At 37.4% G+C, this 72,089-nt stretch overlaps 1 protein-coding gene and 2 non-coding genes across 3 annotated transcripts; 2 read left to right on the top strand and 1 right to left on the bottom strand.

Moving 5' to 3' along the window:
• Positions 1–17,060: 17,060 nt before the first annotated feature.
• Positions 17,061–47,447, top strand: LOC141631299 (uncharacterized). The gene is made up of 3 exons (XM_074443988.1): positions 17,061–18,273; positions 18,434–18,639; positions 47,283–47,447. The coding sequence occupies exons 1-3, from the start codon at positions 17,061–17,063 to the stop codon at positions 47,445–47,447; spliced, it is 1,584 nt and encodes a 527-aa protein (XP_074300089.1).
• LOC141637064 (small nucleolar RNA R71) lies at positions 35,610–35,716 on the top strand. The gene has a single exon (XR_012541627.1). It is a non-coding gene; the product is annotated as a small nucleolar RNA R71 (small nucleolar RNA).
• A 6,627-nt stretch (positions 47,448–54,074) lies between the features above and the next one.
• LOC141635018 (small nucleolar RNA R71) lies at positions 54,075–54,181 on the bottom strand. The gene has a single exon (XR_012539728.1). It is a non-coding gene; the product is annotated as a small nucleolar RNA R71 (small nucleolar RNA).
• Between the last annotated feature and the right edge of the window lie 17,908 nt (positions 54,182–72,089).

Here is a 72,089-nt window from a genome sequence, read left to right as displayed (position 1 = left end):
ATCGTTTCAAGGTACTTAAATCAATTAAGTATATGGAAAACAATCCTTTGTAAGTAGATGTATTAGTCAAGCATCAAAAAGCCTGTTTGATAATGAATAACTTTAATCTATAATCTTCACAAGAGATCCTTCCAATGGATAACACGAGTTTTAGAAGAAAAATTCAAGTTTTGTCTTTAGGTACGATGGTATAATGGAGATTTGAATCAAATCGAAATGATATCGTATATGAATTGTGGTAAAGAAATAGAACAATATGATAACGGAATAGTGAAAAACTTAACATTTATCGTTTTATTAATACGTGTAAGTAACAAGTGAAGCATTTACATAGTGACCTCTACCCAACTATGATAAATGATTCCAAGATCCAAATTCATATTTACTTGGGCATCGGTAAAGCCGAAAACAACCCTCATCAATATAACTCGGTGGATTAACTCTTTAATCGATTCTACTTTTAGAACTCTTGGTCGATAAAATTACATTAATATTTATCTTTAGCCCGAAACACATCCGGCAACCGTCGAGAATACTTTCGTTGAGTTCAACCCAAATTTCGAATAAATGTGTCCATGATCCAAATTTGCATCAATTTGGGCATCGGTAAAGCCGAATACAACCCTCATCTTTATAAATTCGGTGGGTAGACATTTATCACCCACTTCCCCTACATAACAAGGTTTGTACCCCGGTAAAGCCGAGTGCACTCCCTCACGAAATAGGTTTTCATGGTTTCTACTTTTTGGTAAGGCTAAGTCTCAATTATTTATTTTAGCGAGAGGTCATGTCAATTTATTATCTATCACGTTTTAAGTGAACTAAAGCGGTGAACTACGATAATTGTAATTGACACGGTCGATAAACTCGATTTAAAATGATGATGCATGTTTTAGTTATGGCAATTTAGCGATGCATGCAACATATAAATAAAATGCAAAGCATAAATTAAATCCTAGTATGGCCTTCCTAGAATAATAAATCTAATAAACTATTACAAAATCGGAAACCAACTCCTTTGGTCCCTTGAACTTCGGTCTTGGCACGCATTTCAAGGCAATATTTTCTTTAATAGATCGCCTTCTTGAGTGGCACCGTCTTCAAGGTACTCCGGAATAAATAAATAAATAATAAATTACATAATTTCCTATTATACATTTGTAATTAAAATAAAATAAATCTATTAAATTACAACACGGTGATACGAGATCACAATAAATTACAACCGAATCGATATTCCCATACATTTCAGGTAATACCAATTAAAACTAAGGCCATACTAAGTAAAATTACATAATTCAAAAAATTACATAAAATTAAAATATGACAATCATAAATAAAATGCAGCATTATAATATGTATGAACATGCCCAATTTTATGCTAAATCGCCTTTAAGGAGCCAATATCGTATATTAATCGGTTTTTACGGATTTTCGTGATTTAACCTTTTATAATCACAATAATTACATAAATTCATATCTATGTACAAGTTAATTACCCTAACCAACTTAGGACTCAAAATTAGTCTCCACTAACATATTGACAATAATTAACTTATATTTCTTAAAATTGTTCATAAAAGGACTTAAAATTACAATATAATGCCATAAACTTCAAATAAATCATAAAAATTTCAAATAAATTTGAAATTTGAAATTTTAAACTCATGAACATTCTGGAAAAATACCATGACACTCATAATGTTAAAAAAACTTAGGTTAAAATTTTAAAATTTATCGAGAAAAACAATGTTGCGGTCTATCGGTTTTATCAAATATAACCATAAAAATATGAGAATAATTATTTTTATCAAATTTTCAATTTCACATCTGAAATATATGATAAAATGCAACATGTGACGTTTTTGCTTAGTCATGAAGTATGTTTTAGCAATTTATACTAATTAAAGTCACTATTTATGTGATTTTTCATCAAAAATTCATAAATCATGCATAAAGACTTAATTATAGCCAATTATTTTACACACATCTTGTAAAATTTCATGTGACAACATAATAAATTTCTATGACCAGATTCGAAATATTACTCATATTAACCTATTTTTCATTTAAATTCAATTTTTATCATGAAAAATCCATATTTCGAGCATAAAAACTCATAAAATTATGAAACTTTACAGGTCATCTAAATATAATATATATGAAATCATATCCAAAAATCACTAAAAAAATTGAAGTTTAGCTACTTTTCGTCCAAAAATGACATTTTTATCATAAAAATCACATTTTAATGTCAATATTATATAAAATGAACAATACAAATCCATAAATTAACCAAAATATCCTAAATACATTTTAGGATCAGAAAATTTAACATGCATAATTAATTTCGTGATATATCATAATAAACACAAATATATGAGTTTTATTTGTTAATCGTATAACTCGGAAAAACTATAACCGATTTTCATGCAAACAACCTAAGGCTCTGATACCGTTCGTTATAAATATATATCTCATTAATTTACATATTCTTATATGTATTAATTTATTTGGTCATAAAATAAATTGTTGATCTTATGCATGCAAACTTAAATTAAAAGAGAAGAAATCATCAACCCTTACTATGATAATTTCGGTCTTATGGGCACCAACAAGAACTCCTTCTTGTTAGTTCTTGAGCTTTCCAATAATGGATGAACATTCATGACTTCAAAATAGAAGCCCTCCAATAAGTAGCACCCAAGACTATTCCAAAATCCCACAAACTAACATGTACTAGATGTTTGTAATGTAGTTTACCTTAAAATCTGTTACTAATACTCATATACTACTGCTAGTATTATTAGTGATTTATTTATACAAATTAGATTCATAAAAATGAATTTTATGAAGAACAAGAGAGAGAAGGTAGTGATTTTCAGAAAAACATGAGAGAATGAATTATTGAGAGAAAAATCTCCCAATGGTGGTGTACAAAACCGGTGGGGTGAGGTGGATTTTAGGTCCTTTTTCTTTTTCCTTTTTGTCTTCACAAGACAAATTGTGTAAGCCTTTGTCAATAGTCATTTCACTTTCACATAAAAATGGTCATTTAAATACTAGTTAGTATAATTCACAACATCTTGTAATTATAACTAACTTATCATTCTCATCTCGCGTGTTTCGCAAACACCGATTAATTTTAGTAATATAACTTCTTAAATTACTAAATAAAATCTTATTTAATCACATTATAATAAGATGTCATTTTCTCTCTTATAATAATAATTTGTTCAATTTTAAGGAATTAATTAATCTGTATCGACATACAATTAATTAACCTTTTCAATTAAGGGAATCGTCCTTTAGGTGTGATCTCAAGGTATCAACTGATCACCACCGTCGCACGACAGTAATGTCAAACTCTAGCCAGCCAATCATTACCGATATGTGTGGACCAGTTGACTATATATGTAATGTATCATCCCTTTCGTATTCTTGGTATGAGATTTAAATATGTAATCAATAAGATCGACAATTGTGATCGCATTATTGTCGGGGACACTTACTCCAACATACACACTTTAGTGTGTAGTCAATATTGAGGAGTTGGTGATGGAGTTAGGGTTGATGTGACGATTGAGCTGTTTTGATTCTTGTCTTATTGTGATTGTATTGTGTGATTAGTACTGACCCCGTTTAATGTTTTAAAAACTGTGGTGATCCATTCGGGGATGGTAAGCAGTTATTGAGCAGGTTTGATATGATGCATATAGGCTAGCTGGGATGAGTCATCACTTGCAATTAGAAGAGTCCTCCGCTGTGTCAGACGGTGTCCTTTAGTTGTTCAGTTTTATTAGTAGACAGTTTTGGATTGGATGTATTTCATTTGACAGTTTTGGTTTGAGACATGTAATCACTTAAATTATATTTATTATTAAAGTACGTTTCGTTATTGTCTAATTGATTATCATTGCCTCGGGTAACCGAGATGGTAGCATTCTCATGCCTTAAGTGGTCCCGATAAGGCACTTGGAGTATGGGGTGTTACAAAATGGTATCAGAGCGACGATCCTGAAACCTGTAACCAATGAGCCTAATGAATTTAGGGAGTCAAATTAAAATGAACCCGGGATAGGAGTTGTAGGAGCTAATGCAAAGACTTGGGAGACGTCCTAAAGTGACCAACTCGCCCTACAATTTTGAACCGGTCACATGGGGTATGTTTCGGGATCGTTATGTGCTTATCGTGTGCTTTCTGCATCTATATAGTAGTATGTTGTGTGAATTGATGGATGAATGCATGTGGAGGATGGGAGATCTGAGTTGAAAAATGATGATGACGTGAATTGTATGTTGGTTGATTATAAAGCATGAAAGTATAATGATTGATATATATATATATATATATATATATATATATATATATATATATATATATATATATATATATATATATATATATATATATATATATATATATAATGTGGCATGTTAGAATTATGAAAGAAAAAGTGTTTTGTTTATATATAAATATATAAAGCGATGCGTAAGTATATATATGTTGTTTTTTTCGTTTTGTGTAAGAGTATAGAAAGTTGGGGGTGTGAATTGAACACGTGTTGGGTGAATATGTTGAACGAATATGGTGGATAAATATGTGGTATGATGGATGAGTTGGTGGAAAAAGATGAATAATCGTTGTATGATAATATGATTTCTGATAAAGCATGTTGTATGATGCAAGAGATTTTATAATGTTGTTATGCTAGTAACATGTGAATAGGAGACTTGATGTTATATAATTGTGATTTTGTTGTATGTAAAGGTATAGAATAAAAGCATGTGGGTAAATCATGGTTGACAAGTTAAATAATCTATGTGCATGATGAATGTTGTTGCTTGGATTTTGAAGATGGTAACATGTTATTAAGAATACTGATCTTATGAGTATTAAGTTGTTTTTGTTTACCTTGTTGTCGTATAAGCTGTTTGGAAGTAAAAATCAAGTAGTTGTATTTATCGATTATAGATAAGTTGTCTTAAAACTGTTATAACTTGAGATGCATAAATGATTTTAATGTGATTGCAATTGGAGGTGATATCTTGTTCTGTTAAGGTTGTAACAATAGGTCACACGCCTAAAACGACCAAGAAATGAGTGAGTTATGACCGTTTTACGAAAACTGGACAGTGCTGAGAAATGCGTAGGGTACTCGATCGAGTAGCCCTTACTCAATCGAGTGCACCTCTTGGTATTCGATCGAGTAGCCCTTACTCGATCGAGTAGCCCTGGTAATTTGTTATACGTGTCTCTGACTTTCACCTACTCGATCGAGTAAGTCATTTACTCGATCGAGTGGCCTGTACTCGATCTAGTGACCCCTGTTTTGGGTCATATGCTTATATTTTGACTTCGTTGCATATCATGTTTAATTTAAATGTGTTATTTTGCTTCTTTATGCGTTGTTTTACATGTATGTTGGTCTTGATGCGTAAGTTACCCAATATTATGATGTAAGGAGTGGCACCTTATGGTGAGTATGAGTTCGGTGGGGAGGACATGAGTTATATGTGATTGTGATAGATGGTGGAAAAAGAAAAGGAAGATTGGTATAGCTTATTGAGGCATGGAGTATGTTTTGTGAGACGGGATGAGTGATATGATTGTGTGTTGAGTAATGTAAAACTAAGGAAATATGGGCAAGGAATAATATGAGTCTAAGGAACGTGAGAATGAAAAGATTGAAAGAAAGGATGTGCATAGTAGAAACTTGAGATGTGTAAGGAATTATGGAGAGAGATGGTTAGATTGTGTTGGTTAAGAATATATATAATGAAAGGTCGTTTTAGAGGGATTGAGAAGAGTGGTATATAGTGAACTTAATGGAGACATGTCGCGACGAGGATTTGCAGTTAGTAAGTGAGTTTTAGAATTTGTGATTCAAGAGATAAAACTAATGTGTTATTTCCTTGGGCAATTAACGATATAAAATTAATTTTGATTTCTAGAGATGTAAAAAGGGAGATGTAATTGTTTAAACAAGTAAACGTTGATTCTATGGATGGATTAATGGCAAGGGTGAGTGATAGCATAATAAGAGAATATTTATGGTAAGAAAGAGTGAGATGATATCGATATGAAATAATGAGATGTGAGTTTTGGAGCAATGAGAAGGTAACCGGAGCACTAAAGAGTTAGGTAGAAGTAATAAGGAGTGGAATGGTTAATTGCTTTTGTCGAGTATAAAAAGAAAAGAATGAGGGGAGTAAAACTAGGAAAATGTTCACCGGAGTTATGTGATATAAAAGTAAGGAATCGGCGAGATGTGTTATATTATCATGAGGATGTCAGTTAATGGTTATATAGGAGCTTCAGGACAACATGATTAATCATGAGTTTCGAGGAATTAAGGGAGTAAGAAGTTGGTGGGGTATTTGCACGATAAGAGATAATTGGTGGAGAGTGGGAGGACAATACAATTAAGATAGTAGGGGAAATAATGTTGAGCTAATTTTGTTGATGGGTTTGATGTTAGTTATTTGGGATGCTAACCGAAGATAGGAAATGAACTGTTATATTTAGAAGTGAGTGTAAGAGATTGTTATACGAGCAGTTGCGGTATTGTGGTATTGCCAATAGTGGTTAAAGGTGATGATGGATAAGAAGGATAACAATTGTAAAGAGGTTGATTTTGTAGAGACTAGATTGATATGTATGGTTGTGAGAGAGTATAAGATATGGTTATGTGAGGCGGTTGTTAGTAGTTGAGTATTAATGGTATAGTTACATCTAACATGGGTTGATGGATATGCGAATGGGAGAACATGTTATGAGGGGCATACAATTTAAGCTCGGGTGAGAGGTAACCTTTGTCAGGTGGTAACTTACGTGATCAGGATTGACTAGTTGGATATGATTACGGGTCTATTGTTGGAGCTTGTGTCCTCCACAAATTAGTGTGATAACATTTGTAAATCTCTTACAGGTTCACGAGAGTATACTTTGTATTTTAATCAGTTGATTAACGATTACCTAATAACGGTTGGCTTGCTAGAAAGTTTGACGTTATTATCATACAGATGGCGGTGATCAACTGGTCCCTAAAGGTCACACCTATAGGATGTGTTTGAGAGATGTGGCTATAGAAATATGATCACATTGATCTCCTTATATGACTAAACAGTTAATCAATGTGTTGATGAGACAATTATTTAATGAAGATTAAATAATATTAGTTGAGACGAATTAACTGTCAATTCGTAAATTGAATATAATAAGTTATATTTAATTAAATGTATGTAATGTTAGCTTGGACGAATTAATCTGTTAATTCGTAATTAAATGTAATCGGTTATATTTAATATCAAAAAGATGAATGTGTCATAGTGGTAATAGTGAGGGTACTCAAACCAAGAGGTCATGGGTTCGATCCTTACTAGATGACAATTTAACACATTTTATACATTTGTGGAATAACCGAAAATAAGGAAATTATACTCCTTATTTCGGTGAAATGGGCCGAGAATTAAAAGAATATGATCTACCCTAATTACTTCCTAATACACGGTTTATAGGGAGTGAGGGAGAACATGATTCTAACCTAATTTTTCCTAAGCCATTCTTGCCTCCCTCTCATCAAAGAAAAACACAAATAACCTAAATTTTTACAGAAAATTTTGGATCGATTCTAGCATAATCAAAGGGCATATCTCATATCATCTTAGGTGCAACTGATAGGAGAATATCATTGCGATATTGTTCATAGGCCATTTTTGCTAGGACCGAAGGTTATTTCTTAATCCTTTACTTTTGTTTATGTAATTTTATGACTAGTGATCATCTTCATAAAATTCGTTATAATCCTTGAATATAAAGGGATGCATACAGATAAATCCCAAAAGTGGTATCAGAGCCAAGGCCACGAATTTTAATTTTGATAATTTTCATAAAATTGTATGTAAACATTACAAGGAATTTCGAAGAAAAAAAAGGTGTATTTCGGCTGAAAAATTTTATTTACCGAGGGTTTTTTTTTCGGTCTGTTTTTCGTTTTTTTTTTCTTTTGTTTGATGATTTATTTCTAATTTAATTTTCATATCATTTTTTTAATCAGTTAAAATTATCATATGAAGAATTGGTAGATTTTGATTTAATGCAGATTAAGTTAAAATGCAAATAGAATCGTCATGTCGATGATATAAAAAGTTGTTTTTTCTATATAGTTTTAGCATATTCGATTAATCATGTTTTATTAATTCATATGCTAAATCATGTTCTAATAGCAACTGTAAACATGTTCTTCATCGAATTTTTGTATTAGGGGTTTTTGCCGCAAAAGAAAAAAAAAAGGCATTTGGGTTCTTGTTTTTTTTAAGCCATAATTTTTTTTTCCTTGCTTCTGCTATTGTTCATGGCAGAACTTAAAAAAAAAATTTTGTTTTTCGGTTTTTGCTGAAAAACCGAGACAAATTCATAGTTTGATTCGTTTTTTTTAGAGTTACCGTATGAAAAGAAAGAAAATTTTTTGTTTTTTGTTTTTTTTTTCAGCCGTGCTGAAATTAAATAAATAAAATTTTTTTTTGGGTTTCCTTTGAGTTTAGCCGAGACATATAAAAAAAGGGGATTTTGTTTTTGTTTGTTTTGGCCAATTAATTATTGTGAAGCGGTTCATAATTAAAAGATACCTAATTATTTTAAAGCAGTTTAAAATATTGATGGATTAAATTCATATTACAAGTTTAATATGAATTAAGTTTGAAATTAATGTGATTAATTGAGGAATTGTCACTTAATTTGTTAATTTAAATAGGTGGTTTGGATAAATTAATCAACATAATTAAGGAATTGTGTCATGTATGTTTAATTTTTTTTAGTTGATGCATTTTATTTTTATTGAATGAATCGTTGAATGAATTTATTTACGTTTTTTTTTGCAATCGGTTGTAATTTGTATTACTTAGTGTGGCCTTAGTCAAATTATGTTTTCGTAATGAAGGAAACATAATTTTTATGTAATTATGAGATCTCGAATATCCTTTATTTTTCTTTAGTTTTTGGGTTTTGAAATTAGAATGTAATAAATAGGTTTATTATGTAAATTTATTTATTGTAATTTTCAAAGAAGACTAAAGATGGAGATTGGAGCTCACTCCCGCTACATGGATCAGGATGGAACATCAAGACAAGCTTCTCGGGTCCAAGGATGGATTCCAAACTTGTATTTAATGTTCATTTTGATAGGATAGGCCACACTAGGACTTTTATTGTTTTACGTTTTTCATTCCTATTGCTTTTCATTCACATGATAGTTTATGCATCATATTCCGCCTAAAACCAAACCACTTACTACTAAAATACATGAAAATTGACTCATATAGATTGTATGTTAGTTTTCATTGACATACAGATGTCATTTTTTAAGCCATCACCTTAGTTTATTCATTCTCGCATGCTAGATATTAGTTCATTTATAATGAATTAAAATAAAGTTGATGGGATCTTCCTCTAAAACGGAAATTGAGATTAGTCTTTATAAGGGCAAACAACTATGAATCCCTTCTTCGTCGGTAGGCATAATATGACCCCTTCTACGTTGGGTAAGTAGTTGTGTTGACTTAGTTTATCTCAACATTATAGTCCGAAGAGTTTCTCGTGATTATGATGGACTAAAAGATAGAATTTACAGAAATTTATCGACCAAGAATTCTAACGGTAGAATTAGCTAAAAGGTTAGCTTATCAATTTACAGAGAATTGAGTTTTGGGATCATTTATATAATTCTTGAGGGAGGTCAATTGTATAAATGCTCGAGTCTTCGCGTTATGACATTAGTTCATTAGACTTAAAATCAAAACGATGCACATGCTTATTATTTTTTTATTCTTGTTTCGCAGTGTAGAACACGATTATTTTTGATAATACTGTTACAACAAATGGCTGGAAATAACGAAATCCCAACGCCTAGTGCAACACTCGATCGCACGTCCTAGCTTAAAATTTTTATGGACCAAATGAATAAATTCACACGTCTGAAAAATAACGGGTCCAACTTTGCGGACTGGGAGGCAGCACTACGGAATGCTGCCATTGCTGACGGTAAGCTCAGGTACTTAATCGAGCCAATACCGGTAAACCCAGGCCCCAATGCAGGAGTCAACGAGTCACTCGCCTATAGTGACTTCGTTATGGAAGCGGGTGCGATAAAGAACGTACTCATCTTTGCAATGGAAACCAATTTGCAGAGACGCTTTATTGCCCAAGGTGCAAACAAGATTTTCACCACGCTCACTAACGAGTTCTCAAAAGCACCGATAATCGTTACATATGATCATACCTGTCGCTTCTTTGATGCGAAACTCTAGAAGGGCCAACCGGTTAGCCCACACATTCTTCACATGATTGAGAATGTCGAGAAGTTGAAGGCACTGAATTGTAAAATCAGTGAGAGTATTGTCATTGACCGAATGCTTCATTCTCTTCACGATGGTTTTTCCCTTTTCAGGGCGAACTACTACATGAATGACTTGAAAAAGAGTCCTCACGAGCTACACTCCCTTCTCGTACAGAAAGAGAAGGATATGAAATTGAGTGGGAGCATGAAGCAGGATGTTCTCACGATTCACAACAAGGTTAAAGGTAAGGGCAAGGCTCATGGCGACCTAGCTGTAGGTAAGCTAAAGTTTAAGAAGCCAGGAAATGGTAAGAGTGCGCCTGGTGAGACTAGTGGCTCACAGAGCAAGGCAAAGAGCGGCAGTGACATAGAGTGCCACCATTGTCCCAAGACTGGACATTGGAGGAGGAACTGTCCCGTCTACCGTGAGGACATCAAAGCAGGCCGCGTTGTTCCTGTTGGTATGTCATCTTATATTCATATGATTGAGATTAACCATGCAAGTTTTGGAACTTGGGTACTTGATACTGGTTGTGGTTCTCATCTGTGTAATCATTTGCAGGGCCTAAAGAACATCATACCTCTCGAAAAAGGTGATGTGGACTTGCGAGTCGGGAATGGAGTACGAGTTGCTGCTGTCTCGAAGGGATCATATGTAATCCAACTCCCTAGTGGTTTTGAGTTATTTTTATATAACTGTTACTATGTACCCAGTTTGTCTAAGAACATTATTTCAGTTTCCGTACTTGCTAAAGACGGTTTTGCATTTTCAATAAAGGATAATACCTGTATTTTCTCTTTCAATGAAATGATTTATGGCAAAGTAGTTTCCATGAATGGAATTTACATCTTAGACCAAACCACGGAAGTATTACACGTGAATAATAAGAAAATAAAGGTTGGTGACAAAGATCAAACCTATCTATGGCATTGCCGAATGGGACACATAAATGAGAAACGCGTGAAGAAACTCGTCGATAATGGGACTATTTCCGCATTCGATTTTTCTACATATGGTACGTGTGAATCATGTCTCATTTGCAAGATGACTCGAATTTCCTTCAAAGGTGTTGGAATGCACGCTAGTGACCTATTAGGACTCATACATACTGATGTTTGTGGACCTATGTTAATTACCGCTAGAGATGGCTATAGATATTTTATCACTTTCACGGACGATTTGAGTAGATACGGATATGTCTACTTAATAAAGCATAAAAGTGAGTCCTTTGAGAAATTCAAGGAATACCAGAAAAGGGTTCAGAACCAACTGGGTAGAAAGGTTAAAGCACTCCGTTCAGATCGGGGTGGCGAATATCTTTCAAATGAGTTTGATCAACACCTTAAAGACTGTGGAATCGTTCTCCAGTTAACTCCACCTGAAACACCTCAATTAAATGGTGTGTGCGAACGGAGAAATCGAACCTTACTGGATATGGTTCGATCCATGATGAGTCACACGGTAGTGCCTGATTCATTATGGGGTTATGCTCTTTTGTCAGCTGCTCTTATACTTAACCGAAGTCCGACTAAAGCTGTCGACAAGACTCCATATGAAATGTGGAAGGAACGGTCCCTAACTTGTCCTTTATTCGGGTTTGGGGCTGCGAGGCTTATGTCAAGTGGACACGAGGATAAGCTCGGCCCGCGATCGGTCAAGACATACTTTATAGGTTATCTAAAAGGAACATTTGGTCATTACTTCTATTCGCCTACCGAACATCGAGTTTTTGTTGCGGCTAGTGCGACGTTCTTAGAGAAAGAATTTCTCGAGAACAAGACGAGTAATAGAACCTTCGAGCTGTCAGAGATTCCAGAACCAACAACCGAGGAATGGGTGGAGGAAGTTGTTCCTCCAACTGATGATACGGTTAATATTCCTGAGGAACCTAGGAGGTCGGGTAGAGTCTCTCATCCTCCGGACAGATACATTGGTATGGTCGAGAAGAATGACGTTTTACTCCTAGAGAGTAATGAACCCGCTACCTATAAAGGTGCCATGACCTGTTCCGACTCAAAGCTATGGCTCGAAGCCATGCAATCCGAGATGGACTCCATGTATGAGAATGACGTGTGGGATCTAGTTGATTTACCTAATAAGGTAAAACCTCTACAGTGCAAATGGCTTTACAAAATAAAGCGTTCTGTAGACGCGCAACCAGATACCTATAAGGCACGACTAGTGGCAAAAGGTTTCACTCAAGTGCACGAATTGCATTATGATGAGATTTTTGCACCTGTAGTCATGCTACGTTCCATTCGGATAATCTTAGCGATTGCCGCTTTTCATGATTATGAAATTTGGCAAATGGATGTGAAAACTGCCTTCTTAAACGGTTATTTGGAGGAAGAGTTGTACATGGTGCAACCCGAAGGTTTCATTGATCCTGAACATCCTAAGAAAGTATGCAAGCTTAAGCGTTCCATTTATGGACTTAAGCAAGCTTCTCGGAGTTGGAATCATCGTTTCGACCAGGTGATAAAAGAGTATGGTTTTACTCGATCGGTCAAAGAACCATGCTTATATATCAAGTCGAGTGGGAGCAAGATTGTATTCTTGATATTGTATGTCGATGACATACTCCTGATTGGGAATGACATTCCTCTCCTATCTTCGGTTAAAGGATGGTTAAAGAACCATTTCTAGATGAAAGATCTAGGTGAGGCACAACGCATTTTGGGAATCTGTATCTACCGAGATAGATCACGACGGACGTTATCACTGAGTCAGGAGTCTTATTTCGATAAGATTGTTGAGAAGTTCAGCATGACCAACTCCAAGAAGGGGAACCTTCCAATGACGACTGGGATGCAGTTGAGCAAGTCTCAGTCACCCACGACTCCTGAAGGGATTGAGCGCATGAGTCGTGTTTCTTTTGCATCTGCAATAGGATCGATCATGTATGCCATGATATGCACACGTCCAGACGTGGCATATGCATTGAGTATGACGAGTCGGTACCAAAAGACTCCAGGTGAAACACACTGTATAGTTGTTAAAAACATCCTCAAGTACCTATGGAGGACTAAGGATTGGGTATTGACTTATGGAGGAGATACTAAGCTATGCGCAACCCGTTACGCAGATGCTAGCTTCCAAACGGGTCGAGATGATTCAAAATCTCAGTCCAGGTTCGTCTTCACTCTTAATGGTGCTGCGGTCTGCTGGAAAAGATCCAAACAGAGTGTTGTAGCAGATTTTACTACTGAATCCGACTACTATGCCGCTTCGGAGGAAGCAAAGGAATCGATATGGATGCGTCAATTCTTACAAGGACTTACGGTAGTTCCTAGTTCGAATGACCCGATCATCATCTATTGTGACAATAGAGGTGCCATCTTCCAGGCTAAGGAGCCAAAGTCTAGCAACAAATCTAGACATGTACATCAGAAAGCTCACCTGATCCGTGATTACGTGGAGCGAGAAGAGATAGTGATTGACAAGATTGCGACGGATGATAACACCGCGGATCCTCTCACTAAACCATTGAATTATGATAAGCATGTAGGGCAGGTTTTTTCCATGGGAATTAAACATGTTCCTGAGTTGTAGTACTTGATTATGGATTTGATACATTATGTTTTTCATATACTATTTATAACTTCATCGTTTTATTATAATATTTTGTTTTTCATGTGGATTGTACTGACAACATTGAACGCCACAAAGTGAACTGAATTACATTATATTTGTTTGGTCCGTATTCGCCAATGTGAGCTGATAACTCCGGCTATTATGTTGTGCAGTCGATTGATGGTGGGTTCAACGAGCCATAAGTCAAACGGTTGACTGATCGATCACAGATGCGAGATTATAACGATACCTCGTAGGACAACAATTTGTGACAACTTAATAGAGTCCTAAATGTTTAAAAACATTCGGTGCCAGGTCGTGGATAGGACATCCATTGTGTTCCTAGAGTCGATTCTTTTGACTATCGACTGTCTCTTGAGATTAAGGCAGTTTTTGGGTGACTTTGGTTTCTTTCTCACGGTCTGCCGAATCGGAGGCTAAGTAGATTTTTTCAGGGTAATTTCATACTGTGCTTACATCTGCAGGATTCGAGTTGAGGAAAATATCCAACCCTTATCAGGTATAGTTATTTCTCAGTGCCACTCGAGGAGTTGTAAATGAAATGCATGGCCATGCTTGAATGTTGATTCGTTTATCAGTTAAGTTACTCTCTAGTCGGGGAAACCACTCTTGATGATGATCTCTTGTAAAATACGTTCTTTGTGAGTACAGATTTGCAAATTATTTTACATTGAGTGGGAGAAATTTTAGGATATGAGAATCGGTTATCGCACATACACTTGTGAGGACAAGTGGGAGTTTGTTAGAGCTTGTGTCCTCCACAAATTAGTGTGATAACATTTGTAAATCTCTTACAGGTTCACAAGGGTATACTGTGTATTTTAATCAGTTGATTAACGATTACCTAATAACGGTTGGCTTGCTAGAAAGTTTGATGTTATTATCATACAGATGGCGGTGATAAACTGGTCCCTAAAGGTCATACGTATAGGATGTGTTTGAGAGATGTGGTTATATGACTAAACAGTTAGTCAATGTGTTGATGAGACAATTATTTAATGAAGTTTAAATAATATTAGTTGAGACGAATTAACTGTCAATTCGTAAATTGAATATTATAAGTTATATTTAATTAAATGTATGTTATGTTAGCTTGGACGAATTAATCTGTTAATTCGTAATTAAATGTAACCGGTTATATTTAATATCAACAAGATGAATGTGTCATAGTGGTAATAGTGAGGGTACTCAAACCAAGAGGTCATGGGTTCGATCCTCACTAGATGACAATTTAACACATTTTATACATTTTTAGAATAACCGAAAATAAGGAAATTATACTCCTTATTTCGGTGAAATGGGCCGAGAATTAAAAGAATATGATCAACCCTAATTACTTCCTAATACATGGTTTATAGGGAGTGAGGGAGAACATGATTCTAACCTAATTTTTCCTAAGCCATTCTTGCCTTCCTCTCATCAAAGAAAAACACAAATAACCTAAATTTTTACAGAAAATTTTGGATCGATTCTAGCATAATCAAAGGGCATATCTCATATCATCTTGGGTGCAACTGATAGGAGAATATCATTGCGATATTGTTCATAGGCCGTTTTTGCTAGAACCGAAGGTTATTTCTTAATCCTTTACTTTTGTTTATGTAATTTTATTTTATGACTAGTGATCATTTTCATAAAATTCGTTATAATCCTTGAATATAAAGGGATGAATACAGATAAATCCCACATCTATGATGTGTATTAATGTTTCTGTGAGGTTTTGACCTCACTAGAAGTGGTATTATGTGATAATTATAAAGTTGTTATCTGAATTTTTTATATGATGAGTATGGTAACCTAATTGAATGATAAAAAAAAATGGTAATAGTTTGATTGATCTGGTATGGTTAGTCATAATTGTATGTGTATTTATAATACATGTGTATTCCGTGAAATGGTAGGGATGATGTTCATGAGGCGCTTGTTCGTTTATTCATATAATATGTTGCGTTGTGATTTGGTAAAGTGGAGTAACCTGTTGCGATGGGTACTCTGGCAGGGCTACACACTTTAGGGTGTAGTCAGTATTGAGGAGTTGGTGATGGAGTTGGGGTTGATGTGACGATTGAGCTATTTTTATTCTTGTCTTATTGTGATTGTATTGTGTGATTAGTACTGACCCCGTTTAATTTTTTAAAAAACGTGGTGATCCATTCGGAGATGGTGAGCAGTTATTGAGCAGGTTTGATATGATGCATATGGGCTAGCTGGGATGAGTCATCACTTGCAGTTAGAAGAGTCTTCCGCTATGTCAGACGGTGTCCTTTAGTTGTTTAGATTTATTAGTAGACAGTTTTGGATTGGATGTATTTAATTTGACAGTTTTGGTCTGAGACATATAATCACTTAAACTATATTTATTATTAAAGTACGTTTCGTTATTGTCTATTTGATTATCATTGCCTCGGGTAACCGAGATGGTAGCATTCTCATGCTTTAAGTGGTCCTGGTAAGGCATTTGGAGTATGGGGGTGTTACACTATGTGGCCTGGGTTTGAAGTTTTGGGGGGAGAATTGCTTGAGTAAACTTGTATCTCTCTTAGGGAAATATGTTAGGGCTGACAATGCTACACTAGATAAAACCAGACTGGGAGATGCTCGATTAATGATTGAAGTACAAGTGGGTCAGGAATTTCCTGATAAATTGTACTTTAATGATGAACATGGTCGTCAAAATTGTGTGCATGTTGAGTATGAATGGAAGCCTATCATTTTTTCTATGTGTAAGGGTATTGGTCATCATAATAGTATATATAGGAAACCTTCTAAAACAATACCTAAAGTGACTCAGGTATGGAGACCTAAGGTTGTGGAGGATCCTAAAGTAGTTGCTCCTACTACTTCCGAGCCCACCAGTGTGCCTCAGGTCTGTCCTGCTCCTTCTCTGATGGTTAATACTTCTTTAAGATCTGACCCTGGGGTTATGGATGCAAGAGTGTCAGGAGGTACTTCCTATGCTGATGCTCTTAAATACCCTCCAATATCTCCTATCAAGAACCCAAAAAAGAATGGAACTGGTAATGTTAGTAAAGGGGGAACATATGAACAACTAGTTATCAATGAGCAGGGATAATTTAGGGTGTTGGAACGTTAGAGGTATGAATAGTTTAAATAAGCAAGCAAATATTATGTGGTTCTTGCTCCAGAATAAAATAGGTCTCCATGTATTAGTTAAAACTAAGGTCAAATCTAATAATTTTGCTACTATTTTGAATAATCTTGGTCAAAGGTGGTATGGTATCAACAATAATTTGCATCATCCAGGTGGTAGAGTGTGGGTAATTTGGCTTCCTGAAAATTTTCATGTCACTTTAGTGCAGTCTTCTGAACAGCAAATTACTGTGGATGTCACTGATATTCAGTCTGGAGTGAATTTCTGGTTTACTGTGGTTTATGGGTCTAACTCAGACACAGAGAGATTACAACTTTGGCAAGAACTTCAAGGAATCAAGGATCAGTGTAATATAGCATGGTGTGTAGGAGGGGATTTTAATGCTATCCTTCATTTCAATGAAAGAGTTGGCAGTACTGTTTTATGGAGTGAAATAGAGGATTTTAGACTTTGTGTGGAGTATTGTGAAATGGTGGACCTTAAAGCTCAGGGTTCTTTCTATACCTGGAATAACAAACAAGACACTACTACTAGGGTCTTTTCTAGGATAGATAGATTTCCCATCAATCATGATTGGCTACAGCTGTATCCTAACTCTTATGTCCACTTTATGAATGAAGGGTTATTTGATCATAACCCATGCATTTGTTATAGATCAAAAGAGCCTATGTTCACAAAATCTCCCTTCAGATACTTTAACATGTGGGGTCAAGCCAAGGACTTCTCAAACATTATTCAGTTAGAATGGGGTAAACCTATTACTCGGGTCAGAATGTATCAGGTTGTGAGTAAATTGAAAAATCTAAAGAAGCCTCTGAAAGTTCTTAACAAACATAAATTCTCTGATATTGATACAACAGCTGAGTTGGCTAGATTTTTATTGGATATTCTGCAGACAAAGTTACATCTTAACCCTTATGACATGATTCTCAGGGAGGCTGAGCAGCAAGCTGCTGAAAATTACAGCACTCTTCATAAAGCACAGATGAGTTATTTGAGGCAAAAGGCTAAAGTGGAATGGCTTAAAGATGGGGATAAAAACACTGGTTTCTTCCACAGACATATTAAGGTAAGGCACATTCACAATAAAGTTCTTAGTATTAAGGATATTCATGGCAACCTTCAAATTGATCTTGTGCACATTGAAGCTGCTTTTTTGGAATTCTATACTGATCTTTGTGGATCCAATAGACATACTACTACTGTCCATTTCCCTACAGTCAGAACAGGTAAATTAATAACTGATCAGCATATGTCTTTACTTTTGAGACCTGTCACTCATGATGAGATCAAAAAATGCATTTTCTCTATTCCTTCTTCTAGCTCCAGGCCCAGATGGCTAATCCAGTCAATTTTTCAAGGATTCTTGAAACATTGTTGGTAATGAAGTTTGTGAAGCTATCATTGATTTTTTTCACACTGGTTCTCTTTTGAAGCAACTGAATGCTATCTTAGTTACTCTCATTCCTAAGGTTACTAAACCAACTATTGTACTTGAGTTCAGACCAATTACATGTTGTAACATCATCTACAAATGCATTGCTAAGCTTTTGTGTGCTAGGCTAGGTGAGGTGTTACCTTACATTATCAGTCTGGTAGGTGTATCCCCCGTGGGGTTTAGTTTTTCAGTACTTGCCGTTAGGAGCACCTAGACCAAAACACAATTTATAACTTCACAAACAACTCTACAATTAGTAAAGAGGCAAGTAAAGGTCGGATCCCAAGGGACGGGAATTGAGATGACATTTCTATTGCAACTAGTGGTGTCTAAGGGTATCACAATTGGGGTTTGAAGTAGAAGATCACTAAACTAAATAGCAATGAAAGTAAACAAGCAAGTTGAATTAAAAGTGATGTAAACAATTGATAAAAGGCACTAGGGTGTCATGGGGTCATAGGGGATTCATGGGAATTGATCATACAAACATATTCCCAAGTTATAAGCAAGCAATTATTATTGTGATGGACCGAGTTGGTTTATATCTTACAATCCTAGGAAAGTTTGGGTCCCGGAGCCGAATCGATTAGATTGTAAAACACCTACAAGTCGACTTAATCTTCCCTACTCAACAATATGCATGGTCTAATGAGACTCGAGTTGGTTTATGTCTTACAAGTCTCATTGAAAAGATAGGTGATGGGTAAAAAAATGCAAGGATTCATAGGCTCACATTTCATCAAACATAACATGTGCATAAGTTGAGATCACAACAAGCAAGCAAATAAACTATGAAAGCATATTAATTTAAGCATGAATCATTCCCCATGTTGGTTTCCCCTAATTACCCATTAACCCTAACTAAGGAAACTACTCACTCATTATCATGTTGAACATGCTAGCAAGGTTGTCAATCATACCAACAAAGTGAAACATGTTGAATAAATGACAGTGATTAACAATAATTAAAGAGGAATTAAGAGAATTATACCTACTAATGATTCCAATAATAAAGCAAAGAATAAAAGAAGTACTTGAATGCTTGATTGAGAGGTTGTCAATCTCCCAATAATAACCGAAATAATCTTCAATTACCCAAAATAAAGGATGAACAAGAGAGAGATTAAGGAAATAAAACTTGTATTAAAACTTGATTAAATGTTGATTACAAGATTAAAGAGAGATTTGATTGAGATTAACTACACTAAAGATTGCTAAGAAGAACATGCTCTTTTAATTAGACTAATAAGGTATTTATAGTGGGGATTAGGTGCATGAATTAGGGTTAACTAAGGGCTTAAATGATGATTAAGTCCCTTGTTGAGGAATCGCCGGTCTCTCTAGGGAGACACCGGTCTCTAGAAAATGATGTGCATCCTTCCTTGAAGCTTGAAGAAGATGAAGTGGGACTGTCTGGGAATCCGGGTGTCTTTAGCACGGGACGGGCGGATTTGGCAGCTTCTGCCCGGACGTCCAGGGGGTGAAGACGGGCGTCTTCTAGGCAATCCGCACGGATTGTCAGGCAGTCTTGTTCCTTCTTCTTTTCTCCCTTTTTCTTCATAAAATCCTTGAGGATTTCCTCAGGGATGCAAGGATCTTTTCTCATTATTGCCCATCTACTATAGTATATACAAAGGCCTTCTAATATTGTCTCTCCTTTATGCTTGGTCATTGAATTCAATCAATTTAGCCTCATTTTGCCATGAAAATGCAAGGTTTGCACTCCTTTCCTACCAAGGACACAAAACCTCAAAGAATATACAAAACAAAGAACTAAAGACAATAAATGACACAAATATGTACTAAAAATCATGGGAACAAGGGTAATTCGGGGACTAAATATGCTCTAATTATGGTCACATCAAATATCCCCAAACCGAACCTTTACTCGTCCCGAGTAAAGAGGTGACAAAGACTTGGACCAATATTTAAACTAACCTAATAACATAGCCGATATGAGACAATTAGCGGGTCTCACTCCACCCCTTCAACTCACAACAAGACAACCATGAGGTAGGATGCCTTCTTGCAAGGCAAGGTGGGTCTTGCCAAAATGGCGACACATCCAAACATTAAGCACACAAAACAAGTAATGGATGCATCTACAAAATAATAGCCACTTTCCTCATCTAAGTGGCGGAAATTATCTACAAGGGAAGCAATTCAAGGGTACACATTCCTTCATAGATGCAATTTCTTCAAACTACTAAGCCTAGAAGGATACCAATAAATCACCTTCAAGTTGTGTCAAGCTAGCTAGGGTACCTTTGTCCTCAATCGTTAAATGCTTTTGTCAAGAGTAGATTCCCTATGGTGTTAGAAACACTGGAGGATCGCGGAATTCTGCTCTTGCCTAGACAAGAAGAAGGGTCGTCCCCTCTCTACCATGCATAAAAATGGATACGGTGGATAAAGGGATCGATAGATATTTGAGTTTCACTTTGAGAGTTTGCTTTTGTTGTTGTTTTTCCCTCCAATTTCTTGTGGCATTTGACATTTGAGAACACTTTCTTTGCCATTTCTTTTTGATTTTTGGCATTTCAACACTTGACAACTTTCAACTTTTTGCATTTTCTTTTTGAACATTTTCAAAGTCACCCCATATGTAGTGAGGGTGCGTTATATTTGAAGCTTTAGGAGTTCTATTTTTGCTCTTCTTTTCATTTGATGCATTTTTTTTGCAAACTTTCTTTCACTTTTCATTTCATTGAACTCAAATTGATTTCTTTTTGTGCATATTCCCTTTGATGACAAAAATGTGGTAGAACATGGATGATGGATGGATTCATGGTTTCAAGGGTCACCTTGGAATAAACGGTAGCCAAGGAGTTATCACACCACAAGGTACTCTTGACTAGGCCTTAATCCATGGGTCAAAGGATACTAGCATGACACATCCTAGGGTGTTTTACAAGTATTCTAACAAGCAAAGTCTTAAGAAGAAAAAGCATCTACTAGGGCCTATATACACTTGTCAGACTTCCCAAGTAGACGGTTTCACAAAATTTGTCTAACATGCAACTACATGCCATGATGCAACTAGCATATAAACATCCTAATGCAAATGATTCTACCAACTAATATGACATAAACTAAATGCAAGTCCTAAGTTCACATTGTTATACCGCATCAATCAAAATAAAGCCACATAGTCATTAACATAAAGAGGAAAAAGGAGATTGGAAAGATCATACCATGCGGTCTTCAATATCCCCATGTCTCGGATGTGGCGTAGTCGATCAATGTGAACAAGGATAAAACAAACAAACACAATATATACAACAATATATACATGACTACACTACAAAGGAAATGAACTTGTTTTTGCATTTTTCAAAATTTTAAACTTTTATGGTTTTTCGAAATTTTTTGATTTTTTTTTTGTATTTTTGAATAAAAGTTAAGTTAGAATTCCCCATCCCCACACTAATATGGGCATTGTCCTCAATGGCCAAAATGATGGAGAATTATGCAAACATGATGCATGATTTCTACACTAAATGCAAGCTACACTAATCTACACTACATGATGCATGTGTTTTTTGTTTATGACGGAGAGCGTAATTTAGATTACCTCCCGTTGTGTATTCATGTACTTCCCCAAACTGAGATAGACATTATTTCTAATGTCCTAAAGTTGGGGTAGTTCATGCACACAAGATGCAATGCATGAAACTAAATTAGTCATTTTGGATTTTCAAAAGTGGGAACAATGAAATAAGAACACCTCAATGGGGCCGAGGTGTTAGTCCTCTATGTTGCCAGGACTCTCCAACCATGATCAAGATAAAATAATAAAACAAAGAAAGAAGTAGACAAACCTCAAGAGGGTAGGAGCCTCCAAAGCTTGCTAGTCTTCCACCATATCATCATTGTCATCATCTTCCTCAATAGAAGTGGACTCATCACCACTTCCCTCTGCACTTTCTTGCTCACTTCCTTCATCATCCTCTTCTTCTTCTTCATTAGCCTCTTCATCAATGCTATCATCAACAATCTCATCACCGACAACCTCGTCGTCACCCGGAATCTCACCCCTAGATGCATTTGGAAAGAAAACATCCCTATCCGCCCAACTAGGCAAAGGACATGAAGGATCAAGTAGTCCTTGCCTAGATAAATGAAGGAGGGGTGGATATTGGACTAAGTATGCATCTTCCCGATCCTTAAAAGCTTGTTTTTGCATCTCTTGCATAAGTAGAGTCATGTAGTCATTGCTTGATTTAACACCTTCGGGTTTGAACTCTTGATACTTGAAAGGATAGGGTGGTATGATAATGGAGGAGGAGGGCATTTCAATTTCACCCCTTTGTTGACGGATGATGTATTCGGCTTTTTTTGAGACGGGAAGAAGGTAGTTGGTCTGATGGACACTCAAACAGCATATCTTGGAAGACAAAGTAAAAGATCTAGCCTCATTGGTGAGCCACCCATATTTGGTGTCAAGAGGGTTATGAGTGACCCACTTGTACTTGTTAATCATGGCATCCATGTCAATGAGATGACTCCCCTTTTTCGCCACATACTTGCTATCCTTTTTGAAATTCGGATCAAAGTACTTAGCCAAAAGAGTGACTAGACCTCCATTTACAATAACAGTGGTGCCTTGCTTTCCACAATCAACATTTAGCCATCTTTCCACCAAAAGCCTTAGATAATTGTAAGGCTTGGTGAATTCCCTTCCAATATTTAAGGCTGACTCAAGAAGAACACAATCGAGCTTGGTAAAGTGGTTAGTGTCTTTTCTTGCAATGATAGTATTCCCGATGACCTTGTGCCACACTCTAATGCCCGGATGGTAGACTAATAGAGCGCGACTAGCATGATAGTTCTCAAATTTCCTCCCGGAAATCGCCTCCCAAAGAGGAGCGGGGTCATACTTTTCGGGATTCTTGTAATAACTAGGTGAATCACTAAGACCCAATACTTTACCCAATTCATCAAAGGTGATGCGCCTACTCACATTAGCAAGGCGGAACTCGATGTTTTCTCTAGTATCTATCTTAGTAACTTTCAAAGAACTCAAGAATTCTAAGGTAAGGAAGGGGTATGTCAATTCTCTTGTAGCAAATAATTTTCCCAACCCCATGGCTTCAAAGAAGGCTTTCGTTTGTTCAAGGACACCCAATTTGTTCAAGGCATATTCACATATGAACTTGGTGGATAGAAAGGATTTTCTAGCATACTTGGCAAATGTATCCCTATGAGCGTTAGAAATGAAAATTACCTCCGGATAGTTTGATAATTGAGCAATTTCCGGAGTTGTTGATGTTGTTGCTTCCAAGGGAGGTTGTTGTTGTTGAACTTCCAAGTTTGAACTAGCTACCACCATAGCCAATGAGGCTTTCTTTGCTTGAAGACTCTTTTGTCTTGTTGAGAGTGCCTTTGCCTTAGGTGCCTTTGTTGCTCCTTTTGTCCTTGCCATTGATGATTTAACCCAGAAAAGAGTGAAAATCTTCAATTTCCAAGTATACCCAAATCGATTTTAAGATGAAAGGCTTTGCCTTTATAATTTCAAAAATCAACTCAAAGGTTGAAGATTTTTGTGCTTGGTTTGATTTTTGTTGGAAGATGAGTGATTAATTGTTGTTAAAAGGAAGTTTGGATTTGATTTTGTTGAATTTGGTTGAGGAAATCTTGTTTTGGTGATGGAGAGGATGAGGGTTTTGAGTTTTGGGGTTTATGGGTATTGTTTTGAATGAAGGAATGAAGAAATGAATATGGGATGAGGTATTTAAAATACCCGAAGATTTTTGAATTGCAGGGGAAGACGGGCGTCTTTCAGCAAACACGCTCGGATTTATCGACTGCAGGACGGGCGTCTTCTGCGGAAGACGGGCGGATTCTCAGACAGTGAGATTTCTTGTTTTTCACAGTAAAAAAGACGGGCGTCTTTCCTTCCAAGACGGGCGGATTTCTGAAGACGAGCGTCTTCTCTACCAGGACGCTCGGATTTTTCAACAGTCCCAAAATTTCAAATTTTCAGCTCAGATGGACGGGCGGATTTTGACAAAGATGCCCGGATTGCCTGAAGACGCTCGGATTCTCCCTGTTTTACCCGGATTCAGTTCTATCCGTGCACTTGCATATCCCTTGTCATTTTCATTCTTCAAATCCCATGTTCTTCATTGTAGGGGCACTACTTGTTGGGGCTGGTGTCCTCTACAGTTAGTGCAATGACATATAAATCTCTAAAAAGGATCATAGGGTATACTTTTGTATTATTATCAGTTGGTCCACGTTTATCAATAACGGTTGGCTTGCTAGATAAGTTTGACGTTATTGTCATACTGTTGGCGGTGACCAGCTGGTCCCTAAAAGTCACACCTATAGGATACGTTTGAGAGATGTGACGGTATGAAAATACAGTCATGTTGATGCCTAATTTGACTAAGCAGTTAGTCGGAGTTATTGACTAATAATTAGTCAAACGCGATGTTGAGATAATTATTTAATACGGATTAAATAATACTGGCTAATGTGAATTAAGCGGTTAATTCGTAAATTGAATATAAACGATTATATTTAATTAATGTATATTGAATTAATTAATTATACAATATTGTCATTATCGGACAAGTATTAATATATCGACTGAGTCATGTTACTAGTTGATATTTTAATAACCGATAACCGATGATGATTTATAATAAAATCCCGTCATATACATTTTAGCATTTTGAGTCGGACCACGAGTTAAAATAAGGAGAAAGTGGAAAGCCCACTCTCTCCCTTATACTCGGTTTGGCCGAATGAACAAAAGGAGAGGACTCTCTCCTTTTGACCTAATTCATTCATTTTTGCACAAAAAAATTAGGTTTTGGAGGCATTCTCTCTGAAACCTAGATCTCACATCGAAAACCTCACAAAAACTCTCTCAATATTGCAAGGCAATTAGAGAGTACTTTCTAGCACAAGGGGCATAGTCTCAGACGGTCTTGGGTGCAACGATTAGGAGGAAATCTATATTGATTTCTGTTCTTAGGCCGTATTCACAAAGGACCCGAGGTTGATTCTTATACCTTTATCGTTTCTCTTGTATTTTTCGTTTATGACAATAATCACATGTTAAACATACGTTATAGTCCTAAAATTTAAGGGAATTTTAGGGATATTTCCCTACAAGTGGTATCAGAGCGAGGCCACGTAAATCTTTCATTGTAATTTTCATTAAACGATTTGAATCGATAATTTTTTTTTGCATAGAAAACCGTGAGGCCAATTGTTTTACACGGCTGCTTCTGTTTTTTTTAGCATTGAAAACCGTGACCTCCAAAGCTCTCGGCTGTTTTAATTTTTTTTTTGCATTGGAAGCCGTGCCACACGGGTTTATGCTGATCAGACGATAGTCTCGTTTTGCTTTCGTTTTGTCTTTGCATATTGTTTTTGTAATCGATTTTCATTGCAATATGTTAATGTTTTGTCAATTGTAGATTCATTTCTATACGGATTAAGTTTAATTTGCAATTGGTTTTATCAAATCGATTTTGTTCGGTTTGATGATGCTCACGGTTTGAGCTGTTAAAATAAAAAAAAAAAAAAAAAATTCAGCTCTCGGTTCTGCCGTGAAAGAAAAGAAAAAAAAATCGGTTTTTATTATTTTTTTTTCGGCCATATCATGTGCATAATTCAGATTTTATGCATTCGCTTGATATTGAAACGGTTCACTCACGTACCATTTAGTTATTTTAAAGCAATTTAAAGTAACGAATTATCATGAATTAAAATTAAGTTGATAGAAGCGGTTTTGTCACATAGTTTTAATCGTTAAAAGGTGGTTTGGATAAATTTAACATAATTACGGAATTATGTCACGAATAAATTTTATTTTAGTTGATGCATTTTTATTTTTATTTATCGTTACATTTGAATGCCATGAATGTTTTTTTTATTACGTATTTAATTTTGCAAACGGATGTAAATTAGTGTGGCATTAGTAGAACGTGTTACCGTAATGATGGAACACGGTCTTGGTTGTATTTTGAGATCTCGCATCTCCGTTTTGGTTTTTCCTTGTAATTACAGTTTTTATTTAGAATGTAAATAGGTTTATATTTTGTAAATTTTAAATTGTAATTTTGAGAAGACCAAAGATGGAGAATCGGATGCTCACTCATTTGCATGGATCAAGATGGAACATCAAGACAAGCTTCTCGGGTCCAACTGTGGATTCCAAAGTTGTATTGTGTTCATTTTGCTAGGATAGGCCACACTAGGACTTTTATTTACGTTTTACATTTGTTTTATGTTTTTCATCGTAACGATAGTTTGCATCATATTCCGCCTAAAACCAAACCACCTAATATTTGCATGAAAACTGACTCATATAGAGGTCACGCGTTAGTTTTCTTTGATATACAGATATCACACGTTTTTACTTAAGCCATCACCTAAGTTAATTAATTCACGTAATGCTAGTTTTTCGTTCACTTAAAATGAATTAAAACTAAGTTGATGGGATCTTCCTCGTATAACCAAAAATTGAGAATAGTCTTTATAGGTCAAACTCCAATGAATCCCTTCTTCGTCGGTAGGCATAATATGACCCCTTCTACGTCGGGTAAGTTGGAACTGATTGACCTATTTTATCTCAACACTATGGTCACTCGTACGATCCTGTGATTATGGTGGACTAAAGATAGGATTTACGGAAATCTATCGACCAAGAGTTCTAACAGTAGAACTAGCTAAACAGTTGGCTTATCAATTTACGGAAATTGAGTCTTGGGATCACTTGTATTATTCTTGAGGGAGATCAATTATGCAAGTGCAATGAGTCTACATGTTAAAATGAATTTTAAATAGACTTAAATCACCTCGATGAGTTGCTTATTTCGTTTTGTTTTTCCTTTCTTTTTCAGTGTAGATCACGATCATTTAAACTGCTAATAACATAATGGCTGGCCGTGCTGACGACCCAATGCCAAGTGCCACATTGGACCGTGAGTCCGGCCGGATCTTCATGAATCGGATGAATCGGTCTACTCGGATCAAGAATGATGGATCAAACTTCGCGGAATGGGAGGCGGCATTACGGAATGCTGCCATTGCTGACGGGAAGCTCAAATATCAGGTTGAGCCCATCGCGTCAAACCCAGGCCCCACGGCTGGAGCTAACGAGATCGCCAAGTATAGCGATTTCGTCATGGAAGCGGGTGCGATTAAAAACGTACTCATTTTTGCAATGGAATCCAATTTGCAGAAACGCTTCATAGCCCAAGGTGCAAACAAGATTTTCACCACGCTCACTAAGGAATTCTCGAAAGCACCGAGAATCGTGACCTATGAGCACACCTGTCGCTTCCTTGAGGCGAAACTCCAGAAGGGCCAACCGGTTAGCCCACACATTCTCAGCATTATTGAGAATGTCGAGAAACTGGAGGCGCTTGATTGTAAGATCAGCGAGAACATCGTGATTGACCGCATGCTTTATTCACTCCACGATGGTTTTGCGCTCTTTAGAGCCAATTACTATATGAATGATTTGAAGAAAAGTCCTCACGCACTACACTCCCTTCTCGTACAGACCGAGAAGGACATGAAGTTTAGTGGGAGCCTGAAACAGGATGTTCTCATTGTGTCAAACAAGGGCAAGGGTAAGGGCAAAGCTCAGGCAGACCTAGCAGTAGGTAAACCGAAGTTTAAGAAGTCGGGATCAGGTAAGAGTGGGCCTGGTGAGTCGAGCACCTCATCAGGCGCGACAAAGAGCAAGAGTGGTAACATGGAATGCCATCATTGCCACAAGACTGGGCATTGGAGGCGTACATATCTTGTATACCATGAGGACATAAAGGCAGGTCGCGTTAATCCTGTTGGTATGTCTTCTTCTTCTTCTTCTTCTTTTATTCATATGATTGAGATTAACCACGCAAGTTACGGAACTTGGGTACTAGATACTGGTTGTGGTTCTCATTTGTGCAATCATGTACAGGGCCTCCGAAACATCGAACCCCTCGTAAAGGGTGAGGTGGACCTGCGTGTCGGGAATGGAGCACGAGTGGCTGCCGTCTCGAGGGGAACATACGTGATCCAGCTTCCTAGCGGATTTGAGTTATTTTTATATAACTGCTATTATGTACCCAATCTTTCTAAAAACATTATTTCAGTTTCTACACTTGACAAACTTGGTTTTTCATTTGTAATAGAGAATAATAGTTGCATTTTCTCATTACACGATATGATTTATGGCAAGGCAGTCTCCATGAACGGAATTTATGTTTTAGATCGATCACCAGAAATATTGCACGCAATGAATAAGAAGTTAAAGGTTGGTGACAAAGATCAAACGTATCTATGGCACTGCCGTATGGGACACATTAATGAGAAACGCGTAAAACAGCTCATAAAGAATGAAGCTATATCGGCCTTTGATTTTCAATCATTTGGCACGTGTGAATCATGTCTCATTGGCAAGATGACTCGAATTTCCTTCAAAGGTGTTGGAATGCGTGGCAACGCCGACCTATTAGGACTCATACATACGGATGTGTGTGGACCTATGTCAATCACCGCACGAGAAGGCTATAGGTACTTCATCACTTTCACGGACGATTTAAGTAGATATGGCTATGTCTACTTAATGAAGCATAAAAGTGAGTCCTTTGAGAAATTCAAAGAATACCAGAATCGGGTACAGAACCAACTGGGTAGAAAGATTAAAACACTACGATCAGACCGTGGTGGCGAGTATCTTTCTCACGAGTTTGATCAACACCTTAAGGACTGTGGGATTGCCTTACAGTTAACTCCACCTGGAACACCTCAATTGAAAGGTGTGTCCGAACGAAGAAATCGAACACTACTTGATATGGTTCGATCCATGATGAGTCATACCGTGTTGCCTGATTCATTGTGGGGTTATGCTCTTCTGTCAGCTGCTCTAATACTTAATCGAAGTCCGTCTAAAGCTGTTGACAAGACTCCATATGAACTATGGAAGGGAACGGTCCCTAACTTGTCCTTTATACGGGTTTGGGGCTGCGAGTCTTATGTCAAGTGGAGACACGAGGATAAGCTCGGCCCGCGATCGGTCATGACATACTTTATAGGTTATCCTAAAGGAACACTTGGTCATTACTTTTATTCGCCAACCGAACAACGTGTATTTGTTGCGGCTAGTGCGACATTCTTAGAGAAAGAATTTCTCGAGAATGCGAAGAGTAATAGAACCTTCGAGCTATCGGAGATTCCAGAACCAAATACCGAGTAACCATTGGAGGAACCAGTTCCTTCAATCCCGGCTGCGGTTAATATTCCTGAGGAACATAGGAGGTCGGGAAGGGTCTCTATTCCTCCGGACAAATACATTGGTATGGTCGAGGAACATGACATAGATGACATTCTACTCTTAACGAGTAGTGAACCCGCAACCTATAAAGGTGCCATGACTAGTTCCGACTCAAAGCTATGGCTTGAGGCCATGCAATCCGAGATGGACTCCATGTATGAGAACAACGTATGGGATCTTGTTGACTTATCTGCTAAGGTTCGTCCTCTTCAATGCAAATGGCTTTACAAGATAAAGCATTCTGTGGAAGGTCAACAAGATATCTATAAAGCACGACTAGTTGCTAAAGGTTTCACCCAAGTGCCAGGCTTGCACTACGATGAAATTTTTGCACCCGTAGTCATGCTGCGTTCCATTCGGATTATCTTAGCGATTGCCGCTTTTCATGACTATGAAATTTGGCAGATGGATGTGAAAACCGCCTTCTTAAACGGTTATTTGGAGGAAGAGTTGTACATGTTACAGCCCGAAGGTTTCATCGATCCTGAACATCCTAAGAAAGTGTGCAAGCTTAAGCGTTCCATTTATGGACTTAAGCAAGCTTCTCGGAGTTAGAATCATCGTTTCGACCAGGTGATAAAAGAAAATGGATTCACTCGATCGGTCGAGGAACCATGTCTATATATCAAGTCGAGTGGGAGTAAGATTGTCTTCCTAATATTGTATGTTGATGACATACTCCTGATTGGAAATGACATACCTCTCTTAACTTCGGTAAAAGTATGGTTGAAGAACCATTTCCAGATGAAAGATCTGGGTGCGGCACAAAGAATTTTGGGCATCCGTATCTATCGAGATAGATCACGTCGGACATTATCTCTCAGTCAGGAGTCTTACATAGACAAGATCCTAGAGAGATTCAGCATGACTAACTCCAAAAAGGGGTTTCTTCCTATGGCTCCAGGGGTGCATTTGAGCAAGTCTCAGGCACCAGAGACACCGGAAGAGAAAGAGCGCATGACCCGGATTCCTTATGGTTCGGCTATAGGATCAATCATGTATGCCATGATATGCACACGTCCAGACGTAGCATATGCATTGAGTATGACAAGTCGATTCCAACAGCATCCAGGTGAATCACATTGGATGGCTGTCAAGAACATTCTTAAGTACCTACGGAGGACTAAAGATTGGGCATTGACTTATGGAGGCGAACAAAAGCTATGCGCAACCGATTCTGAGATGCTAGCTTCCAAACGGATCGAGATGACTCGAAATCTCGGTCTGGATTCGTTTTTACTCTTAATGGCGCTGCAGTCAGCTGGAAGAGTTCCAAACAAAGTGTTACAGCAGATTCTACGATTGAGTCCGAGTACTATGCCGCGTCTGAAGCTGCAAAGCAAGCGATATGGATGCGTCGGTTCTTACAAGGATTATCTGTAGTGCCTAGTTCGAATGACCCGATCACCATCTATTGCGACAATAGAGGTGCCATCTTCCAGGCTAAGGAGCCTAAGTCTAGCAACAAGTCTAGACATGTACAACGGAAAGCTCATCTAATCCGAGATTACGTGGAGCAAAAGGAGGTAGTGATAGAAAAGATTGCTACAGATGATAATATAGCAGATCCTCTCACTAAACCATTACGACAAGATAAGCATGAAGGGCATGTTAATTCCATGGGAATTAAACGTGTTCCTGAGTTATAGTACTCTTTTATGGATTAGATTCATTCTCTTTTGTACTCTATACGACATAATCGTTTTGATATTTATATATTTTGTTTTTCATGTGGATTTGTACGACAATTTTTGAACACCACAAAGTGAACTGAACAAACATTATATTTTGGTCCTTAATTGCCTACGTGAGCTGATAACTCTGGCAATTATTTTGTTACGTTGGTTGATGGTGGGTTCAACGAGCCATAAGTCAAAAGGTTGACTGACCAATCACAGAGGCGAGTTATACGGATATCTCATAGGACACAATTGTGACAACGACGTGGAGTCCTAAATGTTTGATAACATTCGGTGCCAGGTCGTGGATAGGACCTCCATGGTGATCCTAAGAGTCGATTCTTTTGACTATCGACTATCTCTTGAGACTAAGGCAGATTTTGGGTGACTTTGGTTTCTCTCTCACGGTCATCCGTAACAGGGGGCCAAGTAGATTGTTTCGGGTCATTTCATCTTTGTGCTTAGATCGGCGGGAGTCGAGTTGAAGGAAATATTCAGCCTTTATCATGTACTCGATATTTCTCGGGGCCACTCGAGGAGTCAGAATGAAATGCATGGCCATGCTCGAATACGGATTCGTTTTATCAGTTAAGTTACTCTCTAGTCGGGAAACCACTCTTGATACTGGATCGATTGTAAAAATACGACCTTTGCGGATCGGGATGCGCAAATTGTTTTACATTGAGTGGGAGAAATTTTAAATGGATATGAGAATCGGTTATCGCACATACACTTGTACGGACAAGTGGGAGTTTGTTGAGCGGTGTCCTCCGGTTAGTGCGGATAACGTTATTGCACGTACACTTGTACGGACAAGTGGGAGCTTGTTGGGGCTGGTGTCCTCTGATTAGTGCAATGACATATAAATCTCTAAAAAGGATCAAAGGGTATACTTTTGTATTATTATCAGTTGGTCCACGTTTATCAATAACGGTTGGCTTGCTAGATAAGTTTGACGTTATTGTCATACTGACAGCGGTGACCAACTGGTCCCTAAAAGTCACACCTATAGGATACGTTTGAGAGATGTGACGGTATGAAAATACAGTCATGTTGATGCCTAATTTGACTAAGCAGTTAGTCGGAGTTATTGACTAATAATTAGTCAAACGCGATGTTGAGATAATTATTTAATACGGATTAAAATTTGGCTAATGTGAATTGAGCGGTTAATTCGTAAATTGAATATAAACGATTATATTTAATTAATGTATATTGAATTAATTAATTATACAATATTGTCATTGTCGAACAAGTATTAATATATCGACTGAGTCATGTTACTAGTTGATATTTTAATAACCGATAACAGATGACGATTTATAATAAAATCCCGTCATATACATTTTAGCATTTTGAGTCGGACCACGAGTTAAAATAAGGAGAAAGTGGAAAGCCCACTCTCTCCCTTATACTCGGTTTGGCCGAATGAACAAAAGGAGAGGACTCTCTCCTTTTGACCTAATTCATTCATTTTTGCACAAAAAAATTAGGTTTTGGAGGCATTCTCTCTAAAACCTAGATCTCACATCGAAAACCTCACAAAAACTCTCTCAATATTGCAAGGCAATTAGAGAGTACTTTCTAGCACAAGGGGCATAGTCTCAGACGGTCTTGGGTGCAACGATTAGGAGGAAATCTATATTGATTTCTGTTCTTAGGCCGTATTCACAAAGGACCCGAGGTTGATTCTTATACCTTTATCGTTTCTCTTGTATTTTTCGTTTATGACAATAATCACATGTTAAAGATACATTATAGTCCTAAAATTTAAGTGAATTTTACGGATATTTCCCTACACTACTAAGCCATGAATAGCCTAGGCAATTACCATCCCCACACTAAGCTAAAGCACTACACATCAATTGAATCATTAGTCCCTCCCTCACTTCTCTCAAAAAATGATAATTATCTTGATCAAAGCATAAAAATCCAAAAATGACAAAAATGCAATGTATGAATTAAAATGTGAGTTAGGGAGTTAGAAATATTTAAAAATGGTGGTTTAGGGAGGACTCCACCAAACTCTCATCCTTAGTGAGATGTCATGGGGGCATGTCCAAGGTGTTGTTGATGTTGCTCAACACCTTGAAAAAGTAATCAAAAGCTTGTTCATTATCATGATAAAGATCTTCAATAGACCTTTGCCCTTATTGTCGGTCTTGATCGATAGCATTACCAATATAGGGGTTGAAAATCCCTTCAAACTCATCGTCCCAAAGACCACAAACTTCATCTACTTGATCACTAAAGATCTCTTGAGTTGATAGAGACAACTCTCTCACTTTCTTATCTTGGCCAATGAGGCCATCCTCTTCATTGCTTGACTTTGGTGAACTTTTCAAGCTCTCTTTGTTACAATTCACTTGCTCTTTGAATGGAGCATCTTCAATTTTCGTTTTCCATTGGAATTCCGACTTCTTCCTATCATCCTTCTGGCTATAATGATCAACCATAAAACATGGTTCATGCAAACGGGGAGCTCTCAAGGTCTTGTCAAGATTGAAAGTTATGCTCTCATCTCCCACTTCTAGAGTGAGCTCTCCATGCTTCACATCAATCACAGCACCCACGGTGTGTAAGAAAGGACTTCCTAGAATGATTGGAATGTTGGAATCTTCTTCCATGTCAACAATGACAAAGTCCATCGGGATGAAAAATTTCCCAACTCTTACGGGAACATCTTCCCATATCCCTAATGGTGTCTTCATCGATCTATCGGCCATTTGGAGTGTGATATTGGTGCATTTAAGCTTTCCCATCCCCAACCTTTTACTCACCGAGTACGGCATAACACTCACACTAGCCCCTAGATCACATAAGGTTTTATTGATCGTGGTGTCGCCAATGGTACACGGTATTGAGAAGCTTCCCGGATCTTTGAGTTTTGGAGGTGAGCTCCCTTGAAGTATTGCACTACTCACCTTAGTGAAGGCGATAATCTCAAGCTTCCGGATCGACTTCTTCTTTGTTAGGATGTCTTTCACGTATTTTGCATAGGCCGGCACGTGATTGATTAATTCCGTGAAAGGAATCGAGACTTCCAAATTCTTCACAATTTCCATAAATTTTCCAAGTTGGTCATCAAATTTGGGCTTGGCTTGACGACTCGGAAAAGGAAGTCTAATCACAATAGGCTCCTTCTCCTTGACCTTGTCTTCATTTTTCTTTGAAATTTCTTCTTTTGATGGTTCTCCATCCTTGGAGTTTTGCACAATTTCATCTTTGTCACTAGCTTGCACAACTTCATCCTCAACTTGCTTCTTCGGTGCTTCATACCTTATACCACTCCTCAAGTGAATGGCACTAACCGTTTCATGTCTTGGGGGATTACTTTGAGGTGGTAATTGCCCCGTTTGTCTTTGTGAGCTTGAAGATGCTAGTTGAGTCAATTGGGTTTCCAACATTTTGGTGTGAGCTAGGATGTTGTTGATGGTGATTTCCTTTGCTTGACTATCCTTTTGCATTTGAGTGAAAAACTCTTGTTGATTCTTTTGCATTTGGAGGACCGTTTTTTGAACATCAAAACCTTGGTCATTTTGTTGATTGTATGGAGATTGATTTTGGTAACCTTGGTTTTGGTTGTAAAAGGGTCTTTGATTTTGGTTTCTCATGGGAGGTGGGGTGTATGTTGGTTGAGGGTTTTGAACATTTTGGCTTTTGTATGAGAGATTTCGATGGAATTTGGTGTTTTCATTGTAATAGTTTGAATAAGGGGTACCACTCTTGTATGCTTGGAAAGCATTCACTTGTTCATTTGTTCCTCTACATTCACTTTGGTCAAGTCCCAAAGTTCCACAATTCTCACATATCCCCCTTGGGATTGATGAAGATGCCGTCATGGCATTAACATGATGCTTTGGTGATTTTGAGGCTTCTTCAAGTCTAGCCATAGCTTTTTCAAACTTCAAATTGATGGTATCAATGTGAGCACTAAGTTGAGCACCCAATTGAGTAATGGAGTCCACTTCATGCTTTCCTCCTCTAGTAACCTTGCGAGGTCTACTATATTGTGAGTTATGGACCGCCATTTCCTCAATTTTGTTCCAAGTTTGATTGTCATCAACTTCGGTGAACATTCCAATTGATCCCATGATGAGAATGTTCCTTGAATCTTCATAAAGACCGTTCCAAAATTGTTATACCAAGAACCACTCGATAAGTCCATGGTGAGGACATGAGCGATAAATTCCCTTGAATCGCTCCCAAGCTTCATACAAAGATTCTTCATCCCTTTGCTTAAAGCCCGTAATTTGAGCTCTTAGCATTTTAGTCTTTTCCGGTGGATAGAACTTTTTGTAGAAAGCTAGAGCCAACTTTTTCCAAGAATCAATTCCGAGAGTAGCCTTATCAAGGCCTTTCAACCATTGTTTCGCGGTGCCAATTAGAGAAAAAGGAAATAAGACCCATCGAATTGTGGGAAATAATCTGTATACTTCCCTTTAACATGAAGGATTATAACGATTTAATAAAGATGATCTAAGGTCATAAAATAAAATACATAAACAAAAGTAAAAGGATTTAGAATTAACCTCAGGTCGTAGCAAAATTGGCCTAAGAACAATATCAAAACTGATATTCGCCTATTAGTTGCACCCAAGACGATCTGAGATATACCCTTTGATTATGCTAGAAATCAATCTAAAATTTTCTGTAAAATTTTATTGTCTTTGTGTTTTGTGATGAAAAAGAGTAGGCAAGGTCAGAAAAAAGTATTAGGTTCGAAATAATTCTCTACCTTTCTTTTTATATAAACCGAAATTTGGAATCAATTAGGAAAGAAATAACCACCTAATTTTCGGCCAAACAGACCGAAAATAAGGAGTGTATTTTCCTTATTTTGGTCTTTCCAAAAATATATAATATGTGTTGAATTGTCATCTAGTGAGGATCGAACCCATGACCTCTTGGTATGTGTACCCTCACTATTACCACTATGACACATTCAACTTGTTGATATTAAATACAACTGATTATATTTAATTATAATTAACAGATTAATTCGTCCAAGCTAACATTATATAGATTTAATTAAATATAACTTATTATATTTATTTTACGAATTGACAGTTAATTCGTCTCAACTTAATATTATTTAATTTTCATTAAATAATTATCTCATCAACACATTGACTAACTTTTTAGTCATTTTGGGCATCAATGTAATTATATTTCTATAACCACATTTCTCAAATACGTCCTATAGGTGTGACCTTTAGGGACGATTAATCACAGCCATCTGTATGATAATAACGTCAAACTTTCTAGCAAGCCAACCGTTATTAGGTAAACGTTAATCAACTGATTAAATATCTGAAGTATACCCTTGTGAACCTGTAAGAGATTTACAAATGTTATCACACTAATTTGTGGAGCACACCAGCTTTAACAAACTCCCACTTGTCCTCACAAGTGTATGTGCGATAACCGATTCTCATATCCTTTAAAATTTATCCCACTCAATGTAAAACAATTTGCAAATCCGAATCCACAAAGGTCGTATTTTACAAGCAATCAGTATCAAGAGTGGTTTTCCCGACTAGAGAGTAACTTAACTGATAAACGAATCAACATTCGAGCATGGCCATGCATTTCAGTTACAACTCCTCGAGTGGCCCTGAGAAATAACTATACCTGATAAGGGATGGATATTTTCCTCAACTCGAATCCTGCAGACGTAAGCACAGTATGAAATGACCCAGAAAAAATCTAATTAGCTCCAGTTACGGTAGACCGTGAGAAAGAAACCAAAGTCACCCAAAGACTGCCTTAATCTCAAGGGACAGTTGATAGTCAAAAGAATCGACTCTAGGTACACAATGGATGTCCTATCCACGACCTGGCACCGAATGTTATAAAACATTTAGGACTCCATTACGTTGTCACAAAAAGTTGTCCTACGAGGTATCGTCATAATCTCGTATCTGTGATCGATTAGTCAACCGTTTAATTATGGCTCGTTGAACCCGCCATCAATCGACTGCACAATATAATAGCCGGATTTATCAGCTCACATTGGCGATTACGAACCAAAACAAATATAATGTAATTCAGTTCACTTTGTGGCGTTCAATGTTGTCAGTACAATCCACATGAAAAACAAAATATTATATATATAAAACGATGAAGTTATAAATAATATATGAAAAAGATAATGTATCAAATCCATAATCAAGTACTACAACTTAGGAAAATGTTTAATTCCCATGGAATTAACATGCCCTACATGCTTATCATAATTCAACGGTTTGGTGAGAGGATCTGTGATGTTATCATCCGTCGCAATCTTGTCAATCACTATCTCTTCTTGCTCCACGTAATCACGGATCAGGTGAGCCTTCCGAAGTACATGTCTAGATTTGTTGCTAGGCTAAGGAGCCTTAGCCTGGAAGATGGCACCTCTATTGTCACAATAGATGGTGATCGGGTCATTCGAACTAGGAACTACCGAAAGCCCTTGTAAGAATTGACGCATCCATATCGCTTCCTTTGCTGCCTCTGAAGCGGCATAGTACTCGGATTCAGTAGTAGAATCTGCTACAACACTCTGTTTGGAACTCTTCCAGCTGACCGCAGCACCATTAAGAGTGAAGACGAACCCGGACTGAGATTTTGAATCATCTCGATCCGTTTGGAAGCTAGCATCTGCACAGAATTAGGTTGCGGATAGCTTAGTATCGCCTCCATAAGTCAATACCCAATCCTTAGTCCTCCGTAGGTACTTGAGGATATTTTTTACTCCTATCCAGTGTGTTTCACCTGGAGTCTTTTGGTACCGACTCGTCATACTCAATGCATATGCCACGTCTGGACGTGTGCATATCATGGCATACATGATCGATCCTATTGCAGAAGCATAAGGAACACGACTCATGCGCTCAATACCTTCGGGCGTCGTGGGTGATCGAGACTTGCTCAATCGCATCCCGGTCGTCATAGGAAGGTTCCCCTTCTTGGAGTTGGTCATTTTGAACCTCTCAAGAACCTTATCTAGATAAGACTCGACTAAGTGAAAACGTCCGTCGTGATCTATCTCGGTAGATACGGATTCCCAAAATACGCTGTGTCTCACCCAGATCTTTCATCTGGAAATGGTTCTTCAACCATTCTTTAACCGAAGAAAGGAGAGGAATGTCATTCCCAATGAAGAGTATGTCATCGACATACAATATTAAGAATACAATCTTGCTCCCACTCGACTTGATATATAAGAATGGTTCTTCGACCGATCGAGTGAAACCATACTCTTTTATCACTTGGTCGAAATGATGATTCCAACTCCGAGAAGCTTGCTTAAGTCCATAAATGGAACGCTTAAGCTTGCATACTTTCTTAGGATGTTTAGGATCTATGAAACCTTCGGGTTGCACCATGTACAACTCTTCCTCCAAATAACCGTTTAAGAAGGCGGTTTTCACATCCATTTGCCAAATCTCATAATCATGAAATGCAGCAATCGCTAAGATTATCCGAATGGAACGTAGCATGACTACAGGTGCAAAAATCTCATCATAATGCAATCCTTGCACTTGAGTGAAACCTTTTGCCACAAGTCGTGCCTTATAGATATCTTGTTGCGCGTCTTAACGCTTTATTTTGTAAAGCCATTTGCCTTTGTAGAGGTTTTACCTTATTAGGTAAATCAACTAGATCCCATACGTTATTCTCATACATGGAGTCCATCTCGGATTGCATGGCTTCGAGCCATAGCTTTGAGTCGGAACAGGCCATAACACCTTTATAGGTTGCGGGTTCATTACTTTCTAGAAGTAAAACATCATTCTCCTCGACCATACCAATGTATCTGTCCGGAGGATGAGAGTCTCTACCTGACCTCCTAGGTTCCTCAGGAATATTAACCGTATCATCGGTTGGAGGTGACTTCCTCCATCTGTTCCTCGGTTATTGGTTCCGAAATCTCCGATGACTCGAAGGTTCTATTACTTGACTTGTTCTCGAGAAATTCTTTCTCTAAGAACGTCGCACTAGCCGCAACAAAAACTCGATGTTCGGTTGGCGAATAGAAGTAATGACCAAATGTTCCTTTTGGATAACCTATAATGTATATCTTGACCGATCGCGGGCCGAGCTTATCCTCGTGTACTTCGGAAGGCATAAGCCTCGCAGCCCCAAACCCGAATAAAGGACAAGTTAGGTACCGTTCCCTTCCACATTTCATATGGAGTCTTGTCGACAGCTTTAGACGGACTTCGGTTAAGTATAAGAGCGGCTGACAAAAGAGCATAACCCCATAATGATTCAGGCACTACTGTGTGACTCATCATGGATCGAACCATATCAAGTAAGGTTCGATTTCTCCGTTCGGACACACCATTTAATTGAGGTGTTCCAGTGGAGTTAATCGTGAGAGCGATTCTACAGTCTTTCAGGTGTTGATCAAACTCATTTGAAAGATATTCGCCACCACGATCTGAACGGAGTGCTTTAGTCTTTCTACCCAGTTGGTTTTGTACCCTATTCTGGTATTCCTTGAATTTCTCAAAGGACTCACTTTTATGCTTCATTAAGTAGACATATCCGTATCTACTCAAATCGTCCGTGAAAGTGATAAAATATCTATACCCATCTCTAGCGGTAATTGACATAGGTCCACATACGTCCGTATGTATGAGTCCTAATAGGTCACTAGCGCGCATTCCAACACCTTTGAAGGAAATTCGAGTCATCTTGCCAATGAGACATGATTCACACGTGCCATATGCTGAAAATCCGAATGAGGGAATAGTCCCATTATCGACGAGTTTCTTTGCGCGTTTCACATTTATGTGTCCCATTCGACAATGCCATAGATAGGTTTGATCTTTGTCACCAACCTTTAATTTCTTATTATTCATGTGTAATACTTCCGTGGTTTGATCTAAGATATAAATTCCATTCATGGAAACGATTTGCCATAAATCATTTCATTAAAAAGAAAAACAACTATTATCCTTTATTGAAAATGTAAAACCGTCTTTAGCAAGTACGGAAACTGAAATAATGTTCTTAGATAAACTGGTACATAGTAACAGTTATTTAAAGATAACTCAAAACCACTAGGGAGTTGGATTACATATGTTCCCTTCGAGGCAAAGCAGACTACTCGTGCTCCATTCGACTCGCAGTCCACATCACCTTTTTCGAGAGGTATGATGTTCTTTAGGCCCGACAAATGATTACACTGAGATGAGAACCACAACCAAAGTATCTAGTACCCAAGTTGCGAAACTTGCATGGTTAATCTCAATCATATGAATATAAGATGACATACCAACAGGAACGACGCGGCCTGCCTTGATGCCCTCACGGTAGACGGGACAGTCCCTCCTCCAATGTCCAGTCTTGTGACAATGGTGGCACTCTATGTCACCGCCCTTGCTCTTTGTCTTACCCTGCGAGCCACTAGTCTCACCAGGCGCACTCTTACCGTTTCCTGGCTTCTTAAACTTTGGCTTACCTACAGTTAGGTCGCCATAAGCCTTGCCCTTACCTTTACTCTTGTTGTGAATCGTGAGAACATCCTGCTTCATGCTCCCACTCAATTTCATATCCTTCTCGGTCTGTACGAGAAGGGAGTGTAGCTCATGAGGACTCTTTTTCAAGTCATTCATGTAGTAGTTCGCCCTGAAAAGGGCACAACCATCGTGAAGAGAATGAAGCATTCGGTCAATGACAATGCTCTCACTGATTCTACAATTCGGTGACTCAGTTCTCGACATTCTCAATCATGTGAAGAATGTGTGGGCTAACCTGTTGGCCCTTCTGGAGTTTCGCATCAAATAAGCGACAGGTATGCTCATATGTGATGATTCTCGGTGCCTTTGAGAACTCATTAGTGAGCGTAGTGAAAATCTTGTTTGCACCTTGGGCAATGAAGCGTCTCTGCAAATTGGTTTCCATTGCAAAGATGAGTACGTTCTTTATCGCACCCGCTTCCATAACGAAATCACTATAAGCGAGTGACTCGTTGGCTCCTGTATTTGGGCCTGGGTTGACAGGTATTGGCTCAGTTAAATACCTGAGCTTACCGTCAGCAATGGCAGCATTCCGTAGTGCTGCCGCCTAGTCCGCAAAGTTAGACCCATCATTCTTCATTCGCGTGGACTGATTCATTTGGTCCATGAATACTTTTAGCCAGGATAAACGATCTAGTGTGGCACTAGGCATTGGGATTGCGTTATTTCCAGCCATTTGTTGTAACAGTATTATTGATAATAAGCGTGTTCTACACTGCGAAAGAAGAATAAAATAATAAGCATGCATCGTTTTTATTTTAAGTCTAATGAACTAATGTCATAACGCGAAGACTCAAAAACATTTATACAATTGATCTCCCTCAAGAATTAAATAAATGACCCCAAGACTCAATTCTCTGTAAATTGATAAGCTAACATGTTAGCTAATTCTACCGTTAGAATTCCTGGTCGATAAATTTATGTAAATTCTATCTTTAGTCCATCATAATCATGAGAAACTCTTCGGACTATGATGTTGAGGTAAACTAAGTCAACACAACTACTTACCCAACGTAGAAGGGGTCATATTAGGCCCACTGAAGACGAAGAAGGGACTCATAGATGTTTGCCCTTATAAAGACTAATCTCAATTTCCGTTTTTAGAGGAAGATCCCATCACTATTTTTAATTCATTTTAAGTGAACTATAATCTAGCATGCGAGAATGATTTAAACTAAAGTGATGGCTTATAGACTGTGACATCTGCATGTCCATGAAAACTAACAAACACCTATATGAGTCAATTTTCATGCATTTTAGTAGTAGGTGGTTTGGTTTTAGGCGGAATATGATGCAATTACTAGCATGTGAATGAAAAGCAATAAAATGAAAAACGTAAAAAAAATAGTAAAAGTCCTAGTGTGGCCTATCCTATCAAAATGAACAATAAATACAAGTTTGGAATCCATCCTTGGATCCGAGAAGCTTGTCTTGATGTTCCATCTTGATCCATGTAGCGGGAGTGAGCTTGAATCTTCATCTTTAGTCTTCTTTGAAATTACAATAATTAAAATTACATAATTGACCTATTAATTACATTCTAATTTCAAAACCCAAAACTAAAATAAAGGAGATTCGAGATCTCATAATTACATAAAAATTATGTTTCCTTCATTACGAAAACATAATTGACTAAGGCCACACTAAGTATTACAAATTACAACCGATTGCAAAATTAAATACGTAAATAAAATTCATTCATTCGATTCATTCAACATATTTAAAAGCATCAACTAAAATAAATTAAACATACATAATACAATAAATTAATTATGTTGATTAATTTATCCAAACCACCTATTTAAATTAAATTAAGTGACAATTCCGCAATTTAATCACATTAATTCATACATAATCTATATTAAACTTGTAATATGAATTCTATCAGTCAAAATTTTAAATTGCTTTAAAATAACTCGGTATCATTAATTTGTGAACCGATTCACAATAACTAATTGGCCAAAATAAAAAACAAAATCCAATTTTTTTTTCTTTTAAATTGGTCACGGCTAAAAACAATTTTTTTTTTTTTTTTTTTATGTTTCAGCTGCACGGCTGAATATTTAAAAAAAAACCCTTTTCCTATTTTAATTTGGTAAATAGGAAAAACAAGGAAAAACTTTCCATAATTTTTTCTTTTCTATTTCGGTAAAAAGGCAAATAAAAAATTCCTATTTTTTTTCTTTATTTTTTTCCTCCCGGTTTACCCAAAAAAAAAACAAAACAATTTTTTTTTTTTTTTTTTTTATACGGTAAACCCTAAAAAACGCCCTTCCCCTTTTTTTTTCTCTTTTGCGGCACTTATGCCTTAATTCAAAGATATGATAAAAAAGTTTAAGTTGCTATTAGGACATGATTTAGCAAATACATTAACAAACATGATTAATCGTATATGCTAAAACTATATAGCAAAAACGAATTCTTATATCAATGACATGATGATACTATATGTAATTTAACTTAAGCTGCATTAAATCAAAATCTACCAAATTCTTCATATGATAATTTTAACCGATTAAAACAATGATATGATCTATAGAAATTGGTTATATATCATCAAACAAAAGGAAAAACGAAAGAAGGAGAAAGAAAAAAAACAGGCCGAAAAAAACGAAACCCTAATTTTTTTTCGAAAATCAGGTTATTGTTTACATACAATTTTTATGAAAATCATCAAGATTAAAATCGTAACCTATGGTTCTGATACCACTTGTGGGAAATAATCTGTATACTTCCCTTTAACATGAAGGATTATAACGATTTAATAAAGATGATCTAAGGTCATAAAATAAAATACATAAACAAAAGTAAAAGGATTTAGAATTAACCTCAGGTCCTAGCAAAATTGGCATAAGAACAATATCAAAACTGATATTCGCCTATTAGTTGCTCCCAAGACGATCTGAGATATACCCTTTGATTATGCTAGAAATCATTCTAAAATTTTCTGTAAAATTTTATTGTCTTTGTGTTTTGTGATGAGAAAGAGGAGGCACGGTCAGAAAAAAGTATCAGGTTCGAAATAATTCTCTACCTTTCTTTTTATATAGAACGAAATCTGGAATCAATTAGGAAAGAAATAACCTCCTAATTTTCGGCCAAACAGACCGAAAATAAGGAGTGTATTTTCCTTATTTTGGTCTTTCCAAAAATATATAATATATGTTGAATTGTCATCTAGTGAGGATCGAACCCATGACCTCTTGATATGTGTACCCTCACTATTACCACTATGACACATTCAGCTTGTTGATATTAAATACAACTGATTATATTTAATTACAATTAAAAGATTAATTCGTCCAAGCTAACATTATATATATTTAATTAAATATAACTTATTATATTTATTTTACGAATTGACAGTTAATTCGTCTCAACTTAATATTATTTAATTTTCATTAAATAATTATCTCATCAACACATTGACTAACTTTTTAGTCATTTTGGGCATCAATGTAATTATATTTCTATAACCACATTTCTCAAATACGTCCTATAGGTGTGACCTTTAGGAACCAGTTGATCACCGCCATCTGTATGATAATAACGTCAAACTTTCTAGCAAGTCAACCGTTATTAGGTAAATGTTAATCAACTGATTAAATATACAAAGTATACCCATGTGAACCTGTAAGAGATTTACAAATGTTATCACACTAATTTATGGAGGACACCAGCTCCAACACGAATTTGGTTTTGATTTACACCGGTTTGAGAAATCGCATCACAATAGTCACAAAAAGTCTCCATATGAGAATGAGGGTCTTCACTAGGCATCCCCCAAATTGGCTTCTTTCGACTAATTGAATAAATGCGGATTTGGTAATAAAATTTCCGGTTAGATGTTGTGGTGTGGGAGTACCATTGGGTAAGTTCTCCTCGGTGGGTACGGAATGTGATGAAAACTTAGGCATTGTGGGTTGATTTTGTGTTAGATTTTGTGTTGGGTTCTTCTCACCTTCACTTGCAAAAGGGTTGATGAACTCAATAGTATTTGGTTGAATATCTACAACCTCACCAATACCTCTCAAAATTATCCTAGCAAGTCTTCTATTGGTTGTCAAAGTTATTTCAATTTCGTGATCAAAGGGTAACAAGTCACCTTGTGATCTTCTAGACATGCAAAATATCAAACAACTCGAAAATAATTAGAACAAACCTTGAGGAGTTTTACTTCCCCAAGGCAAAGAAAGACACAAATAATAACAATACAAGAAAATCTAAATCAAGTTAACATCGTTCCCCGGCAACGGCGCCATTTTTGGTCGGTGTATCCCCCGTGGGGTTTAGTTTTTCAGTACTTGTCGTTAGGAGCACCTAGACCAAAACACAATTTATAACTTCACAAACAACTCTACAATTAGTAAAGAGGCAAGTAAAGGTCGGATCCCAAGGGACGGGAATTGAGATGAGATTTCTATTGCAACTAGTGGTGTCTAAGGGTGTCACAATTGGGGTTTGAAGTAGAAGATCACTAAACTAAATAGCAATGAAAGTAAACAAGCAAGATGAATTAAAAGGGATGTAAAGAATTGATAAAAGGCACTAGGGTGTCATGGGGTCATAGGGGATTCATGGGAATTGATCATACAAACATATTCTCAAGTTATAAGCAAGCAATTATTGTTGTGATGGATCGAGTTGGTTTATATGTTACAATCCTAGGAAAGTTTGGGTCCCGGAGCCGAATCGATTAGATTGTACAATACCTACAAGTCGACTAAACTATCCCTACTCAACAATATGCGTGGTCTAATGAGACTCGAGTGTTTTATGTCTTACAAGTCTCATTGAAAAGATAGGTGATGGGTAAAAAAATGCAAGGATTCATAGGCTCACATTTCTTCAAACATAACATGTGCATAAGCTGAGATCACAACAAGCAAGCAAATAAACTATGAAAGCATGTTTATTTAAGCATGACTCATTCCCCATGTTGGTTTCCCCTAATTACCCATTAACCCTAGCTAAGGAAACTACTCACTCATTATCATGTTGAACATGCTAGCAATGTTGTCAATCATACCAACAAAGTGAAGCATGATGAATAAATGAAAGTGATTAACAATAATTAAAGAGGGATTAAGAGAATTATACCCACTAATGATTCCAATAATAAAGCAAAGAATAAACGAAGTACTTGAATGCTTGATTGAGAGGTTGTCAATCTCCCAATAATAACCTAAATAATCTTCAATTACCCAAAATAAAGGATGAACAAGAGAGAGATTAAGGAAATAAAACTTGTATTAAAACTTGATTAAATGTTGATTACAAGATTAAAGAGAGATTTGATTGATATTAACTACACTAAAGATTGCTAAGAAGAACATGCTCTTCTAATTAGACTAATGGGGTATTTATAGTGGGGATTAGGTGCATGAATTAGGGTTAACTAATAGCTTAAATGATGATTAAGTCCCTTGTTGAGGAATCGCCGGTCTCTCTAGGGAGACTCCGGTCTCTAGAAAAAGATGTGCATCCTTCCTTGAAGCTTGAAGAAGACGAAGTGGGACTGTCTGGGAATCCGGGCGTCTTTAGCACGGGACGGGCGGATTTGGCAGCTTCTGCCCGGGCGTCCAGGGGGTGAAGACGGGCGTCTTCTGGAGCTTTTGCCCGGGCGTCTTGTGGAGGAAGACGCACGGATTGTGGGGTGAAGACGGGCGTCTTCTAGGCAATCCGCACGGATCGCCAGGCAGTCTTGTTCCTTCTTATGTTCTCCCTTTTTCTTCATAAAATCCTTGAGGATTTCCTCGGGGATGCAAGGATCTTTTCTCATCATTGCCCATCTACTATAGTATGTACAAAGGCCTTCTAATCTTGTCTCTCCTTGATGTTTGGTCATTGAATTCAATCAATTTAGCCTCATTTTGCCATGAAAATGCAAGGTTTGCACTCCTTTCCTACCAAGGACACAAAACCTCAAAGAATATGCAAAACAAAGAACTAAAGAGAATAAATGACCCAAATATGCACTAAAAAGCATGGGAACAAGGCTAATTAGGGGACTAAATATGCTCTAATTATGGTCACATCACAATCCTAATCAGGGTGGCTTTATTAAAGGGATAAATATAGTAGAGAATGGCCTTATCTATCAAGACTTATTAAGGATGTATAAGAGGAAGACTGCCTCACCTAGATGCCTCATAAAAATTGACTTAAGGAAAGCCTATGACACTATTGAATGGCCTTTCTTACACAGTATGCTATTAGCTCTTAATTTCCCTAAAGTCTTCATTGACAGAATCATGACCTGTGTTTCAACAACTGCTTACTCTTTATCCTTAAATGGAAATAGCTTTGGTTTTTTCAGGGGCAAAAGAGGGCTCAGGCAAGGAGACCCACTCTCCCCTCTTCTATTTACTATATGTATGGAGTACTTGTCCTGGATTCTCACTGTCATCAGTTCTCAGGAAGACTTCAGATTTCACCCTCTGTGAAGCTCTATCAGGCTAAATCACTTACTTTTTGCAGATGATTTGCTTCTCTTTCTACGGGTAACGCTGCCTCAATCATGTGGATGCTGAAAGCATTCTCCACTTTCTCCAATGCAAGTGGTCCATGTGCTTAAATAGGGAGAAGTCAGACATATATTTTAATGGAGTTCCAAATCAAGTGATGGCTGAAATTATTCAAGTTTCTGGGTTTAGGCAAGGGCTGCTGCCTTTCATATATCTACGTGTTCCCATATCTTCTCAAAAGCTTAGCAAAAATGAAGGTATGAAATTAACTGATAGAATCACTGCCAGAATAAGAGCTTAAGGCTCTAGACATCTTTCTTATGCTCGCAGACTTGCCCTTATAAATTTAGTACTCACTTCTTTACATTCTTATTGGTCTAGTATGTTTCTCATTTCTAATGGCATAATGAACAAGATTGAAGCAATTTCTAGAGATTTCTTGTGGAGTGGTAAAGATTCTTATCAGAGATCTCCCAATGTGAGTTGGGAAAGATGTTTCAGTCCCAAGGATCAAGGTGGATTGGGTATAAAAGCTTTGAAAATATGGAATAGAGCTTTGTTGGAGAAATATATCTTGTGGCTTTCTAATAAAAAGACCATCTTTTGGTTCGTTTGATAAACCATATATATATGAAAGGTACACATTGGTCCAACTATGATCCTCTTTCTGATTGTAGTTGGACTTGGAAAAAAATAGCTCACTCTATGGTCATTTTTAAGAAACCCTACACTAATGACTGTTGGTTAGCCTCTGATCAGGAATATACTGTGACTGAAGGGTATAACTGGTTGAGACAGGCTAGACCTAAAGTTCTATGGAGACATGTCTGCTGGAACTCTATGAATGTGCCTAAATGGTCCTTTATCTTTTGGGTTGTACAACTAAAGAGATTGCTCACCAAAGACCATATGATTCAGATGGGATTTGGACATGATCCTACTTGTTATCTATGTTCTACTGCAGATGAGAGCAATTATCATCTTTTTCCAATGTCAATTCAGTGCTCACTATATTAGTAGTTTGCAGGGGAAGTTAGGAGTGAACTTTCAAGCAAGTAACTTGTATCATTGGGATTCAAATGGACGGGCAAGAAGTAAAATCCAGAGGAAGATCATTAGTGCTTGTCATGTAGGAGTTACTTACTCCATTTGGAATGCAAGGAACAAATCCATATTAGAATCTTATGTCCTGAGGCCTGAATTCATTGCTAGGAAAGTTATCAAGGATGTTATTGCGGGATTTTGGGCAAATAATACTTCAGTTCTGCCTACTAGGGATATTAGGTGGATTCGACAATTTAACTACTTCTCTTGGGTGTTTTTGTACATTCACTTGAACATTATGATGTAATTATTTTTTTTATATCAATATACTTGCCTTTTACCAAAAAAAAAGTTTATCAATCAAGCTTCTTTAAAGAACATTGTAATTGAAAAAAGTGTTAAAGACTTTGTTTAAGAAACTTGGTATAAAAGCCTGTTACAATATGAATTATAAAACCTTACCCGAACTCACCCCTGAGTTCTGGAGTTCTTTCGAGTTTCACATATAAAAAAAGCCAGGTTTTATTCATTTTGTAACTTTCCGGTTGTTTAACAATGACTATAGTTTGGATTTAGCGGATTTTGCCGCGATATTTGAATTGAAACATGAAGCCTTGCATATTGACTCACCCGCAAATTACAACCCCAAAATGACTTGGGAATCCATTTCTCACTACCCAAATAATGGTTGGGATCATATCCATCACCAATTCATACACTACCCCGAAATACATATTTGGTAAAGGTTCATGAGGTGGACTTTCTTTGGGAGAAATAAGCCTCACTCGGTGAGGATTATTGAGGTTGAAATTTGGGTGCATTTCTTAATGTGAATGGTGATGATATCCCCTACAACTTTGCAAATTACATGACCAAGCAATGTAATGCTAATAATAGTTCAATTGTCATGGGTGGGTTGGTTACCAGAATTGCACATCATGTATGCCGTTTTAACCAAGAGACCACCGACTTGAGACCTTTGGATGGTAGGGAAAAAGGGGATGGACTTGACTATGAATACTTTCTATCTTGTAATTGGTTTAGAAATTCTGATCCACACGTGGTTTGGAAAATTGGTAGTAATGATTCTATTAGACTACCAGAAGAGAAAAGTGAACTAAAGCCCTTAGTCCATACCAAACCCAGTAGTGGGAATGCCCCCTTTACTCGCCCCACTTATCAATTGCCTCTTAGAGAAGAGACACCCTCCACCGCTGAGCGCCGTGCAAGAGGTCAACCCTCTCAAGCACGCCATTCCACCTTTAGCATAGACATGATAGACATGATGCGTGACCTTAGTCTTAATATTAATGTCATTCGTGATGATCAAAGACTTGCATTGCATCCAATTTATGATCATTTTGCTAGAAAAGGGGTAATTCGACCCGAGGGATCGCACCCATAATTTTATAACGATCCCCCAGGTGGATTTTCTCCTCCTCCCCCTCCCCCTTCTTACCATAATGCAGGTAATTATAGTACTTATGCTCCCGGTCCGGATTTTTGTGGTTTGGACTATGGAGTTGAGGCATTTAATGGAGGATATGGAGGATGTGGTGGATATGGTGGCGGATATGGTGGTTGTTATGGTGGTTATAGTAGCTATGGAGATGGACTTGGAAGTGGCCAAAACATTAGTGAATATGTCACTCCTCTCCAAAGTGATGAACCAAGTGGAAGTGGTGAAGCATCTAGAAGTGGTAGTGGTAAGAGGAAAGGTAGAAAGGGATTCAACTTTTGGCCCTATTCTTGAATGAATGATGAATGGAAGAGTCCCCCGTATACCTACTAGCTTGGGAGAAGGCTAGCTAGTCTAGTAAGTGTTATTTTATTTGAACTTTAGTTTATTTTCTCGCAATCCATTAAATATGACCTCTTGTCCTTCTTGTTTATGTGCTTTGAGCCATTTTTATGGTTTAGTTGGGTGATTTACATGTTGTCACATTGAGGACAATGTTGTGTTTAGCTTTGGGGGGGGGGGGGGGGGATTGCATTTGCATTGTAGTGTAGGTTGCATTTAGAAAAATCTGAAAATTTTGAGAAAATTGTGTGTTTTTGCTCGCTTATAGCCTACTTGTGTCATAAAAATGTGTTTTATGCCCTCTTGCTTATCCTAATGATAGCTTATAGCTAATGATTTATTCTTATTTGATGGATAATTGCTACATGGGTATGTCTTGACATAGTAGGTGGGTGATGGAAAATGAACCGAATAGGCTTGATCTTGACTATTGGCAAGCTACAAAATTGGCAAGGTAGAACCTCGTTAGACCGATGCTTCCATATCCGGTCTCTCTTAGATGAGTGTAGGTCTCCTTATGTTGTGTGTTATATCAATAACGCATAAGTATGGTCTTGATTTCATCTCTTTATAAGCATGCGTTCATATGTTGTTAGCATTTCGGAGCCATTCACATGATTAAATTTGCCTTTTTGAACCCCTTCACAAAATTTATCCTTAGCTACATATAAAAATTGCCTACCTTATTGAGCTAGCAGCGTTGATTAGTTGTGTTGGGTGCTCATTTGAGATTTTTTCTAGCTTGAAATATCATTGTGAGCTTGGTCTTAATGCTTTTGAAGAAAAGAAATGAGAAAAGAAAAAAAATTGGAAAAAATGAAAGAAGAGAAAAATGAAAAAATGATGGAAATGAATTGAAAAAGAAAAGACGAGAAAGAAAGAAAAAAAGAAGCATGAAATGAAAAAAAAAAAGCATGAAATGAAAAAAGAGAAGCATGGTTTGTATTTTGAAAGAGAAGAAGATGTTGGTGTAAGAAAGCTCTCATGTCTTATTCATATATTTTGGAGAGCATTCTTATGATTTGTATCGAAATTTTTGGGAATAGTTTTGGGAATTGAGCATATATCATTGTATATGGTTGTTACTAGCTTGACTTAGTTCCACATACCATAAATCATTTGTTCCCCTTTCTTACCCATGACTTATTTGCCTTCTTCTTACCCATATGGCTTCTTTTTCATGCTAGCATTTTAATGTTTTGACTTGTGGTTTTGAAATGATTACCAAATTAGATTGCGGGCACATCATCATGAGTCGAGGATAAGTGAGTATTTTCACACAAAATGTCCTGTCACATAAAAATGACTTTGAGTGCATCATGAGAGTCCATTAGTCAAAAGATCATGCAAGAGCTTAAAGGTTCGTTCAATGTCTTCCATGCTGCGCCGTCATGTAATTCTCATTCATGTTTTTGCATTATTCCTTATGCCCATGTTGCCTCGGGTTTTGAATCATTATACTTAGCTTGTTTTAGGATATTGCATTTGATGGGATATGGTTTCTTGGTTAGGGACAAGCGGGACATTAGCTTGGGGGAGTTTGATAAGTCCATTTTTTATAGACTTTATCTCCTTATTTTGGCTCTAATATATATGATTATTGCACTAACCTCAGTGATTTTATGAGCTAATATTGTATTCTAGTTGTCTTTGCATGGTTTGTCACATTTTGTAGGAATTTGAGCTTTTAGGAGGTTTTTTCTAACAAATTTGCAAGAACTAGTATATAAGGCTAAGTGTGGAAGCAAGATGGACCATGGTAGGATATTATAGAAATAACAAGTCCAAGCATGAAGAATTGTGAAGTGGGTTGATGCACAAATGAAATTACAAATGAAGCCCAAATTAAGAAGTCCAACTAAGGTGGGAACTTTGGATGCTTAGTGAAGCTTAGGATGCCAATTGAAGAGCTTAACCGGGTGACTAAACAAGGCATTAAAACCAAATTTGGATTCCTTGAGCATTAACTAGTAGAATTAAGAGGACCGAACTGGAAAGACACGACTCCGATCAGGGTTGGCATCCCCGATCGGGGTTTCCTTGTCCTATGTGCATATGTTTCAAGTCCTAGCTCCCTATAAATAGAGAACTAGGTCCGACCTAATTAGCATCTTATTTTCATCATACAATATTACATTTCTTGTATTCTTAAGCACACAAATATTCTCTCGTAGTTTTCATTTTAGTATTGTTAGGCATTTGGTTATTGTTAAACATTTGGTTCTTATTTATTCAAGCTTTTGGTTCACATTTGTTCTTCCTTTATAAGTTTCAAGTTCAAGTTCTATTCCTTATTCGGTAATTCTAATTCTAGTTTATTTAGTTTACATTTCTATTTTAGTTATTACATAGTTTTATCATTAGTATTTTAATTCTATCGCACAGTTAATTCTCATATTTCATAATTCACCCTTTACTCTATATCATTTCTACAATCATGTTTAGCATTTAATACATCATAGTTTGTAGTTTACATTTCAATATGAGTAGCTAAATTTCCTTAGTCTAGGGACTAGGGAAGCCATGCAAAAACTAATATATGTAAAATGATAAATTAGGTTGATATAATATTGTCTAATTGTTTCTATCACATGTTTTTATCGTCATGATTAATCTTTGTTTAGTGGCCATATTTATCGATTAAATTTGTTAATTCGTTCTATAAATCGAGAAGCACGGAATTGAATTAGACTAAGCATGTGTAGTAGGACGACCTAGTCATAACGAGAGTTCCTTAGGACCCGGTCTATGGTTGACACCAATATCGAGAGGTGGGTGTCATTAAGACTAAACAATTGACAATGTTATTTATTCCGAGTTTAACATGAACATATATATACAATTGCATGTGTGACCCGACTCCCCTAGACTCCATTAATCATATATTTTTATATCATTTTATTTGCTAATCATCAAACCAAGACAAACCAATCAATCGTTACCGACCTTGATAGGTTTCTATTCATAGCATTTCATAGCGCAATTCCCCTCTCCTTGTGTTCGACCCCTCGTACTACATTAATTAGTGTCAAGGGAAAATTATCTCTGTTAGTTGTGCGACATAGCTTATCAAATTCTGGCGTCGTTGCTGGGGAGCAAGGTTTTATTGCGTTTAAATTTGTTATTTCTATCATGTTTTCTTTTGTCTTGAGGAACACTTGTTCCTTGAGACGGTTACTTACAATTTTATAGAGATTTTTGTCTTATGCCCAGGTCTTCTCGTAATGGAGATTTACTTTCACCGGATTCCGAGCCCAAGAAAACCTTTCGTAGAAGACGACATTTTTGGAAAGAAGTTAAAGAAGCCGCTTCTCCCGTGCAAGTTAAAAGTGCAAGAAAGTCTTACTTAGACGATCTTAAAGATTTTGAAGAGGAGGACGTTTCTAGTTCATCATCTCCACCACCACCACCATCTCCAACTAAAAAGATGGTGAATCTTTCCGATCATTCCAAGCCCACCGCGGCTATGCTTCCGACTGGTATTACTGCTACTCAAATTACCGCCCTGGAATTCGAGATCAAACCGGCTTTCATTAGCCTTGTGGAGAGGAAGCAATTTGGGGGAAATCCTTTGGAGGATCCCAATTTGCATGTGCAAAATTTTTGTGACTATTTCTCCATGATTCGGTAAACGGGTGTCACTCAAGCCCAAATTAGGGAAATACTTTTCCCTTTCCCTTTGAAGGATAAGGCAAAGCTATGGATCAATATCCTTGATCGCACCACCATGGGGATCACAAATTGGGAAACATTGGCTCTTGCTTTCTATCAAAAGTTTTTTCCACCGGAGAAATCTCAAACTTTGAGGAGCCAAATCACCGGATTCCGTCAACAAGCTCTTGAGAGCTTATATAAAGCTTGGGAGAGGTACAAGGAGTTGCAAAGGCAATGCCCACACCATGGGTTGGATGCTTGGTTCCTAGCCATAACATTCTACAATGGATGTTGTGCCGAGTCCCGAAGGATTCTTGATGTAGGGAAATATCCGTAAAATTCCCTTAAATTTTAGGACTATAACGTATCTTTAACATGTGATTATTGTCATAAAACAAAATATAAGAGAAAACGATAAGAGAATAGAATCAACCTCGGGTCCTTTGAAATTCGGCCTAAGAACAGAAATCAATATAGATTTCCTCCTAATCGTTGCACCCAAGACCGTCTGAGACTATGCCCCTTGTGCTAGAAAGTACTCTCTAATTGCCTTGCAATATTGAGAGAGGTTTTGTGAGGTTTTTGATGTGAGATCTAGAATTTCAGAGAAAATTTCCCCGAAACCCTAATTTGTTTGCAAATGAAAATGCATTAGGTCAAAAGGAGAGAGGCTCTCTCATTTTGTTTGCTTCTTCCAAACCGTGTGCATTAGGGAGGGAGTGGGCTTTCCACTTCCTCCTTATTTTTAACTCGTGGTCCGACTCAAAATGCTAAAATGTATATGACGGGATTTTATTATAAATCGTCATCGGTTATCGGTTATTAAAATATCAACTAGTAACATGACTCAGTCGATATATTAATACTTGTCCGACAATGACAATATTGTATAATTAATTAATTCAATATACATTAATTAAATATAATCGTTTATATTCAATTTACAAATTAACCGCTTAATTCGTCTTAGCCATTATTATTTAATCCGTATTAAATAATTATCTCAACATCGCGTTTGACTAATTATTAGTCAATAACTCCGACTAACTGTTTAGTCAAATTAGGCATCAACATGACTGTATTTTCATACCGTCACATCTCTCAAACGTATCCTATAGGTGTGACTTTTAGGGATCAGTTGATCACCGCCATCAGTATGACAATAACGTCAAACTTATCTAGCAAGCCAACCGTTATTGATAAACGTGGACCAACCGATAATAATACAAAAGTATACCCTTTGATCCTTTTAGAGATTTATATGTCATTGCACTAACTGTAGAGGACACCAGCCCCAACAAGCTCCCACTTGTCCGTACAAGTGTACGTGCAATAACGTTATCCGCACTCACTGGAGGACACCGACTCCAATAAACTCCCACTTGTCCGTACAAGTGTATGTGCGATAACCGATTCTCATATCCATTTAAAATTTCTCCCACTCAATGTAAAACAATTTGCAGATCCTGATCCGCGAAGGTCGTATTTTACAATCGATCTGTATCAAGAGTGGTTTCCCCGACTAGAGAGTAACTCAACTGATAAAACGAATTCGTATTCGACCATGACCATGCATTTTCGATTCTGCTCCTCGAGTGGCCCCGAGAAATATCGAGTACACGATAAAGGCTGAATATTTCCTTCAACTCGACTCCTGCCGATCTAAGCACAGCATGAAATGACCCAGAAAAAATCAAATTGGCCCCCTGTTACGGATGACCGTGAGAAAGAAACCAAAGTCACCCAAAATCTGCCTTAGTCTCAAGAGACAGTCGATAGTCAAAAGAATCGACTCTTAGGATCACCATGGAGGTCCTATCCACGACCTGGCACCGAATGTTATAAAACATTTAGGACTCCATGTCGATGTCACAATTGTGTCCTACGAGATATCCGTATAACTCGCCTCTGTGATTGGTCAGTCAACCTTTTGACTTATGGCTCGTTGAACCCACCATCAACCAACGTCACAAAATAATTGCCAGAGTTATCAGCTCACGTGGGCAATTAAGGACCAAAAATATAATGTTTGTTCAGTTCACTTTGTGGTGTTCAAAATTGTCGTACAAATCCACATGAAAAACAAAATATATAAATATCAAAACGATGATGTCGTATAGAGTACAAAATAGAATGAATCTAATCAATAAAAGAGTACTACAACTCAGGAACACGTTTAATTCCCATGGAATTAACATGCCCTTCATGCTTATCTTGTCGTAATGGTTTAGTGAGAGGATCTGCTATATTATCATTTGTAGCAATCTTTTGTATCACTACCTCCTTTTGCTCCACGTAATCTCGAATTAGATGAGCTTTCCGTTGTACATGTCTAGACTTGTTGCTAGACTTAGGCTCCTTAGCTTGGAAGATGGCACCTCTATTGTCGCAATAGATGGTGATCGGGTCATTCGAACTAGGCACTACAGATAGTCCTTGTAAGAATTGACGCATCCATATCGCTTCCTTTGCAGCCTTCGACGCGGCATAGTACTCGGACTCGGTCGTAGAATCTCTTTGTAACACTTTGTTTGGAACTCTTCCAGCTGACTCCAGCGCCATTAAGAGTAAAAACGAATCCAGACTGAGATTTCGAGTCATCTCGATCCGTTTGGAAGCTAGCATCTGCGTAACCGGTTGCGCATAGCTTTTGTTCGCCTCCATAAGTCAATGCCCAATCTTTAGTCCTCCGTAGGTACTTAAGAATGTTCTTGACAGCCATCCAATGTGATTCACCTGGATGCTGTTGGAATCGACTCGTCATACTCAATGCATATGCCACGTTCGGACGTGTGCATATCATGGCATACATGATTGATCCTATAGCCGAAGCATAAGGAATCCGGGTCATGCGCTCTTTCTCTTCCGGTGTCTCTGGTGCCTGAGACTTGCTGTGAACCCCCGCGATAACGCGGAAAACATAACTTATAAATTCAAGCGGAAATTAGGAAATTTTTGAAACTTTTAAAAATTTAAAGCGCGGGTTCATTAAAATCCAAAACACAAATAAAGATTTGTGAAAATAAAGATTAAATTATACAAACGTGATAGTCAAGGTGAGGGAAATTATATCCCTCGAATGACAAATGATAAAAGGTGAGTCTAAGCAATCCTAATAAAAAGACTACTAGTCCAAGGTGCTCGCTAGCTCACACGTCTAAACCCCACAAATGCATCTTCACAAACCTGTCATTCATGTAAACATGAAAGCCACAGTCAGTGGGGAGTAACTCAGGGTTCTCCCAGCCACATTATGTCAAAACGAACATAACAAAGAACATGAACAAATAATCATATTAGATAAGTTATGAGTAAATCGACTTATAACTAAACATGGGATCATACATGTTTAAACCAACAAGGATAAAAGAAATGATGGAATAAACAAGTAAGGCATAAGCAACAATAAAATAAATGGAGAAGAAAGACAAGGAAACAGACACGACCACTTAGCCACGAGCACGTATTTCAAGGAGATATGACCAAAGTAACCATCCAAATAATGCAAGACATTTATCACTCTTAGACTATAATTTCCCCGGGTAGGACTACGATAATAATACGGTCCTAGTCTAAATCTGCAGATTCTCGGGTGTACATCCCGATTCGACGTGCGCCAAAGACAAAGACGCACCTAAGACTCGACTACTAAGGAGACCGAGTACCCTAATCGCCGAACAAAGACGAAAGTGGCGGAAAGACTAAGATGAGACTCACTTGCCGAACAAAGACAAGTGGCCAAAAGCCGTACTTGCAACAAAGACAAGTAGACCAAAACCGTACTTGCGTAACAAAGACAAGTAGGTCAAACCCGAGCTTGCGTAACAAGAAAGCACAAGCAGGGCAAAAAGTATGTCAAGCACATATGATGGTAATATGGCATTTCTACAAGAATACGACTCATTTCAATTAATCATTTGGAATAAATTACTCGTATTTGAAATACGATAAAAAAATGAATTAAAGCTCATATTATAGCTAAATGAAGACATTCCATATAATTATGACATGAATAAAAAATAGGTTCCACATTTATGATTCATGTGTGAAATATATAAATAAACGGCAAATAATGAATTTAAGATACATAAATCATGTGACGGAAATTCAAATTAATTAAACCCGAATAAAATATTTCACGGATAAAAATTAACCCAACCGGGGCTACGGCCTAGCCATGACCGGCACCTACCCAGCTTCGGCCTGGCCGCACACCCGCCATGGCTCACCGTGACTGCAAGCAAGACTGGCCACCCCCCTGTCTACGAAACACAAAGCAACAAACAAACAACACCACAAAGATGAGCACAAAAAGACGCAACCAATCCCTACTGTCTAGCCATCTTAGGACGGTTTCCTAGGCCAAACCAAGACGGATTTCACCCGAACAAAAGACCCAATCCAAACATGTACATGTACTTGAGACAATAGCAAGAGAGTTGGTTCAATTTAGCATAAAGAAACCCGTCCAAACAACCCGTCAAAATAGCCCAACCAAACCCATTTTTATGGTTCAAAAAGCTCATTTGAGACCGTCTTAAGAAAAAATTTTAAGCATGAAAAGAATGATTTCTAACATACAACCAACCCATTACATACATGGATATACACATGAGACGGGAATTAACTAATTGGCTCAAATCATCCGCGAAATCGACTCAAAAACAGTCCAAGAAAATCACCCATACACAACTTATATACATGGTTTCTAGAAAATTTGTGAAGCCATCTTAAGACAAAATTTTAAGCATGAAATGGACGGAATTTCTTACATACAATCGACCCAATTCACACCTGCATATGTACCTTGACATGAGCTATCAAATTGACTCGAACCAACAACAAAATCAACCTCAAAGTTGAGTCCAAAACTGTCTCAGTGCACTCCACTTCCACGGTTCTAGCCCAACAAAATAAGTTAAGACTATTTTGGTCTGGTCTAGGAAATGAGAAAGTAAATAAAAGGGAAGATGGGTAAGCCACTACGCAAAACACACAAGCAAAGCACGAGCAATTGAACAGATTTAAAAGAAAGCAATCATCAGTGATGAAGGTTTATTTGGTCTCGAATAAAAATGGGATAAAATTTATTGGCTCATTTTAACACCAGAAGGCACGCCTAAAGCAGTCCATTTCACGCCCCAAAATAGTCTTCATACACGCCCAAACAACCTAGGTAAGACCGTCTTAAGACAGCTTTTTAAGCATGAGAAAGATAGTATTCATCCAAATAAATTACCCAACATAATTACCCATTTCACCATGAATCCAAAGGTACCAACTTTTCTCAAAATGGATAAATAAAACTTGTATAAAACCGTCTCAAAGGACACCACATGAACTCAGTCAAAACAAAAACTTTATGTTATGGAAGAGTAAAAAAATACATTCAAGCACATAAATTTCGACATAATGTCGAGTAATCCCATCACCGTTACCTTTTTGCCCTTCAAAACTCCGAGGAAAACGCCTATAGAGTACGAGCCTCCCACCGGGTCTTCAAATTCTTCAACTAGAGGAAAGAAAACGAGATAAAGGAGCTAAAAATCAGAACATTCATGAGACGGGTCAATTTGAAATCACCACAAAAACAAGACTTTCTTACCTTGAAAGGAGGAGGAAGGAAAGGGGAAGAAAATGGTACAAAAATTAGGAGAAATGGTTGAGGAATTGAGTCCAAATCTGGGTTTGAAATCGGCCAAAAATGGAGTTTACTCGTTGGTGTTGTTTCGTTGTTACTGTGCTGTGCTGCTGTGTTTATCAGGTGTTTATTTTTTTGAAAAAGGAAAGGGATAAGTGGGTTGGGGATGGTGTGGTGTGGGAGAATGAGTGGTCAACAATAAAGAAGAATTATATTATAAGTGTAAGACGGTTGTGTCACTGTGTGTTGTCAAAATCGAATTGGTCCGAATTAATTTAGGTCCGAAAGTCAAACGTGACGGTCCATAGCTAGACGGGAATTATTATTATTACAGTCATCATTATTGTCTCTATTATTGTCCGACCAAAAATATGTATACATAAATTCTTATATAAAGTATGCCTCACAAATATAATTTAATAATACGTATTTTTATAAAAATGAGCTTTTATATAATACGTTTATAAAAATCGTGTTTGACATAAAATTAATTTAATTGAATAATTCAAAAATATATAATAAAGTGATTAAACGGTTTAATAAATTTTAAATGTCAAAATGGGAAATTCGCGGGTGTTACAATCACCCCGCCTTTTAAAAAGTTTCGTCCTCGAAACTTGAAAGTAGAAATGAAAGTTTATAAAAATAAAACTGAACTTTTAAAATCGATAACCAAAACATTAAAAGGTTAATTACTTGTAAGAATTAAAATTCTTTCAAAAGTTTCAACTAAAATTTTCCGACAGAACCAAGTCGAAAGGTAATTCATTTGTATAAATCAAAATCAAAACACTTTCAAAAACATTAACGAAGAGTTTTCAAAAGTATAAGTCTCATTCATGGAACGAAATTGCTCTTGTCGTGCACACAAGAATGCTGACTTTCCAAGTCAAAGACAATTTCAAAACAAATTCAGTTCGCCGACAAGCGTAGAACAAGTCATCAAACGTCTCCAATAACGAGTTCTAACATCCTATCAACGTTAAAATCAAAAGAAAAGGTAATTCAATCAAATTTTCTTTTGCAAAAGCCAAAATAGAGATAAAGGTTTCACCTTTAAACTCAAAAAGGAAGTCAAATTTCTGAAAATTTAACATTAAACTTTCATCAAGAAATTTTAAATAGATCAAAGTTAACAGGGATTGTATAAAATTTAAAGAAATTTCGGGTTTAGCAATTAAAATCATGATAAAGAAGTCTGTACTCAAGGGACAAAAGGAGAATTAAATCAATTTTCATTTTCAAACCCTTAAAGTAGGTAAGGTTTGCAAAAGTAACATAAACTTTTACACCGAATCAAAACTGGTAGCTTGAAAGTTTAGAAATTGAACAAAAGAAAAGTAATTTAGACCATCATAGATACAAGTATGCTAAGAGGACTCAAACTTAACTAACAAAAGAGCCATGAAGAACTTCATAGGGTAAGAATTGAAGTTAGGTCAACAAGGATGTCAAAGATGAAGTTTTTATAGGTCACTAACATCAAACTTAAGGGAGGAGCACGATGTAGCGAGAAAGAGAGGTATGAACGGTAACGCTTATGGTCAAAGAAGAAAACGTCAGGTACTCACATCTCAAACAACATCATCCTGAAAGGTTCCGAAAACTTCCTAACTACAAAACTTATAATCACAACACTCCCAAGAATTTCCTCAAAACACTCATGTTACTTCATCCCAAGTCATTCCATGAAACAAGGTACTTCACAATAAGTGTGATTTCACTACTCCAAATTCTCGAACATCCACAAACAACTTCCACAAGATCAAGGTCAAGGTTTCCAACAAAGCTATACTCATATCCAACTAGTGTTAACCATACTATTATCCTTTCTAGCTACTAAAACAAGCGCTAAGAGTTTCCAATAATTTAGCTTAGTCTCACTCTCATACCATACCTCATACCATACCTCAAGTAGTAATCAAGATCACTCACTTAGACTAACTAATAATCCCATAATTAGCATTTCTCATATGGTAACATATATATTATCAAGCTCTCATGTCCAAAGTGATTACGAAAGTCAATCATAAACTCAACTTACTTAGTCAATCCTATATCCTCAATCCACCATTCAATTTCATCCATATTAAGCCAAGTACTAAGCACTAGTATCCCAAGACATAAACAACAAGCCAAGTTCTATAACATGAGTAACCAATGCAACTCACACTTGACACACAGAATCCACCAATCAACTATACTCACTCTATCAAGGATCTAGGTATAAGAACCATCGAGTATGTCTCATCACACTACCTAAGCCTTTCCAACATCAAATCCTCTCAAAACCAGGTTTAAGGGTCAAACACAACAATCTCCTCAAAAGTCAAATTTTCCAACCAAGGTCAACATTCCTCAAAGGAAGGGTACCATCAAAAGGCGTTAAGGGAGGATAAGCAAGAAACAAAGGACAAGTTAGGGGTACAAGAGTAGCTTTCAAACAAAACAGAAGAGAGTTTAGAGGAAGGATAAGCACCAAGAGATAAAGAATAAGGCAAGATACACCAAGAATGAGAAACATCTTCGAGAAAGTAGAAGCATTCTTCAAAGTTTGAACAATTCTTCAATCCTCAGCCATAGGCACCAAATCTTGGTCTTCATGTAGATAAGCTCACGGTAAATGATCCAAGGGCAAAACAATTATTAAATGACAATCAACAAACAGGTTAGAACCTAACAAAGAGCAAACACACTACAGACTACCACCTTAGGTCCTTAAGTCTACCCATCTCTCATTCATTATTCAAGGTCAAGTTCACATTTAAATTTGGGGTACACGTGTGTGCGTCGGGAGCAACATAGGCTCTGATACCAACTGTGAACCCCCGTGATAACGCGGAAAACATAACTTATAAATTCAAGCGGAAATTAGGAAATTTTTGAAACTTTTAAAAATTTAAAGCGCGGGTTCATTAAAATCCAAAACACAAATAAAGATTTGTGAAAATAAAGATTAAATTATACAAACGTGATAGTCAAGGTGAGGGAAATTATATCCCTCGAATGACAAATGATAAAAGGTGAGTCTAAGCAATCCTACTAAAAAGACTACTAGTCCAAGGTGCTCGCTAGCTCACACGTCTAAACCCCACAAATGCATCTTCACAAACCTGTCATTCATGTAAAAATGAAAGCCACAGTCAGTGGGGAGTAACTCAGGGTTCTCCCAACCACATTATGTCAAAACGAACATAACAAAGAACATGAACAAATAATCATATTAGATAAGTTATGAGTAAATCGACTTATAACTAAACATGGGATCATACATGTTTAAACCAACAAGGATAAAAGAAATGATGGAATAAACAAGTAAGGCATAAGCAACAATAAAATAAATGGAGAAGAAAGACAAGGAAACAGACACGACCACTTAGCCACGAGCACGTATTTCAAGGAGATATGACCAAAGTAACCATCCAAATAATGCAAGACATTTATCACTCTTAGACTATAATTTCCCCGGGTAGGACTACGATAATAATACGGTCCTAGTCTAAATCTGCAGATTCTCGGGTGTACATCCCGATTCGACGTGCGCCAGCACAGCACGCACCCAAGACTCGACTACTAAGGAGACCGAGTACCCCAATCGCCAGAACAGCACGAAAGTGGCGGAAAGACTAAGATAAGACTCACTTGCCAGAACAGCACAAGTGGCCAAAAGCCGTACTTGCCAGAACAGCACAAGTAGACCAAAACCGTACTTGCCAGAACAGCACAAGTAGGTCAAACCCGAGCTTGCCAGAACAGCACAAGCAGGGCAAAAAGTATGTCAAGCACATATGATGGTAATATGGCATTTCTACAAGAATACGACTCATTTCAATTAATCATGTGGAATAAATTACTCGTATTTGAAATACGATAAATAAATGAATTAAAGCTCATATTATAGCTAAATGAAGACATTCCATATAATTATGACATGAATAAACAATAGGTTCCACATTTATGATTCATGTGAGAAATATATAAATAAACGGCAAATAATGAATTTAAGATACATAAATCATGTGACGGAAATTCAAATTAATTAAACCCGAATAAAATATTTCACGGATAAAAATTAACCCAACCGGGGCTACGACCTAGCCATGACCGGCACCTACCCAGCTACGGCCTGGCCGCACACCCGCCATGGCTCAGCCGTGACCTACAAGACCTGGCCACAGCCCCTGTACAGAACAGCCAGCAACAAACAACACCACAGTACAGAGCACAAAAAGACGCAACCAATCCCTACTGTCCAGCCATCTTAGGACGGTTTCCTAGGCCAAACCAAGACGGATTTCACCCGAACAAAAGACCCAATCCAAACATGTACATGTACTTAAGACAATAGCAAGAGAGTTGGTTCAATTTAGCATAAAGAAACCCGTCCAAACAACCCGCCAAAATAGCCCAACCAAACCCATTTTTATGGTTCAAAAAGCTCATTTGAGACCGTCTTAAGACAAAATTTTAAGCATGAAAAGAATGGTATTTCTTACATACAACCAACCCATTACATACATGGATATACACATGAGACGGGAATTAACTAATTGGCTCAAATCATCCGCTAAATCGACTCAAAAACAGTCCAAGAAAATCACCCATACACAACTTATATACATGGTTTCTAGACAATTTGTGAAGCCATCTTAAGACAAAATTTTAAGCATGAAATGGACGGAATTTCTTACATATAATCGACCCAATTCACACCTGCATATGTACCTTGACATGAGCTATCAAATTGACTCGAACCAACAACAAAATCAACCTCAAAGTTGAGTCCAAAACTGTCTCAGTGCACTCCACTTCCACGGTTCTAGCCCAACAAAATAAGTTAAGACTATTTTGGTCTGGTCTAGGAAATGAGAAAGTAAATAAAAGGGAAGATGGGTAAGCCACTACGCAAAACACACAAGCAGGCTACTGAGCAATTGAACAGACGAAAAGAAAGAAATCATTAGTGATGAAGGTTTATTTGGTCTCGAATAAAAATGGGATAAAATTTATTGGCTCATTTTAACACCAGAAGGCACGCCTAAAGCAGTCCATTTCACGCCCCAAAACAGTCTTCATACACGCCCAAACAACCTAGGTAAGACCGTCTTAAGACAGCTTTTTAAGCATGAGAAAGATAGTATTCATCCAAATAAATTACCCAACATAATTACCCATTTCACCATGAATCCAAAGGTACCAACCTTTCTCAAAATTGATAAATAAAACTTGTATAAAACCGTCTCAAAGGACACCACATGAACTCAGTCAAAACAAAAACTTTATGTTATGGAAGAGTAAAAAAACACATTCAAGCACATAAATTTCGACATAATGTCGAGTAATCCCATCACCGTTACCTTTTTGCCCTTCAAAACTCCGAGGAAAACGCCTATAGAGTACGAGCCTCCCACCGGGTCTTCAAATTCTTCAACTAGAGGAAAGAAAACGAGATAAAGGAGCTAAAAATCAGAACTTTCATGAGACGGGTCAATTTGAAATCACCACAAAAACAAGACTTTGTTACCTTGAAAGGAGGAGGAAGGAAAGGGGAAGAAAATGGTACAAAAATTAGGAGAAACGGTTGAGGAATTGAGTCGAAATCTGGGTTTGAAATCGGCCAAAAATGGAGTTTACTCGTTGGTGTTGTTTCGTTGTTACTGTGCTGTGCTGCTGTGTTTATCAGGTATTTATTTTTTTTGAAAAAGGAAAGGGATAAGTGGGTTGGGGATGGTGTGGTGTGGGAGAATGAGTGGTCAACAATAAAGAAGAATTATATTATAAGTGTAAGACGGTTGTGTCACTGTGTGTTGTCAAAATCGAATTGGTCCGAATTAATTTAGGTCCGAAAGTCAAACGTGACGGTCCATAGCTAGACGGGAATTATTATTATTACAGTCATCATTATTGTCACTATTATTGTCCGACCAAAAATATGTATACATAAATTCTTATATAAAGTATGCCTCACAAATATAATTTAATAATACGTATTTTTATAAAAATGAGCTTTTATATAATACGTTTATAAATATCGTGTTTGACATAAAATTAATTTAATTGAATAATTCAAAAATATATAATAAAGTGATTAAACGGTTTAATAAATTTTAAATGTCAAAATGGGAAATTCGCGGGTGTTACACTTGCTTAAATGCACCCCTGGAGCCATAGGAAGAAACCCCTTTTTGGAGTTAGTCATGCTTAATCTCTCTAGTATCTTGTCTATATAAGACTCCTGACTGAGAGATAACATCCGACGTGATCTATCTCGATAGATACGGATGCCCAAAATTCTTTGTGCCTCACCCAGATCTTTCATCTGGAAATGGTTCTTCAACCATACTTTTACCGAAGTTAAGAGAGGTATGTCATTCCCAATCAGGAGTATGTCATCGACATACAATATTAGGAAGACAATCTTGCTCCCACTCGACTTAATATATAGACATGGTTCCTCGACCGATCGAGTAAATCCATTTTCTTTTATCACTTGGTCGAAACGATGATTCCAACTCCTAGAAGCTTGCTTAAGTCCATAAATGGAACGCTTAAGCTTGCACACTTTCTTAGGATGTTCAGGATCGATGAAACCTTCGGGTTGTACCATGTACAACTCTTCCTCGAAATAACCGTTTAAGAAGGCGGTTTTCACATCCATCTGCCAAATTTCATAGTCATGAAAAGCGGCAATCGCTAAGATAATCCGAATGGAACGCAGCATGACTACGGGTGCAAAAATTTCATCGTAGTGCAAACCTGACACTTGGGTGAAACCTTTAGCAACTAGTCGTGCTTTATAGATATCTTGTTGACCTTCCACAGAATGCTTTATCATGTAAAGCCATTTGCATTGAAGGGGAGGAACCTTAGCAGGTAAGTTAACAAGATCCCATACGTTGTTCTCATACATAGAGTCCATCTCGGATTGCATGGCCTCAAGCCATAGCTTTGAGTCGGAACTAGTCATGGCACCTTTATAGGTTGCGGGTTCACTACTCGTTAAGAGTAGAATGTCATCTATGTCATGTTCCTCGACCATACCAATGTATCTGTCCGGAGGAATAGAGACTCTTCCCGACCTCCTAGGTTCCTCAGGAATATTCACCGCAGCTGGGATTGAAGGAACTGGTTCCTCCAATGGTTGCTCGGTATTTGGTTCTGGAATCTCCGACAGTTCGAAGGTTCTATTACTCTTCTCATTCTCGAGAAATTCCTTCTCTAAGAATGTCGCACTAGCCGCAACAAATACACGTTGTTCGGTTGTCGAATAGAAGTAATGACCAAGTGTTTCTTTAGGATAACCTATAAAGTATGTCTTGACCGATCGCGGGCCGAGCTTATCCTCGTGTCTCCACTTGACATAAGCCTCGCAGCCCCAAACCCGTATAAAGGACAAGTTAGGGACCGTTCCCTTCCATAGTTCATATGGAGTCTTGTCAACAGCTTTAGACGGACTTCGGTTAAGTATTAGAGCAGCTGACAGAAGAGCATAACCCCACAATGTGTTAGGCAACACGGTGTGACTCATCATGGATAGAACCATATCAAGTAGTGTTCGATTTCTCCGTTCGGACACACCATTCAACTGAGGTGTTCCAGGTGGAGTTAACTGTAAGGCAATCCCACAGTCCTTAAGGTGTTGATCAAACTCGTGAGAAAGATACTCGCCACCACGGTCTGATCGTAGTGTTTTAATCTTTCTAACCAGTTGGTTCTGTACCCGATTCTGGTATTCTTTGAATTTCTCAAAGGATTCACTTTTATGCTTCATTAAGTAGACCATAGCCATATCTGCTTAAATCGTCCGTGAAAGTGATGAAGTATCTATAGCCTTCTCGTGCGGTGATTGACATAGGTCCACACACATCCGTATGTATGAGTCCTAATTGGTCAGCAGCGCGCATTCCAACACCTTTGAAAGAAATTCGAGTCATCTTACCAATGAGACATGATTCACACGTGCCAAATGATTGAAAATCAAAGGCCGAGATAGCTCCATTCTTTATGAGCTGTTTAACGTGTTTCTCATTAATGTGTCCCATACGGCAGTGCCATAGATAAGTTTGATCTTTGTCACCAACCTTTAACCTTTTATTCATTACGTGCAATATTTTGGTGGTCTGATCTAAAACATAAATTCCGTTCATGGAGACTGCCTTGCCATAAATCATATCGTGTAATAAGAAAATGCAACTATTATTCTCTATTACAAATGACAAACCAAGTTTGTCAAGTGCAGAAACTGAAATAATGTTTTTGGATAGACTGGCTACATAATAGCAGTTATATAAAAATAACTCAAATCCGCTAGGAAGCTGGATCACATATGTTCCCCTTGAGACGGCAGCCACTCGTGCTCCATTCCCAACACGCAGGTCCACCTCACCCTTTACGAGGGGTTCGATGTTTCGGAGCCCCTGCACATGATTACACAGATGAGAACCACAACCAGTATCTAGTACCCAAGTTCCGTAACTTGCGTGGTTAATCTCAATCATATGAATAAAAGTAGAAGAGGAAGAAGACATACCAACAGGTTTAACGCGACCTGCTTTTATGTCCTCATGGTAAACTGGACATGTACGCCTCCAACGCCCAGTCTTATGGCAATGATGGCATTCCATGTTATCGGTCTCGCTCTTTGTCGTGCCTGATGAGGTGCTCGACTCACCTGGCCCAATCTTACCTGATCCCGACTTCTTAAACTTCGGTTTGCCTACCGCTAGGTCTTCCTGAGCTTTGCCCTTACCCTTGCCCTTGTTTGACACAACGAGAACATCCTGTTTCAAGCTCCCACTAAACTTCATATCCTTCTCGGTGCATGAGTAGGGAGTGTAGTTCATGAGGACTTTTCTTCAAATCATTCATATAGTAATTCGCTCTAAAGAGCGCAAAACCATCGTGGAGTGAATGAAGCATGCGGTCAATCACGATGTTCTCGCTGATTTTACAATCAAGCGCCTCCAGTTTCTCGACATTCTCAATCATGCTGAGAATGTGTGGGCTAACCGGTTGGCCCTTCTGGAGTTTCGCATCAAAGAAGCGAGTGGTATGCTCATAGGTCACGATTCTCGGTGATTTCGAGAATTCCTTAGTGAGCGTGGTGAAAATCTTGTTTGCACCTTGGGCTATGAAGCGTTTCTGCAAATTGGATTCCATTGCAAAAATGAGTACGTTTTTAATCGCACCCGCTTCCATGACGAAATCGTTATACTTGGCGATCTCGTTAGCTCCAGCCGTGGGGCCTAGGTTTGACAGGATGGGCTCTGTCAGATATTTGAGCTTCCCGTCAGCAGCGGCAGCATTCCGTAATGCCGCCTCCCAGTCCGCGAAGTTTGATCCATCATTCTTTAGTAGAGTAGACTGATTCATCTGATTCATGAAGATCCGAAGCCAGGACTCACGGTCCAGTGTGGCACTTGGCATTGGGTCGTCAGCACGGCCAGCCATTTTGTTATTAGCAGTTTAAATATTCGTGATCTACACTGAAAAAGAAAGGAAAAACAAAACGAAATAAGCAACTCATCGAGGTGATTTAAGTCTATGTAAAATTCATTTTAACGTGTACACTCATTGCACTTGTATAATCGATCTACCTCAAGAATTATACAAATGATCCCAAGAGTCGATTTCCGTAAATTGATAAGCCAACTGTTTAGCTAGTTCTATCGTTAGAACTCTTGGTCGATAGATTTCCGTAAATCCTATCTATAGTCCACCATAATCACAGGATCGTACGAGTGACCATAATGTTGAGATAAAATAGGTCAATCAGTTCCAACTTACCCGACGTATAAGGGGTCATATTATGCCTACCGACGAAGAAGGGATTCATTGGAGTTTGACCTATAAAGACTATTCTCAATTTTTATACGAGGAAGATCCCATCAACTTAGTTTTAATTCATTTTAAGTGAACAAAAAACTAGCATTGCGTGAATGAATTAATTTAGGTGATGGCTTAAATAAAAACGTGTGATATCTGTATATCAAAGAAAACTAACGCGTGACCTCTATATGAGTCAGTTTTCATGCAATTATTAGGTGGTTTGGTTTTAGGCGGAAGATGATGCAAACTATCGTTACGATGAAAAGCATAAAAATAAATGTAAAACGTAAATAAAAGTCCTAGTGTGGCCTATCCTAGTAAAAAGAACATAATACAACTTTGGAATCCACCGTTGGACCCGAGAAGCTTGTCTTGATGTTCCATCTTTGTCCATGCAGCGGGAGTGAGCATCCGATCTCCATCTTTGGTCTTCTCAAAATTACAATTTAAAAATTTACAAAATATAAACCTATTTACATTCTAAATTAAAACTGTAATTACAAAGAAAAAACAAAACGGAGATGCGAGATCTCAAAATACAACCAAGACCGTGTTCCATCATTACGGTAACACGTTCTACTAAGGCCACACTAAGTTACAACCGTTTGTAAAATTAAATACGTAATAAAACATTCAAGGCATTCAAAAATAACGATAAACAAAAATGCATCACCTAAAACAAAATTTATTCGTGACATAATTCCGTAATTATGTTAAATTTATCCAAACCACCTTTTGACAATTAAGATTATTTGACAAAACCGCTTCTATCAACTTAATTTTAATTCATGATAATCCGTTACTTTAAATTGCTTTAAAATAACTAAATGGTACGTGAGTGAACCGTTTCACTATCAAGCGAGTGTACAAAATCCGTATTATGTACATATTATGGCCAAAAGAAAAATTAAAACATGAAAAATGATTTTTCAACGCTGCCACAACTCATTTCCTCGATCGAGACACTAAAGTCCTCGATCGAAGAACAAAAAGGCTCGATCGACTGATGCTGCAAGTCGATCGAGAGGTTTGACAAACAGAAAGTGCTCGATCGACTAATCTCGTGGTCGATCGAGGACTTTTATTTGCAATACTGTTCGATCGAGTACGAGGACTTCTCGATCGAGCGAGTTAGGTTTTAAAACAGTTCTGAAACAACAAAACCCTCGTGAATTCGATTGAACAAAACAAGACCAATTGCAATTATGATCTAATTCATATACAATTAAATCTACAATTGATAATACTTTAACATATTGCTATAATTATCGTTTAAAATAACAATATGCAAAGAACAAATCGAAAAGAAAAACATATCAGCCGTGTATATACATGTCACGGTTTTCAATGTACGAAAAAAAACAGGAAACAGCCGTGATGCTCATTTGGCCGCACGGTTTTCTAGACAAAAATTATCGTTTCAAAATCGTTTTATGAAAATCACAAAGAAAAATTTACGTGGCCTCGCTCTGATACCACTTGTAGGGAAATATCCGTAAAATTCCCTTAAATTTTAGGACTATAACGTATCTTTAACATGTGATTATTGTCATAAAACAAAATATAAGAGAAAACGATAAGAGAATAGAATCAACCTCGGGTCCTTTGAAATTCGGCCTAAGAACAGAAATCAATATAGATTTCCTCCTAATCGTTGCACCCAAGACCGTCTGAGACTATGCCCCTTGTGCTAGAAAGTACTCTCTAATTGCCTTGCAATATTGAGAGAGGTTTTGTGAGGTTTTTGATGTGAGATCTAGAATTTCAGAGAAAATTGCCCCGAAACCCTAATTTGTTTGCAAATGAAAATGCATTAGGTCAAAAGGAGAGAGGCTCTCTCCTTTTGTTTGCTTCGTCCAAACCGTGTGCATTAGGGAGGGAGTGGGCTTTCCACTTCCTCCTAATTTTTAACTCGTGGTCCGACTCAAAATGCTAAAATGTATATGACGGGATTTTGTTATAAATCGTCATCGGTTATCGGTTATTAAAATATCAACTAGTAACATGACTCAGACGATATATTAATACTTGTCCGACAATGATAATATTGTATAATTAATTAATTCAATATACATTAATTAAATATAATCGTTTATATTCAATTTACGAATTAACCGCTTAATTCGTCTTAGCCATTATTATTTAATCTGTATTAAATAATTATCTCAACATCGCGTTTGACTAATTATTAGTCAATAACTCCGACTAACTGTTTAGTCAAATTAGGCATCAACATGACTGTATTTTCATACCGTCACATCTCTCAAACGTATCCTATAGGTGTGACTTTTAGGGATCAGTTGATCACCGCCATCAGTATGACAATAACGTCAAACTTATCTAGCAAGCCAACCGTTATTGATAAACGTGGACCAACTGATAATAATACAAAAGTATACCTTTTGATCCTTTTAGAGATTTATATGTCATTGCACTAACTGTAGAGGACAAGCTCCCACTTTTCCGTACAAGTGTACGTGCAATAACGTTATCCGCACTCACTGGAGGACACCGGCTCCAACACTTGATTCCGCCAGCAATGGGTTGTTAGATCAAATTGACACGGATATTGCTCATGCCACAATCGAATCCATGGCGATCCATGACGCGCAATATGTCAATTCCCGGAGTGTGCCCATCAAAGCTAAAGAGGAAGCTTCCGACACAACTATTTTGAAAGCTCAAATCTTA

The sequence above is a fragment of the Silene latifolia genome, chromosome Y, assembly GCF_048544455.1.
Source record: "Silene latifolia isolate original U9 population chromosome Y, ASM4854445v1, whole genome shotgun sequence".
Lineage (NCBI taxonomy): Eukaryota > Viridiplantae > Streptophyta > Magnoliopsida > Caryophyllales > Caryophyllaceae > Silene > Silene latifolia.
Note: the sequence above shows the minus strand (reverse complement) of the source record. Positions and strands in the feature narration are given on the sequence as shown.

What these genes read in the sequence shown, in the direction of transcription:
- LOC141631299 (XM_074443988.1), top strand. Translation starts at nt 17,061, where the DNA reads ATGTGGTTCTTGCTCCAGAATAAAATAGGTCTCCATGTATTAGTTAAA. An exon ending in TTTCCCTACAGTCAGAACAG is followed by an intron (nt 18,274 to 18,433) that starts GTAAATTAATAA and finishes TTGGTAATGAAG; the next exon opens with TTTGTGAAGCTATCATTGAT. An exon ending in TACCTTACATTATCAGTCTG is followed by an intron (nt 18,640 to 47,282) that starts GTAGGTGTATCC and finishes TGGTTTTTTCAG; the next exon opens with GGGCAAAAGAGGGCTCAGGC.